The sequence below is a fragment of the Argopecten irradians genome, unplaced genomic scaffold (assembly GCF_041381155.1).
Source record: "Argopecten irradians isolate NY unplaced genomic scaffold, Ai_NY scaffold_0058, whole genome shotgun sequence".
NCBI lineage: Eukaryota > Metazoa > Mollusca > Bivalvia > Pectinida > Pectinidae > Argopecten > Argopecten irradians.
The window spans coordinates 28,972-90,378 of NW_027187525.1; the positions used below are offsets into that span (position 1 = coordinate 28,972).

General features: G+C 33.1%; 2 protein-coding genes and 1 pseudogene across 2 annotated transcripts; all 3 read right to left on the bottom strand.

The window, feature by feature from the left end:
• Positions 1-30,833: 30,833 nt before the first annotated feature.
• LOC138311590 (uncharacterized) lies at positions 30,834-31,493 on the bottom strand. The gene has a single exon (XM_069252886.1). It carries the CDS (start codon positions 31,491-31,493, stop codon positions 30,834-30,836), a length of 660 nt encoding a protein of 219 aa, XP_069108987.1.
• A 14,282-nt stretch (positions 31,494-45,775) lies between these two features.
• On the bottom strand, positions 45,776-48,414 carry LOC138311593 (death-associated inhibitor of apoptosis 1-like). The gene is made up of 5 exons (XM_069252887.1): positions 48,272-48,414; positions 47,414-47,583; positions 46,967-47,132; positions 46,683-46,786; positions 45,776-45,862 (listed from the first exon to the last, which is right to left on the bottom strand). Exons 1-4 carry the CDS (start codon positions 48,318-48,320, stop codon positions 46,719-46,721), a joined length of 453 nt encoding a protein of 150 aa, XP_069108988.1. The 5' UTR covers positions 48,321-48,414; the 3' UTR covers positions 45,776-45,862; positions 46,683-46,718.
• Positions 48,415-51,113: 2,699 nt separating this feature from the next.
• LOC138311591 (uncharacterized) lies at positions 51,114-55,405 on the bottom strand (annotated as a pseudogene).
• Between the last annotated feature and the right edge of the window lie 6,002 nt (positions 55,406-61,407).

The window sequence follows — 61,407 nt, forward strand, 5'->3', positions numbered from 1 at the left end:
CTATGCTTACTTCTTCTCTATTTAGAATGTATTTATATAACGCTTACTCTTCTCTATTTAGAAATGCTTCCTCTTTATGTATATTATATCGCTTACTCTTCTCTATTTAGAATGTCACTCTTATGTATTTATATCTATCTTCTCTTAGAATCTCCCTCTTATTTTAGAATGCTTACTCTTCTCTTAGGAATGTCCACGTCGTTTGTAAATTTATATCGCTTACTCTTCTCTATTTAGAATGCTTCCCTCTTATGTATTTATATCGCTTACTCTTCTCTATTTAGAATGCTCCCTCTTATGTATTTATATCGCTTACTCTTTCTCTATTTTGAATGCTCTCTCTTATGTATTTATATCAGCTTTCTCTTCTCTTTTAGGAATGCTCCCTCTTAGGTATTTTTATCGCTTACTCTTCTCTATTTAGAATGATCTCTCTTATGTATTTATATCGCTTACTCTTCTCTATTTAGAATGCTCCCTCTTATGTATTTCATAACGCTTACTTCTTCTCTATATATAACGCTTACTCTTCTCTATTTAGAATGTCCACTCTTAAGTATTCATAACGCTTACTCTTCCTATATTTAGAATATTCACTCTTATGTATTCATAACGCTTACTCTTCTCTATTTAGAATGCTCCCTCTTATGTATTCATAACGCTTACTCTTCTATATATAGAAGTGCTCCCTCTTATGTATTCATAACGCTACTCTTCTCTATTATACGCTGTACTCTTCTCTATTTAGAATGTCACTCTTAAGTATTCATAACGCTTACTCTTCTATATTTAGAATATTCACTCTTATGTATTCATTAACGCTTACTTTTCCCCTATTTAGAATGTCCACTCTTATGTATTTATATCGCTTTACTCTTCTAAATTTAGAATGCTCCCTCTTATGTATTCATAACGGCTTACTCTTCTATATTTAGAATGTCCATCTTATGTATTTATATCGCTTACTCATTCTATATTTAGAATGCTCCTCTCTTATGTATTCATAACGCTTACTCTTCTATATTTAGAATGTCCACTCTTATGTATTTATATCGCTTACTCTTCTCTATTTAGAATGCTCCCTCTTATGTATTTATATCGCTTACTCTTCTTATTTAGAATGCTACCCTCTTTTGTATTTGGATATCGCTTATCTTCTCTATTTAGTATGCTCACTCTCTTATGTATTTATATCGCTTTACTCTCCTCTATATTTAGAATGTCCACTCTTATGTATTTATATCGCTTACTCTTCCCTATTTAGAATGTCACTCTTATGTATTTATATCGCTTACTCTTCTCTATTTAGAATGCTCCCTCTTATGTATTTATATCGCTTACTCTTCTCTATTTAGAATGTCCCTCTTAATAGTATTATATCGCTTACTCTTCTCTATTTTAGAATGCTCCCTCTTATGTATTTATGTATTTATATAGACGTTACTCTTCTCTATTTAGAATGATCTCTCTTATGTATTTCATAATGCTAAATCTTCTCTATTTAGAAATGCTCCCTCTTATGTATCATAACGCTTACTCTTCTATTTTAGAATGGTCCCCTCTTATGTATAACTCGCTTACTCTTCTATATTTAGAATGCCCCACTCTTAAGTATTCATAACGCTTACTCTTCTATATTTAGGATATATGCTTCACTCTTATGTATTCATACGCTTACTCTTCTCTATTTAGAATGCTCCCTACTTATGTATTAATAACGCGCCATTACTCTTAGAATCTCCCCTTATTACGCTTACTTTCTCTATTTAGAATTTCCATCCTTAAAGCTATTCATAACGCTTACTCTTCTATATTTAGAATGCTAATCTCTTATGTATTCATAAACGCTTACTACTTCTCTTATTTAGAATGCGCCCTTCTTATGTATATTTATAACGCTTACTATTCTCTATTTAGAATGCTCTCTCTTATGTATTTATATCGCTTACTCTTCTCTATTTAGAATGTCCCTCTTATGTATTCATAACGCTTACTCTTCTATATTTAGAATGCTCCACTCTTATGTATTCATAACGCTTACTCTTCTCTATTTAGAATGTCCACTCTTATGTATTTATATCGCTTACTCTTCTCTATTTAGAATGCTCCCTCTTATGTATTCATAACGCTTACTCTTCTCTATTTAGAATGCTCCCTCTTATGTATTTATATCGCTTACTCTTCTCTATTTAGAATGATCCCTCTTATGTATTTATATCGCTTACTCTTCTCTATTTAGAATGTCCACTCTTATGTATTTATATCGCTTACTCTTCCCTATTTAGAATGTCTTCACTCTTATGTATTTATATCGCTTACTCTTCTCTATTTAGAATGCTCCCTCTTATGTATTTTATATCGCTTACTCTTCTCTATTTAGAATGCTCCCTCTTATGTTATTTATATCGCTTACTCTTCTCTATTTAGAATGCTCCCTCTTATGTATATTTATATCGCTTACTCATTCTCTATTTAGAATGATCCCTCTTATTATGTTATATCGCTTACTCTTCTCTATTTAGAACTCCCTCTTATGTATTTATAAACGCTTCTCTATTTAGAATGCTCCCTCTTATGTATTTATAACGCTTACTCTTCTATATTTAGAATGTCCACTCTTATGTATTCATAACGCTTACTCTTCTCTATTTAGAATATCCCTCCTCTTATGTATTCATAGAACGCTTACTCTTACTCTTCTATATTTAGAATGCTCCCTCTTATGTATTTCATAACGCTTACTCTTCTCTATTTAGAACGCTCCACTCTTATGTATTTATAACGCTTACTCTTCTCTATTTAATGACTCTTATAGTATTTCTAACGCTTACTCTTCTATATTTAGAATGCTCACTCTTATGTATTCATAACGCTTACTCTTCTATATTTAGAATGCTCACTCTTATGTATTTATATCGCTTACTCTTCTATATTTAGAATGCTCCCTCTTATGTATTTATATCGCTTACTCTTCTCTATTTAGAATGCTCTCCTCTTATGTATCTTTCATATCGCTTACTCTTCTCTATTTAGAATGCTCCCTCTTATGTATTTATAACGCTTACTCTTCTCTATTTAGAATGCTCCCTCTTATGTATATTTCATAACGCTTACTCTTCTATATTTAGAATGCTCCCTCTTATGTATTTCATAACGCTTACTCTCTTCTCTATTTATAACGCTTACTCTTATGTATTTATAATGCTTACTCTTCTCTATTTAGAATGCTCCCTCTTATATATTTATAACGAATACTCTTCTCTATTCATAACGCTTACTCTTCTCTATTTAGAATGCTCCCTCTTATGTATTCATAACGCTTACTCTTCTATATTTAGAATGCTCCACTCTTATGTATTCATAACGCTTACGTCTTCTATATTTAGAATGCTCACTCTTATGTATTCATAACGCTTACTCTTCTCTATTTAGAATGCTCCCTCTTATTGTATTCATAACGCTTACTCTTCTCTATATAACGCTTACTCTTCTCTATTTAGAAATGATCCACTCTTAAGTATTCAAGATCGCTTACTCTTCTATATTTAGAATATTCACTCTTATGTATTCAATAACGCTTACTCTTTCTCTATTTAGAATGGCTCCCTCTTATGTATTTATATCGCTTACTCTTCTCTATTTAGAATGCTCCCTCTTATGTATTCATAACGCTTACTGCTTCTATATTTAGAATGCTCCACTCTTATGTATTCATATCGCTTACTCTTCTATATTTAGAATGCTCCCTCTTATGTATTCATATCGCTTACTCTTCTCTATTTAGAATGTCCAGCTCTTATGTATTGATATCGCTTTACGCTTTCTCTATTTAGAATGCTCCTATTATGTTATTCAGCATATCTTCTTCTATTTAGAATGCTCCCCTCTTATGTATTTATAACGCTTACTCTTCTATATTTTTAGAATGCTCCTCTTATGTATTCATATCGCTTACTCTTCTCTATTTAGAATGCTCTCTCTTATGTATTTATTCCATTCTATATTAAATGCTCCCTCTTTATTAAACGCTTACTCTTCTCTATTTAGAATGTCCCTCGTTAAGTATTCATAACGCTTACTCTCTCTATTTTTAGAATTCACTTCTTATGTATTTATAACAACTTACTCTTCACCACTCTTATGTAATTCATAACGCTTACTCTTCCCTATTTAGAATGTCCCACTTTATGTATTTATATCGCTTACTCTTCCTCTTCTCTATAGAAGGCTCCACTCTTATGATATCGCTTACTCTTCTCTATTTAGAATGTATTCTGATGTATTATATATCGCTTACTCTTCTCTATTTAGAATGGTCCACTCTTATGTATTTATAACGCTTACTCTTATCTATATTTTCGGAATGATCACACTCTTATGTAATTTATATCGCTTACTCTTCCCCTATTTAGAATGTCCACTCTTATGTATTTATATCGCTTACTTCTTCTCTATTTAGAATGTTCCCTCTTATGTATTTATATCGCTTACTCTTCTCTATTTAGAATGCTCTCCTCTTATGTATTTATATCGCTTACTCTTCTCTATTTAGAATGCTCCTCTTATGTATTTATATCGCTTACTACTTCCCTATTTAGAATGTCCACTCTTATGTATTTTTATGATATCGCTTACTCTCCTCTATTTAGAATGTCCCACTCTTATGTATTTATATCGCTTACTCTTCTCTTATTTAGAATGCTCCCTCTTATGATTCATCACTCTGCTATATCGTATTGTTTTATCGCTTACTCTTCTCTATTTAGAATGCTCACTCTTATGTATTCATAACGCTTATCGCTTACTACCTTCTCTATTTAGAATGCTCCTACCTCTCTATGTATTTATAACGCTTACTCTTCTCTATTTAGAATGAGCTACTCTGATGTATTTATTTATCTCGCTTACTCTTCTCTATTTAGAATGCTCCCTCCTCTATTTATAAGTACTCTTATCTATTATAAAACGCTTACTCTTCTCTATTTAGAATGTCCACCTCTTACAGTATTCATAACGCTTACCTCTTCTATATTTAGAATGCTCCCTCTTATATGTATTCATAACGCTTACTCTTTCTATATTTAGAATGCTCCCCTCTTATGTATTTAATAACGCTTACTCTTCTATATTTAGAATGCTCCCTCTTATGTATTCATAACGCTTACTCTTCCCTATTTAGAATGCTCCCTCTTATGTATTCATAACGCTTACTCTTCTCTATTTAGAATGCTCCCTCTTATGTATTCATAACGCTTACTCTTCTCTATTTAGAATGCTCTCCCTCTTATGTATTTATATCGACTTACTCTTCTCTATTTAGAATGCTCCCTCTTATGTATTCATAACGCTTACTCTTCTATATTTAGAATGCTCCCTCTTATGTATTCCATAACGCTTACTCTTCTATATTTAGAATGCTCCACTCTTATGTATTTATAACGCTTACTCTTCACTATTTAGAATGCTCCCTCTTTATGTATTTGATATGCGCTTACTCTTCTCTATTTTAGAATGCTCCCTCTTATGTATTCATAACGCTTACTCTTCTATATTTAGAATGCTCCCTCTTATGTATTTATAACGCTTACTCTTATTATTTCATGAATCTCTACTTTATGTCTTTATAACGCTTAATATCCTCTATTTAGGAATGCACCCTCTTATGTATTCATATTCGCTTACTCTTCTATATTTAGAATGATCCACTCTTATGTATTTATAACGCTTACTCTTCTATATTTAGAATGTCCACTCTTATGTATTTATATCGCTTACTCTTCCCTATTTAGAATGTCCACTCTTTATGTATTTATACTCTCTTACTCTTCTCTATTTAGAATGCTCCAACTCTTATGTATTTATATCGCTTACTCTTCTCTATTTAGAATGCTCCCTCTTATGTATTTATATCGCTTACTCTTCTCTATTTAGAATGCTCCCATCTTATGTATTATATATCGCTTACTCTTCTCTAATTTAGAATGTCCACTCTTATGTATTTATATCGCTTACTCTTCCCTATTTAGAATGCTCCCTCTTATGTATTCTCTTTTCTCTATTTATACGCTTACTCTTCTCTATTTTAGAATGTCCAATCTTAAGTATTTATATCGCTTACTCTTCATATATTTAGAATGCTCCCCTCTTATGTATTCATAACGCTTACTCTCTCCCTATATTAGAATGCTCCCTCCTTATGGTATTCATAACGCTTACTCTTCTCTAGAATGATCTCTCTTATGTATAACGCTTACTTCTTCTCTATTTAGAATGATCCTCTCTTATGTATTTATATCGCTTACATCTTTCTATTATTGAATGCTACCCTCTTACGTATTAATACGCGTTACTCTTCTCTATTTAGAATGCTCCCTCTTATGTATTACTATATCGCTTACTCTTCTCTAGTTAGAATGATCCTCCTTATGTAATTATATCGCTTACATCTTGCTCTATTTACAATGCTCTCCTCTTATGTATTTTATATTCGCTTACTCTTCTATATTTAGGAATGATCTCTCTTATGTATTATATATCGCTTACTCTTCTCTATTTAGGAATGACTTCCCCCTTATATGTATTTATAACGCTTATCTTCACTATTAGAAAGATCCGCTCATTATCTCTATTCATAACGCTTACTCTTATATTTAGAATGTATCGTATAACGCTTACTCTTCTCTATTTAGGAATCGGTCCACTCTTATGTATTCATAACGCTTACTCTTCTTTAATTTAGGACCATGCTCCCTCTTATGTATTCATAACGCTTACTCTTCTCTATATATAAATGCTCCTCTCTTATGTATTCATATTCAAACGCTTACTCTTCTCTATTAGAATGGCCACATCTTAGTATTTATAACGCTTACTCTTCTCTATTTAGACCATGTCCACTCTTAAGTATTCATAAAACGCTTACTCTTCTATATTTAGAATGTTCACTCTTAGTAAAAAATAATTTAATAACGCTTAATCTTCTCTATTTAGAATGCTCCCCTCTTATGTATTTATTATCGCTTACTCTGTCTCTTATGTATTTTATCGAATGCTACCTTCTTATGTATTTATACACGCCTTACTCTTCTACTATTTAGAATGATCTCTCTTATGTATTTATATCGCTTACTCTTCTCTATTTAGAATGATCCCTCTTATGTATTTATATCGCTTACTCTTCTCTATTTAGAATGCTCCTTACTATAGTGTATTGATATCGCTTTACTCTTCTCTTATTTAGAATGCTCTCTCTTATGTATTTATATCGCTTACTCTCACTCTAATTAGAATGTCCACTCTTATGTATTTATATCGCTTACTCTTCCCTATTTAGAATGCTTCCACTCTTATGTATTTATCTTCGCTTACGCTTATCTCTATTTAGAATGCTCCCCTCTTATGTATTTATATCGCTTACTCTTCTCTATTTAGAACTGCTCCCTCTTATGTATTTATATTCGCTTACTCTTCTCTATTTAGAATGCTCCCTCTTATGTATTTATATCGCATCTTACGGCTTACTCTTCTCTATTTAGAATGTCCATCTTATGTATTCTCATAATGCATACTCTTCTCTATTTAGATTGCTTTCACTCTTATGTATTTCATAACGTTACTGCTCCCTATCGAATGTCCAATCTCTATGTATTTTTACGAATTACTCTTCTCTATTTAGAATGCTCCCTCTTATGTATTCATAACGCTTTACTCTTCACATATTTAGAATGTTTCGCACACCTTATGTAATTCATAACGCTTACTCTTCTCTCCCTTCTTATGTATTCATAACGCTTACTCTGCTATAATTTAGAATGCTCCCTCTTATGTATTCATAACGCTTTCTCTATCTAGAATTCCCTCGTATATACACGCTTACTCTTCTCTATTTAGAATGTCCACTCTTAAAGCTATTTCATAACGCTTACTCTTCTATATTTAGAATGCTCACTCTTATGTATTTCATAACGCTTACTCCTCCCTATTTAGAATGCTCCAACTCTTATGTATTTAATATCGCTTACTCTTCTATATTTAGAATGCTCCCTCTTATGTATTCATAAACAACGCTTACTCTTCTATTATTTAGAATGCTCCTCTATTATGTATTTATATCGCTTACATCTTCTATATTTAGAATGCTCCCTCTTATGTATTCATAACGCTTACTCTTCTATATTTAGAATGCTCCCTACTTATGTATTTCATAACGCTTACTCTTCTCTATTAGATATGCTAACCCTCTTATGTATTACATGAACGCTTATCTCCTCTCTATTTAGAATGCTCCATTCATATGTATTGAATCAACGCTTACTCTTCTCTATTTAGAATGCTCTCTATCTCTTATGTATTCCCATAACGCTTACTCTCCTCTATTTTAGAATATCTCACTCTTATGTATTTATAACGCTTACTCTTCCCTATTTAGAATGTCTCCCTCTTATGTATTTATATCGCTTACTCTTACTCTTATTTAGAATGCTAACTGCTCCCTCTTAATGTATTCATAACGCTTACTCTTCTCTATTTAGAATGTCCACTCTTATGTATTTCTATTATCGCTTACTCTTCTCTATTTAGAATGCCGTCCCTCTTATGTATTTATATAACGCTTACTCTTCTATATTTTAGAATGATCCACTCTTATGTATTTATATCGCTTACTCTTCTATTATTTAGAATGTCCCTCTTATGTATTTATATCGGCTTACTCTTCTCTATTTAGAATGCTTACTCTTATGTATTTATATCGCTCTTACTCATTCCCTATTCTTTAATGCTTCCACTCTATCTGTATTTATATCGCCTTACTCTGCCCCTATTTAGAACGTCCACTCTTATCTTTTTAGTAATGCTTACTCTTCCCTATTTCGAATGTCCCTCCCTCTTTATGTATTTATATCGCTTACTCCTTCTCTATTTAGAAATGCTCCTCTCTTAGGTATTTATATCGCTTACTCCTTCTCTATTTAGACTGCTCCCTCTTATGTATTTATATCGCTTACTCTTCTCTATTTAGAATGCTCCTCTCTTATGTATTTATATCGCTTACTCTTCTCTATTTAGAATGCTCCCTCTTATGTATTCACTAACCGCTTACTCTGTCTATTTAGAAATGCTCCCTCCTTATGTATTTATAACGATTACTCTTCTCTATTTAGCATGCTCCACTCTTATGTATTCATAAGTACGCTTAACTCTTTCTATATTTAGAATAATTCACCCCTCTTATGTATTCATAACGCTTACTCTTCTCTATATTTAGAATGCTCCCTCTTATGTATTCATAACGCTTACTTTATTTATCTTCTTCTCTATTTAGAATGCTCCCTCTTTATGTATTTCATAACGCTATACTCTTCTCTATTTAGAATGGCTCCCTCTGATGTATTCATTAACGCTTACTCTTCTATATTGTAGAATGATCCACTCTTATGTATTCATAACGCTTACTCTCTTCTATATTTAGAATTATTCTCTCTATGTATTCAATAACGCTTACTCTTCTCTATTTAAGAATGCTCCACTCTTATGTATTTCATATCGCTTACTCTTCTAGTAATTTAGGTATATTCCCTCTTATGTATTCATAACGCTTACTCTTCTAAGATTTATAGAATGTCTCTCTCTTCAGTGTAATTAATAACGCTTTAATCTTCTATATTTAGAATATTCACTATTATTGTATTCATAAACGCTTACTCTTCGCTATTTAGAATGGCTTCCCTCTTATGTTTCTATATGAACACTTATCTGTGACTTCTCTATTTTAGAATGCTCCCGTCTTATGTATTCTATTCAATTTACTCTTCTCTATCTAGAATGCTCCCCTCTTATGTAATACATAACGATTACTCTTCTCTTATTTTTAGGAATGCTCCCCATCTTATGTATTTCATAACGCTTTACTCTTTTATATTTAGAATGCTCCCATCTTAATGTATTCATAACAATTACTTTTCTTCTATTTAGAATGCTCCCTCTTATGTATTCATAAAACGCCTTACTCTCTTCTTCTTTTTAGAATGCTCCTCATCATATGTATTCATTACGCTTTACTCTTCTATATAAGCTATACTCTTCTCTATTTAGAATGTCCCTCTCTTTAAGTATTCTTAACGCTTACACTTCTTATATATTTAGAATATTCACTCTCTTTTGTATTCATAACGCGTACTTCCTCTATATTTAGAGATGCTCCACTCTTATGGATTCATAACGCATAATCATTCACATATTCAGAATGCTCCCTCTTATGTATTCATCATAACGCTTACTCTTCCTATATTTAGAATGTCTCCAATCTTATGTATTTTATATCACATTACTCTTCTATACATTCAGAATGCTCGCATCTTATTGTATTCAATACGACTTACTCTTCGATATTTAGAATCGTCCACTCTTATGTATTCATAACGCTTACTCTTTCTATATTTAGAATAGTATTCCCGCTTATGTATTTATATTCAGCTTACTCTTATATATTTAGAATGCTCTACTCTATTGGTATTCATAACGCTTACTCCTTCTATATTTAGAATATCCACTTCTATGTATTTATATCTCTTACTCTTCCCTATTTCGAATGCTCCACTCTTACTGTATTTTATATGCTCTTAATCTCCCCTATTATAGAATATCCACTCTTAGGTCATTTTTATATCTCTTACTCTTCCATATTTAGAATGTCCACACTTATGTAATTTTATATCGCTTACAGTTTCTCTATATAGTATGCCTCCCCTCTTATGTATTTTATATCGCTTAAAATCCTTCTCTCTCTAATTTTGAATGCTCTCTCTTATGTATTTATAATCGCATTTACTCTTCTCTATTTAGAATGCGCCCTCTTTTGTATTTATATCGCTCACTATTCTATATTTAGAATGAATCTCTTTTAATGTATTTATATTCGCTTAACTCTTCTCTACTTAAGAATGCTCCCTCTGATGTATTCATCAACGCTTACTCTTCTCTATATAACGTATTTATATAAGCTTACTCTTCTCTATTTAGAATGTCCTCTATTAAGTATTCATAACTGCTTAATCGTCTATATTTAGAAATATTCACTTCTTATGTATTTCATAACGCTTTCTCTTCTCTATTTAGAATGCGACCTTCTTATGTATTCCATAACGCTTACGTATTCTATATATCAACGCTTACTCTTTCTCTATTTAGATGTCCACTCTTAAGTATTATAACGCTTACTCTTCTATATTTGGAATGCCTCACCTCTTTTGTATTCATAACGCTTACTCCTTCTCTAATTAGAATGACTCCACTCTTATCGTATTCATAAACCGACTTACTACTTCTATACTTAGAATGCCTCACACTTCTATGGTAATTCATAACGCCTTACTTCTTCTATATTTTAGAATACTCCACCTCTCTGTATTTATAACGCTTACTCCTCTATATTTAGAAACATGCTCCCTCTTATGTAATCTTCATAACGCTTACTCTTTCTATATTTAGAATGGCTCTCTCTTATGTATTCATAACGCATACTCTTCTATATTAAAGAATGGCCCCATCTCTATGTATTCCATAACGCTTACTCTACTCTATTTAGAATGCTCCCCTCTCTATGTATTTATATCTCTTACTCTTCTCTATTTTAGAATTGTTCCCTCTTATTTATTTATAACGCTTCCTCTTCTCTATTTAGAGATGCCTCCCGCTTATTTATTCATCAAACGCTTTATAATCTTCTATATTTAGAATGCTCCCTCCTTATGTATTCAAAACGATTACTCTTCTATATTTAGAATTGCTGCCATTCTATGTATTCATAGCTCCTTACTCTTCCCTTATTTAGATTTGTGCAATCGTGATTTATTACATATCTCTTACTCCCTTCCCTTTTTAGAATGTCCCCTACTTTATGAACTTTATATTCTCTTACGCTTTCCCTATTTAGAATGGGTACAACTCTTATGTATTCATATACCGCTTACAGTTCTCCTATTTTAGAATCTCCCACTCATATGTATTTTATAAAGTTTACTCTTCTCTCTATATTTAGAAAGTGCTCCTCTTATGTATTATATAATCGCTTACCTCTTCTTCTATATTTAGAAATACAATGGCTCCCTCTTATTGTATTCATATCGCTTACCTCTTCTCTATTATAGAATGATCATCTCTTATGTATTTCATAACGCTTACTCATTCTCTAGTACAGCTTTCTTTGATTTGAATGTGGTGTTTTTATATCACTGATATAGTTAACTCGCCACAATAGCATTACTCCCCTACCCTAGCATGATAACCCGTGAGTGGTATGGTTTGAATAATCAAAGCATATATGTATTTACAGTGAAAACAGGAAGTGTAAAACATGTAGATTTGTAAATTGCCTACACTGATATGTGAATACAACTACATTCGTTTACATTGTAATTCCAATTACTCGATATGACCTGTTTGCTGGGATGTGCTCATTAACCTAACTAGAATTAGCTTGTATTCAAACGTCAATACAACAGGAATTAATAACCGTTCACTAAAACGTATCCATTTACTTATGCGGGTATTAGGCAATCAAGTACATGCATGTAAAACTATAACTTTATGTCCGGAAAGTACGTATGTGTCAATATCATACACATCAGTTCGTGATTTATAGCTATGATAATACAAGCATCACACGACATTTATTTATATTAGATGTAATGGAGGCTGAAGTTGGTTCCGAGTTCATGAGTTCCGTTAATTCTTATCCTATAGACCTCAATCAGATGAGATGAATCGAAAATAATTTTTCTCTTTGTTTTTCGAAATATTTTTTTCTAGTGGAACATTTAATCTATACAATCAATATTTCAATTATAAATATTATAGATAGGATTTTTTTTGCTTAAATTCAAATTTAATCTTCGATGGCATACGGTGATTTAATTATAGTATATAGTAAAAGAAAATAAACATGATACACATTGACAAAAATCTCACATTCTGTTTTAAATTTTATGAATTTATATTGCATAGCCTATTAGAGCGAGTTAACTGTCCATTAGTTAATACTGTAATGCATCATTTTGATTTTTTTTTAAACCTCTGTTCAGCCATGTAAGGGTAAAGCATTACTACACATGAAAATAAAACGCACAATTTTCATTAGGCTAATGTTATGGCTTGTTTGTACACAACATTTGGAGCAAAGTAGTTATCGTTCTTTGACAGACGACGTCCCTAATATGAATGTATATATTTGCGTAAATTAACATATTTTGAAAATAAAAATATTTTCCCCTTATCAATCATATTGGATTGTCGATTTTTAAAATGTGATTAGGTGTTTACTATTGATCATTGAGTTAAACACATTTTTTTTTGCAATTACTTTGATGTTAAATTAGCGAATGCAAGCTGACATCGATACACACAAGTTCGATTTCCCTTAAATCAATTTGGAGCAGATTTCCAAGGTTCTCACAGGTCGTTTTTCAGCCCTGGAGGCCCTACCTTGACCAGCATAATTCCTTGACAACAACGCTAGGGAATTATGGGTAGGGCCTCTAGGCATAGCTAGGAATTTCATGATCATCGGTCGCCGTTTTATGGACTGTATTTGTAATAGAAAATGATTCAGTTTGATCCATTTTTTATAATACAGTGTTATTGAATTTAAAAGTAATTGTAAATGTTGCAATGTTGTCTCTTTAAATGCTTTTTTAAGAATTTGTGACAACGTAATCGAAAACATTTACAATAGACAGTTACATGAGATGACAAGATATGATTTCACAGTAACAAGTACATACAAAAACATGTATCACATATAGCTGATGATTCTTCAATAACCACAATTACGATGAATATGGACATGTATGTTTTATGCATCCGCCGTCCCCCCCCCCTGGTAGGCTTTTGTTATTTAGTATCTACTTTATGAAACCATGAGTGAAAAAATCAAAACGCAAAGATTATGTCCAACGACCGTAAAAGAGCAATATACCCGTCTAAAGATGAAGAGACAGGTTAACAGGGGACATTAGGAATAATGTTACCAGCCTTCAGTTCTATACATATGTATAAATATCTAAAACTATTACAATCAAACTTTTATTGTACATGTTGCTTGAGGTATTCCTATATTTGTATATGTCCCCTATACCGTCGTTATGAATGTTTTGCATTAATTTTATCTATGTCTAACGTTTGTCACATTATGTTTTTCTTTTCTCACTTTTTGCCACTATTGGAGAAAACTTATATAGATTTTTGCCTGTAAGTTAGTTAAATCCTTTTAACTTGCAAAATCATTTGTCATGTATAATTTGATTAGAATGAAAAACATGATTTTCCTACCATAATGACATAGATTTTATGTCTATAAAACAAAAGGGTAAGTTGCAATGATATGACACGGTAGCTAACCTTATTCATGAAGAACACCTGAAAGGTGTTACCAATGTTCGTCTTTATATATGTGTTTTTGCCTATTTTTTGGATGGTAATCCAGTTTTAGAAAATCAAACAGGACCGCAATAGACAAAAACAGACAATCTATGTAAATGGCAATATACATCTAAAGTAAATGGTCCCTTATCAAGTCCTTGATAATTCACGTTCTGCGTTGTATGCCATTTTGCAATGTACTGATAAATAATATAAGTAATGTCTATATGATACTTCTATCAATAAGACAACAATAAAGATTTCCATATTTTTTTCTAAATTTTACGTTATCTTTACAATAAAAGGAAAACGTAAACAGTCAAATGATTTATTAAATGGATAAGAAACAAAAGTAGAATTTTACTCATCTATATAGACAATACTGAAAACTCGGTATCACTATGAAAATAATTATTACCAATATGAATATTAATAATAATGTGAATTATTTTTGTAATTTAGTTCATCCGAATTAAAAACGAACTGGGTTTTTTTATCAAATATTTCGATGAATCCTTTCAAATTAGGACATGTTTTTTTGTTCACCTTGGTTACACATTAATGACTTGCTTTCATATATCAATGGCAATGATTCATCACCAATTTTGAATGTCATCCATGTCTATGCATGATACAATGTCTATTTGTTGTACTTACAAATTATTATGTGTACTTACCACTAACTTCTGTTGTTCACTTAAAGTTCTGCTGTCACCATCATTTTAATTTTTATTGTTCAATAAGATGCTTTAATAATGGTATTCTACTGACCTATTTTTCACCATGGATGAAGCAAATTAACAGTTCTAAATCCAATGACTTTTATACTGAATTAACAAAGGTAAACATTTTCCCTTGCATAAGAAAATATTATTGTTAAAGTAAACTTACATGATGATTCGTTTACACCGCTATATGTGATAATTTTTATCTAAAAAACAGGCTACAGAAATCACGTCAGGATATTACCGTTTTGGTTTCTTCCTAAATATCCTCTAGCCTTATTTCAATTTTATCTTTAGTTATGTGGTGGACACATCTATGATTAGAGACAGCATATTTATCATATCATTAGTAGTTTCTACCCTTGCTGATAAGTGAATGTCTTATCCAATGTTTAAAAACTAATAACGTTTTGGATATAAGTATACTTGTATTCACATTCTTATGTGCATATAAATATAGCTAACAGATATAAAATGTGTGAGATGTATATATCAGACTGACCTGAAGTGACCTCGGGACTGATAAGACTTTCAAATTAAAACGAAAGTAAGCCATCTCCCTGTCAGATGTATTGTTTATGAAAGGCTACACATAACAAAAGAATACAAAAAACTTTCTTAGTTTGATGAAATAAATCCCTATTTTTTTAAGAAAGAAATCGACTTAATAATCTGTATTGAGATGATTTGTAAATATAGTGTTACAATATAGAACACATTCTTCTATAAATAATTTATAGCATGAAATAAATATTATCCCCTCTTTACCATGAAACACGTGTATAAATTTAATTTTATATGTCAGAGTGTGATAGTATATAGAATTTTTATCTTATAATGCTTTAACACATTGTACTATTGACAGAGCCTCAAATTCCTATGCAAAAGTATTTTCTGCGGTTGATCAATCTTCATTAAACCATGATATCATTTTTTAAAGATGTGTACACATTAGTTCCTTTTTATTTTCGTTTTCTGAATCTATATACAATATTTACCCGAAATGATTTTTTCTTTTAAAGCCAAAAATGCTGTGATTTTTTTCATAAAATGGTAAGAAGTAATTTTGATAGTACAATTCCTAAATAGGTTTCCTTTGATATAAAATATCCTCCAAATATAGCTATTCAAATGAGACTACTCGATTTGTAATTGAAATTGCATTGTACATTTTTTCTGTTTTAAATGTATTCCGAATTGTGTTAGTGTGAAAGGTGTGGCCCCCCTTCCCCCTCTCTCCACAGGTTTAGGTTAACATTCTAGTATGCTATATTAGTTTACATATTCACACCATATATTTGCATTTGTATATAAATGTATCTAGTATTCCACTTGTACTTAATCACTATTCATATCACGATGGTTATATCATTTTGATATACATATTTAATCACCGAAAAAACTATGTATACTTTATTTAATATTTCTGTCTTCCATTGAATGAACTGAAAAACAATGCAATCAAAGTCGATATACATAGCATTCCACTGAAACTAATTCGACGAAGGAAGTATTATACAAATGTACACAGACAAAAATCTGCCTTGTTTCCTATAACACATACTAAATAGAGTATTGTACTTTTTCCAGAAAAAACCTATTACCAATTATCCCTTATATGGTCATAATAATTTAATACATATGATTTATTTTCTCACCATTTGTACAGGGCAAGTCTATTCTAAATTTAACTACTGCATTTCAGCTGCAGAACCATCAATCCAAGAGGAAGTATTTATGTTGTCAAGTTTATGTATAAAAGAAAGTTTTTCAGCATTTTATGGTGACTTGTTAAGTTCAAATTAAATAGATTTTCTATTTGTTAAATACTTAACAGGGGCATCATTCTTCAAGATATCAAGAAAAAACTTTGTTAAAAAAGTCTCAAAAACAATGCATTAATTCTTTTTATAAGAAAAAATCTTACTGGTTTTATTTATATCTTTATATAAAATCATATATGATAATACAAAATATGAATTTTTTTTTGTTAAAAACTTACGCAATACGTACAATACGTACAACTTGATTTGAACTTAAATGACAAATAAGAATTGACCTACAAGTGATTATCCTGTTTTAAAACAAACATGTATCTAGAGCAAGTTTTAAGAACACCCATACTATCTATAACTACTAAACATTACTGGTTTCCATACCGTGTAAACATATATAACTGAACGTTATAATGTCATAAAGTATGACTTTCATGCTTCATAACTTCACCTAAATACTGAATTTGGCAAGCATATCAGGGCGGAAAGAGGGGAAAGAGAGGGAAAGAGAGAAACAAAAATTACTGTCCAGCTATCATCTGTTTACCGGTATCGTGCTTTATCAAGTTTCAAGTCCATGAATGTACATATACTCGAGCTAATAAAACTAAATAACCTGAGTTAATTAAAATAAACCGACATGTACCTGGGCACGGAAGTATGTTTTTTGTCAAAAACATCGTTAATAATTTGTTCTCCTATGTGTCTATCAAGATTTGGTAGTAACATGTACAACATATAATCTAACCACACCGGGCACGGCACCAGTTGGGACCTAAACCTCGACAGATATTGTCCTCAGTGTCCTTTTCTAACTTCAATTTGTAAATATCTTCATTATTTAACATTATGGACAGTTTGTTCAGCAAATTTGGAGCAAGGAATAGGTCCAAAATAAGGATCGCCAAATTCACCTCAGAAATATTACTTTATGACATGATAATTTACTATGAGAATTTGACTATTGGATTTCCAACAACTGTTATTCCTAAGGCTCTTGACATGATAATTTACTTTGAATTAGTGACAATATTGGTAGAAAAACAGTTCTTTATAAAGATCTGGTTCAAGAAAAACCATAATTGTAGGGATATGATTTAATGAAGGATCAGTGGACAACGCTAGACTGTTTTTAACTGTTTTTGATTATTTGATCCAAATCAATCAATCAATAAGTACTTATTTTGTTGGAATATCACGGTTGTATTATCTGCTATCCATAGAATTACCTGTATTTCGGTTGACTCATGAATTATGTCAAATTTTTGTTTCCCACTTACATTAAATAAGTCAAATTGATCTGTAGCAGAGTAATGAACAAATATCATACTACGCTACCGGAGGAGAAGATGGGGAAGACTTAATTAGTTCTGTGCGAAACATTGAAATGGGTTGAATATATTCTAAAAATTTCCTTTATCAGTAACGAAAGTTATAATCTTCAGTGGTTTCAAAATATAAATTAATAGCAGATTTCACTTCTAGTACATTTTACTTTGCCATGATTATCTACTCTGAAACAAAACATTGTGTTACAAATTATATAAGTTACACTTTGCCATAGTACAGAATTAGTACGTACATGTATCACCATTTCATTTATATTTTAAAACGAGACTCCGAATTTTTTTTTCATTTTATTTGCATAAACAACCAAACGTATAAGTTTTCGTTTTATAAAATGACCACTTAAACTTCGTTAGTGTGTATATCCAGAGTTAGATGTAGAATTTTCGTCTTGAAAGCAATCGCAGTAAGCCATGAAGGATCTGCCTAAGGGCAAAGCTGCAGGGCATCGATATGGTTCTTAACCGAACTACCACACTACCCAGTTTGTAAAAATTTATTTAATACCATGTTACACACTTGGTATATTTTCAGAGTCATGGCCCCGAAGGTGTCATAATTCCTCTGGAATTAAAAATGGGGGATATTGAATAAAAGTTTAAACAAATATAAGAGGGGTATAACGTAATTAGTCATTTTTAGCTAAATTTCTTTACTGTACTTGTTTAAATCAGCGCTTGTTAAATTGGAGTGTTCGTGAAGATATTGGCCACGATTGCACAAATTGGCTTTTTAAGCCAGGGTTTGTTAACTTAGTGGTTTGCTATCCTTAGTGGCGGTTGCAACCAGTTTAATTATTAATTTCTAAATAGAGCCAAAACTAAAAGACTAAATTGAGCTTTTATTGATTACAGTAAGGCCTTATGTTGGTATTAATCATTCGATATTTATGGCAATAAACCTTTGGAAAAGTGGGTAATTAGATGGGCGATTTACTTAATGTAATTTCATCAATATTATGATAATGTACGGTCATGCGTGAGACAACACTAAATGGTAATCAAATCCGCCAAGTTTCGTATTTGCAAGTCGGGTTTATTACAAGGGGGAATCTTTGTCTCCCATGCTATATACTTTATTTTGTAAATGATATGGAAAGTGAATTCTAATATAAACACGGATTGTCAAAGTGTTACCCCTTACAGTTACTTAAAACTATTTGATGACAAATGTTATTCAGATGATACAGGGTCTTATTGTTCCGAAAGACGCAACTGACCTCCCGTAAAACAATGCCTCAACTGTCTACGAACTTTATACTGTTCGAAAGGAATTTAAAAAGTACAACACCGATAAAACAACAAATTGGTTACTATTTTGTAAAAGGAGAAGAAACATAACCAGGTGAAAACAGGACTTGATCACTGATAAATCTATAAGAAATTTGTTGAATAAGTTTTTATTTTTGTGGGGGGTTTTTTGGGTTTTTTTTTTTTATTTAAAGACAAGAGTAGCTGTAGCACAAGATTAATTAGCGTCTCAAGGCAGGAAAGCATACTTTCGAATTACAAAGAAAAATTGAAAAAAACTTTACGCCTTAACACAGAAACACCAATTATCCTTATGTGATTACAAACATATGTGTTACATGCAAATTAAATTATGGTTAGGAAGTGTGTGAGGCAAGACTGTTTCGCCCCAAGCTTGAAAAAATTCACACCAATTTTCCTTAAAGACATTCTTAATATTAGAAAACCAGTCAATACATTCATTGGTGTTTATTTCGAAACGAGGTAGATATTCATTGTAGGTATCAACCGGTTAAGCCAGCTGTTATGAAATATTGTTTTAAGAACTATTGAAAACAAACCATTGCATTATGAAATCTTGTTGAGATGCATTAGTCGAATTGAATAGCAGAAAACCTAATTGTAAAACGAATTGGGTCTAATCCTATTAAGCAACGAACCTTGTTATTTTTGGGATTTGGATATTTTTGGAAAAATCAATGTTTATTTTAAATGAAAATCATTATATTGCAAAATAACACCACCCAACGTATAAATGATGTTTAGTTTGTTTCAAGAATTATCTTAGTAGTTCCGTTTGTATTTTTTTTATTTAGTATATTTGATTTTTTATTTGAAAAATAATGGGGTATTCTCCTAAATGTTATTTGTAATACAACAATTTGTTGATAATTTTTTGTACACAGTTCTATTTAATAAAGCCTGTAAAATCCTAAATTCAGAAGTTTGGAGTTTTTAATCCCAATTCCGTAATGCCAATGTCATAGTCGTAATATCGAATCCGGACGTGATAATAATATTCCCTCGAAATCAAAGGACTTGTTCATGTCTGTGATAAAAATGACGGTGTCGAAGATTAAGTACATTGTGTTCTTCCTCTGACCGGCCTATTCTGAATTAAGGAGAAAAAAACATTTAACATATTATATTTATCATAGACCCACGCGTTGCATAAGTTTATAGAATTATTCTCTAGAGTAAATAAGTTAAAATTATTAAAGATGTTGGGTAACTATTTGTTTCGAGCAACAGAGAAAAAAAATAAGAAAAGAAAAACTCTGCTCACAATTATATTATAATGATAAAATTGCTTGTTGTATTTGCCGTGAAATCCATGCAATCAAAGTTGAGGTCCTGTGTGAATATCACTTCTTTTTATACATAAGTAGCTTAATAGTATATTGAACTACTGAAAAACTTGTCCTTCCCCAACTTATACTTGTATACATTTGTATGTCATATAATAATGATAAAATTTGTACAGTGTCCCTATATGGCTTGTTATGCACTTTGGATGAAATAAAAACTCTGAACCACTTGGAATCCCTCCTAAACAAGTTGAGAACAGCCAACTCTAGAATCACTGCTTATTGTTTTGATGATTGACATGATCAATGTATCACACCTTCACGCTTTGGCTTGCACATGCTACAGAAATAGCCAAATACGAAGAGATGATATATATATGGGGGTGGTTATCCATCCTTAAACATGTTGACATTTTACTTTCGAAAACCCAGCTCCCGTAACCCGACTCCGAAACCGCTGTCAATGAAAACATGTGTATGAGGAAGGGACGTCAGAAAACATTATATAACATGTAGTTGAGAATATGTATAAACAGTATTTACAATATACAAACTCTTATCTTTTAAAACCACCCAGTGGTCTGAGTAAAAGTGGTCCTTAATAGCGAGGTTGTCTTAATTCTGAGGTGGACCAGCGTTTCTTCTTATGATCATGACGATCAAGAACAGAAACTCATGAATCCTAGCTGGACCCGGTACATAATATATGTACTGTATTTTCGTTTCAAAATTGAAAATTATATTGAAAAATGCAATTCTACATGGTATTTATAAATGTATATAATATATATATATAAAATTTTTTTATTTTTTGTTTCAATTTTTTGCATTTAACAAATTTACAAAAAAAAATGGGCATCAAACACATAAAACTTTGAGCATGGACATATACATTTTACATTTATATAAAAAAACCCATAATAAACATAACATAGTCATGCTGAGGTATGTACATGTACTTGTGGGGAAAAAAACTGTTTGAAATATTTTGGTATAAGATAAACTATTGCAAATTACTATATTTGAACAATAGGTTTGTCGGCCATTTATATAATCTTAATCATATCATATTTTTAATTGCAATGACGTATCTTCTAATCAAAACCAATAAATTACAAATATTTTTTAAAGTTTGGATAAATTATTGTACATATAAATGTCTCTACCATTTATTTCTAGAGCATAGACATCTGTTTTTCATTAAAAGGAGGGTGAGAGTTAGTAATGGTGTGTGCTTATTAAACTCTAAAACTGAATTTCACTGAAGTAATTGTTGACTTCATCGAAAATGAAAATACTTTTTCTAGACAATACTTTTCTATTATGTTTTTAATTATAATTCAAATACATATTCGTTCGTTTAATCAGGAGATTTTAGATAGTTAATTAAAAATTATCTAAGTCTCTGGTTTAATTATCACCGAGTATTCACCCGAGGTAAAATGAGAATCTATGTGTTTTAAAATATGTATTGATCGTGTGTAAAATTATTTATTAATATGTACGTAAAATCGATTTTGAATTAATCCCGCCATGTGGCATATGCTTGGTCAAATAATAAACTTAACGATCACAATCGGTAACGTGTATGAAAGACTTTCTGAGCAATAGTCAAGCGAACTTTTTAACTAATTGCAAAATACCCGATTGTTTACCGCAACACAATAGATGAAACATCTAATGCAAATAGTAGATGATTGTACGGTACCGTGACTTCAGAAAAAACTGAAAATAATATCAATATATTTATATAACAGTAAAAAGAATTGTAATTCCATTGGCGTTACACGTATGCGAAAGAACTGCCTAAAATCGTTCTGATCATCGCCACCAGGGCTAACTGAAAACGAACTGTTGCAGTATTACTGAGTGTTGGACGATCACGTCCCAACTGCCATTCACAAGTAAGCAAATGATGGCCGATTAACACTTCTCTCTAGTACAGTTAGATAATCTTATCATTAGGTCGACGAAACCAAAATGACTGGACTGATGTACGCTGCCGGGTAGTTGGTCCCGGGTAGCTGCGTCGCGGGAGGTTGATGCCAGCAGCGAGGTGTGTATGTCACAGGTTACTGTGATCATAAATCAAAGGGTCAATTAGATGTTACATATACAATTCATTTATTTGCAATTTTAACATCCACAAACAAGGATCGATAGCAAATGACAAAGATCACATTAACATGGTCTAAACACAATAATCAATAAAACAAGGAACAAACTTATGAGCATTCAGCAAGCCAGCTTTCCTCAGATTCAAACGACTTTTAACTGAATAGGGCCCAAATCCTGCAGGAAGTTGTGGTTCATTAGGATGACAATAACTATTAATAAAATTTCATAGTCTGTGTGAACATAGAATTAATGTTGTATTTAGGATAGGAATACTTTTTTTTTCAGTAGAACTTTACTGTAACACTGGAGGATGATGTCTAGCAAAATAGCAAAATTAGCATAACCACGGAGCTGGCAGAGGTATCTTTTTTGTCCTACCACTTCAATTTCTAGGTGTGATGATGATACCCCAAGTTTGTCACACAGAGGAGTTCGATGATTCAAAATTTTGCAAAAGAGATATAATTATTCCTCTTTAAGAGTTTTTGTGTTAAGTTTACCTGATATCAGAAAATAGCTTATTACTTACTACATCTAAAAAAGCTGCCTTTTGCTTGAGAAAATAATGTCATATCTGCCATGTAATTAATCTTTTTTAACGGACCGATTACTTCTGGCCTGTGCCTTCCAACTGAAATTTTTTCCCGCTTTTAATGTCAAATGTGATGTTAATTTCGTTGAAGATACTTGATACGTCATGGAATACCACGAAGTATGATCCACTTTTCATGAAATCTTTTGAACTGACCTTACAAAGCCTCTTTTACAAGATTATTAATGGTCATCTTTGTGTAAGATTCTAGACCAAATTAAACACAATTGCCATGAGTATTAATTATGACACATGTCTAGTGTATATAGTCCCTAATACAGCCCTGGATGCATCATTTACTGCATATATTCTTCCAACCCAAGGGCCATTTTGCCAAAATTTTTAAATTTTATTTGTTCAAATGGCGTATTTATCTATTAATTGAAAAATTTGTCAAATGTTGACATTTAATCACATGCGCTCTTTTACTTGCATTTGCCATTTTTAACTGTAAAAGTCAGACAAAACCATCTTTCAGAATTATATGATTTAAGATTGGTCTGACAAAAGAATTATACAACTTTTCCAGTGCCTTATGGGCATATCAGCTATTTTATTTAAATATTGCATAATTGAAAACAGAACCTTTTCTACTTTTCTAACATCTAAGTTTTCCTTAGCAGCTAGCTATTGAATTTACCCGTTGTTTACATAAATTTGTACCTAAGATTATTTATACTCAGGCGACTTGTTTCAATTTCCTGGTTATAAAACATAACCGGATTCACATTCATTGTTTGGTTTTTATATATTTTCTGCCTAGTATGGAAAATCCATCGTTTTTGTTTTTTTTTAGACATTTATTGAAAGCTGCCATTTTTCCACAGTAGTTGTTTTCCAATACCAATAAATGATTGCTGACAGTCCCTCGTTTAGTATCAGTACAAATCAATAAATCAATCCGCAAATTGACAATCATAACTACAGCTTAAATTCCCCTAATGTGTACGTGGATTATTAATTTAGAATTGACTGGTAAATCATTGATGGTCCAATGTTGAAGAAGGTAAGGTACTTAAACTATCTCCATGTTTTAACACCCCCGGAAAAATGTAAAATATTCAGTCGTGAATGTTTTTACATTTTATTGAGGGATTTGCTTTTTTCCATACATGTCACTAAACAAATTTGAAAATATTTTTTTCTTCCGACACCATCAGTGTAAAACAATCTTAAATAATACTCCATTTCTCCATACACTATCCAAAAGGCTTAAATGAAGTCCCACAAAACCATGCGTAGATTATTATCTCTTAGACTGTGGAGTAATTAGTTAACACTGTTTATTATGTAACGAAACAAGGCCGATCAGTAGTTCTACTATTTTTTATGAAACCCAAATTGATTTGAGGCATAAATATTTTGCTATAAACAATGGTAAGCCTTTGTTTAAAATGGACTTTGGAGATAACTTTGCCAAACACTTTGGAGAGCAGATGCCTCTGTTATTCGTTTTGTAGACGTGCATCACCAGAATATTGAAAAGTAGGAAATATTCAAGAAGGATTTTGTTCCTAAACTCTGGGAAAACAGCCCACATACTAAAAATAGCATTAAACATAATTGCTAAAAGAGGCTATTTTTTTTTTTATATTCCCCCATGATATTTAATGGAATATTGATTATTTCGTAATAATAGACTCAGGACCCACCGATTTATTATTCTTTAAAACGCTTAATTACTTCTTTTAATTGCTTTTATTTGTAATGGTCCTTATCTGTGATATCATTATGTTGCATACTGGGTTTTTTAGTGGTCAAGATTGCAATTCAATAACCCTCTTAAATATAGTATCTTGGGTACAAAGTTTTTGATTCCCCCAAGTTTTATGAAATGTGCAATAAACTCTTGCCAATTAGGGGAGGTCCTTCACAGTTATCAATGGTTTTTGGCTTAAGAGATTTTATAAGCACTTGGCCACAATCCTTGTTAAGAATCTTTAATTGATATACTATTTATCTGCCCAGTATTGTTTGTTTGAAAGCTCTCTTTTTGGTTTTTTTTTCATCCTTTTAAGTTGTTTTGGTAATAGATACAGAGAAATTTTAATCTAAGCTGCAAGTCATATCTCGGACTTTTTTAAAGTTTATTACTACCAAGTCACTTTACGTATTTTTTCGACGGCTGCTGAAAAATTCCTTATCTGTCCAAAGCTCCCTTTTAATTCGCTAGCCTGTACACCGGTTTTTCTAATTTTAACATACATATCATCGTTTTTTTGATAGCTTTTCATACATGTAAGTAATTAAAGAAGACGCGTCCTACACTTCCTTCCTCCTCATTTATAAGGGACATATTCTTCGTTTGGAGTTCCACTATATTGTCTCGAATTGTTACATCCGCCCAAAATTTCAAAAGAGCTTTTCATTTGTAATAAATTTCCCCACTTGATACGCATTTTATATCAGTGTTTTGTAAAGGTATAAATTGCATAATTCTTTGATATTTTTAACAATCCAAAAAATTGTAGCGGTTGATGATTCGTATTTCAGAAGAAAAAACAATCGGAACTGCAAATAAGGTGGTGCCGTAAATAGTGGAAATGGTTCGTAATATAGTGTAATATTGCAATACAGTACAAATGTCTATTTTGTTGGAATAAGACTATTGGAAAACTAAAATAAAATAAAACAAAAATAAAATATAAAGACGAATAAAAAGAAATTATTTTCAAGCAATGGTGAATTAACAACAAATAAAAATATGAAATAAAAAAAAAAATAAAAGTAAGCTGCCGACGACAAGGGTTGAACCCCGGACGTCAGCATAGAAAGCTCAGGAGCTTACCACGACACCACTTGTATCTGTTGATTTTTGCGAAATGAATATTATTAACTTATATAATGAAATGCAGTTCACAAAATTTTCTTATTTTCTTCGCAATCCACTTAAATTGATATTGATGCTGCTGAATAAGTTTACAGAATGATTCTAAACTAGTTTTATTATTGTAACTGGGTGCAAATTACACAACTACATATACTCACAAATGTGTGGGTGGTTATTCAGTTTATTCTTCACGACACCAGCCCGGGGGGGGGTAAAAAGCTAGTTCCGGAATTGCGAATCCCAATACTGGTAAAACCAAGTTTTACCTGTAAAAACTGCCTCCTGAGGGCCAGAATAGTTTGTCGTAGAAAAGCCACAAGAAATTTCCTTGTAGTTAAGAAGTTTTAATGACATATTAAATGCTCTAACACCAACTGATGCTTTCAAAATATATGTTATTTCTAATTAACTACTTTTTCAGCATAATGTGAATTTAACAAATACAATTCCGAGTTTTTAAATATTTAACATAAATTTCTGTGGTTAATTAAATATTGTAATGAAAGTAAAAATGATAAAACTCGACAAACCGTATTTTTATGCTTGGTGATGATATTAGTACTATCGAGAGGTTCACATGGTATCAATTATATTCGTTTTACGAAATATATCATCAAAAACTATGTATGCTACATGCCATTTGAGAAATAATTAGTGTTAATTAATTGGTGTCCGTTACGCATTGATACGTTAAGGGTCTTTGTCTTCATAAGTATGTTTTGGTCTTTAATTACGGTATGGCCGTTTGAAGACCCTTTGGTATTCGCTACATCTGCACAACGACTATAGTGTATCCATACGTTATTAAAGAATCTTTATAGGGCAACCATAACGTATCACGTCGCATTCTCACTTATTAGTAAGTTGATGCCATGGTCTATTCTTACGTATCTATACGCTAAGAATGCTTTTTCCACATGTTGCATTTTATTTGAATTCGGAAGTTGGGACAACTATTACGTACTTAAACGGTATTCACCCTATTACGTATATTCGTTATAGTCGTTAGGTTAGTCAAAATATCTCCGAAGCAATACGCTATGAATGCTTTACATACTTTGTATTAGATATTGAAACAAGTTCAGTTCTTAAAACCATTTTCCAACGGTTCATTAACGTTACGGCTTTTGTACGAAAGTTTAGAATGTTGTTTTGAAATGAACGGATCGCCACACTATGGCTTTGACTGTTAGTTCTTAAATTCTAAAAATCAAAATACGGACCAATACGCTACAGTTTTCGTTTTTCTTTCAATGTTTTATTCTTAACTACATATTAATACGTTAAAGGTTTCTGGGATAGTTTTGGTTTTCAATTTCAATTGCGGGGTTCATACGCTATGGCTATTGAAACAGGAAACAAAATCCACACATATTATTTCGCTATGGCTGTATTTAGTAGTTCACCTCGTTTTAGCACATTATACATAATAATTACGTTTATGGATTATGAAATACAAAAATTAATTTCTATCATTGACTACAGATTTCTACTCTGTGGTTTAATTAGAAGTGTACCCCGTTCTGTACTTCTCATTTAGACTATACGCAATGGTTATTGTAATGTATTGTAAAGTTGATGTGAATTTTGATCCTGTCGTCTTGTGCCACTTAGGTATGACAACACTTACAACTGATTTATATTATTAGTATTTCTATTAGTATAATCACCGAAGCATTGGTGCCCACTCCTAAATGTGAGGCCGTGCTTACATGATCCTCTTAGAACGTTAATCAAACAAACAAACCATTCCTACATTACATTCGTTACTGACCATTTTGATATAAATAAAATATATGTTGAAAATAGTTTTGTGTTTTATAATGATTAGTCGATCAGGTTTAGTCTCCCAGAATAATTATAACTAGATAAATCACTGTTGATTTTCTTTAATACGCAGTTTTACATCAAACTTCAATCTGAAAATAGTTCCATTTAATTTCCAGTGGAGCAGCATTTCTAGCCTCGCCTCATTGCTTTTTTTTCTTTTGTTGCCTTCTTTCTAGGGGAACGCCTCTGTCCTGAACATTCTGAAAAGACACAATAGTGATTATTTTCGATTTGCTCTTAAATTAATATACCGATTGATCATAGTATCATAAAGCAATAATGATCATTGTATTGAAGTTGATAAATACAATTATTACTTTACCTTTTGCAATGTCTCTTTTTTCCTTTATCGGTGTCTTTCGTATTCGGCGCGGTCTTTTTGGGGTTTTCGTCGATCTTGATCTTCTTTGAAGCCTGGCCTTTAAAAGAAACATGGACATTTATTAGTTTTTAAAACTAATTCCTCTTTCATAGAGAAACCTAAGGTGAAATTGATTAAAGGTCAAATCATTCTTACCTTGTGAATACAGTGCAATTGACGCTTTTCCAGACCTTTTAAGGGACGCCCCTGGTATCTGTTTCTGTAAAATAGAAATGCGTGATTATTTATATATTTCAATGGAAGAAATATAAAACAAGATAATTCCGGAATTTATGAAGTATTACCTCCATTTGGCCTGAACTTATTCGTTGGCGTCTTCACCAAATCTGTCTGCACACCAACATCCCGGCTTGGTTGCTTTTTAATTCCTGCTTCATGATACGACAGGAAGCATTCCCTATTGAACATTAAATATGTAATATATACTTATAAATTCAAATCATGGCAAACTTTCAAAAACATTGTAAATGCATTTGTGTTTATATCGTAAACATTAGTTAAAAAAAAAGATGACTTGTTTTCCAATTATTACTTTAAATTATATGGTAAAGTTGCAATTTATATATACTAACAAATTTAAGCTTTAAAATTTAAAAAAATTTAGGATATACCTGTGAACGTTTACGCCACATTGTAGACACCCATATTTGGTCTCCTTGTTCGTCCCTGCCCCTGTTTGTCGTTTAATCTTGCTGCAATATCTACAAACGCGAGCTCGTCCTGGTATTACGTTTGCTTCATGAGAAGCGGCGAATAAGGGTGACATCCCTGTTGCATCAACCTGTCTTGGGGTTTCTTATCCGGTCACAATATCCCCAAGCAGCTGCTCAGCTATCTGTCAAATATTTAAACAATTCATTAGAATCCATATTATCCTTAAAGTATCTAATGTTTGTGAATTATTAATAAATCGTTATTTGTTTTAATCTTATGACTGACTGATTGAATGTAATTATTGTTATTGGATGAAAGGCCTACCTTTAGCTGAAAATTCTTGTGTGTTGCTTTTTTGTGAAGGTCCTTATACATCAGGAAGGCATTGATCAAAGCCATGTCCATTGCAAACCATGCGAAGTAGGTCCACCAGCGAGTGCTTGATCTCTGCAGACTGTAGCTACTCCTTAAATGGTCATGCCTGTCAAACACCGCCCATATATTTTTGTTGAATTCAACAATGGCCCTCTGGACAAGGGAATTCAGACTTTTCCTATTTTGCAGCGGCATTGACATGTTTTCTCTCAACTGTATCAAGCCGAGAGTTCGTTATTGGGTTATGACAAGTACTCAGATTGAACACTGTCCTCGAGTCCTGCCATACGGTAGCCACAAGATTCCCATCTGCGGTTTGTTCTTGTCAAAATATTGCCCTCTTTCTAAGGTCCTAATTTTGTCCTCTTTCTTTTTCTTTTTTTTATCCACCTTCAGATCCGCTGGCCAGTGTTTTCTACCAGTGTTGAACGATCCACATATAAACGTTGATTTTTCCAGAAGGGACAATGCCAAAGGAACAGATGTATAAAACTTGTCAACAAATATAATGTGGTTCCTATAGGCAATGCCTTCTGTCAGATTTTCGACAACTCGTTGTGTTAGGCCAATCTCTTTCTTCTTTCTAAAATACACTTGAAAATATTCCACATGAAACCCGTCACGGCATCTGCTGCAACAAAGATTTTAAATCCTCTTTTTGCTGGTTTGTTTGGAGCTCCAACTATAGTCCAGTGCTGGTCATGACATTTTATCATTGCCTCATCGACAGACACTTCTTGATGAAGATTGTACTTTCTGATACTGTTTTTTCTGACACCTTCCATAAGAGGAGACACTTTGTAAAGAGGGTCTTTTTTGATGCCTTCTTTAGCCAAAATTTCATAGAAGAAGTCAAGTTCTTTTGTGATTGATGACAATGGAAAACTGCTACACCAGGCTTAGGTCTCGTGAATGTCTTTTTTGGGACTTTTGCAATTTTTCGTGACCACGTCAGCTTTATGTCGCCTGTAAAGGTTGGAGCTTCATCATCGTCATCATCGCCCTCTTCTCCACTTTCAAAGTCTGATATGTCAGCAATAACATGGAAATCCTTATCACTGTCATATTCTATCATGTCTTCCTTAGATTCAATATCTTCGTCTTCAGAAGACGAATTTGGTGATGTATTTCCAAGATCTAGATGCTAGATCATCCGAAAATGTGTGATTACAATGATGAATAATGTCTTCCGTTTTTTCTTATGGATGCTACTTTTTGGTGGTATCAATGATGCTATTGGTATTTCATCCGACGTTGAATATTCTGATGTCGGCGGTCCATCTTTGTTCGTATACTTCCGTTTTGGACCTGCCAATATTCTCGCAAGTGGTATTTCATCACTGTCTCTTTTTTCTTTTTCCTCTCCGTGTTCCATTTCATTTTCTTTGCATTCATGGTCATTTGTGTGCTCTCTTTTCTTTTTGTTATTTTTATCTTTGAGCTCATTTTCATCAATTTGTTCCTTTTGATCTTTACCTTCTTTTTCATTTCTTTTTTTAATCTTTTCTTCGTGTCCCTTTTCATATATGTGCCCCTTTCCTCTTCCCATTGGTTTTCAATAACTTTGAGCTCATTTTCATCAATTTGTTCATTGTGATATTTGCTCTCTTCTTCATTTCTTTTCTCCCCTTCCTCTCTGTGTAAGTGCTCCTTTTCCACTTCGTGTTCTTTTTCTTTATCTTTGAGCTCATTTTCATCAATTTGTTCCTTTTGATCTTTGCCTTCTTTTTCATTTCTTTTCTCAATTTCTTCTTTGCATTCGTTACCATCTTTATTTTCCCTTTCCCCGATGTGTTTTTTATCTTTGAGCTCATTTTCATCAATTCGTTTCCTTTTGATCTTTGCCGTCTTTTTCATTTCTTTTCTCAATTTCATCTTCGGGTCCCTTTCCATCTATGTGCTCTTTTTCCTCTTCGCATATGTTTTCTTTATATTCGAGCTCATTCTCATCAATTTGTTCCTTTTGATCTTTGCTCTCTTCTTCATTTCTTTTCTCCCCTTCCTCTCCGTGTAAGTGCTCTTTTTCCTCTTCATGTTCTTTTTCTTTATCTTTGAGCTCATTTTCACCAATTTATTCCTTTTGATCTCTGCCTTCTTTTTCATTTATTTTCTCTTTTTTTCTTCACTTTCTTGGCTATCTGTGATTTTCTGTTCCTCGTTCCGCTTAATATCATCCTTGTACCCATTTTCGTCTCTTTGCTTTATTTCATTGTACTTTAGTATGTCCCCATCATGCTCCTTTTTTCCGTTACAACTACATCTAAGTTTGTTTCTTTTTCCGATAGCGACAGCCAAAGCATATCTGGAATATCATCTTCAAATTCATTTTCAGTGGCTAGATATGTCACTAGCACGAAGTGGTTTGGTTCAAAGGTGGCCCCAGCTCGACTGACCAAATCACCATTCTCGTGACCACATTATTGTAAGAGGCTCCTCTGATTTCCTGATTTGTGTCATAGCATGTTGTTTAGCCGGTGTAATTTTCGCATGGAAAAGTGGTCTAATAGACTTGTTTACATTGGGATATATTGATATGATTGGCCTATTCAGAGCTGAGGAAAGAGCTATGACGTGAATAAGCGATGCCCAAGTTTTATCAATGCAGGTTGTAATATATGTCCTTTCAATCGCTTGTGAAAAATCGCCGTGTGTGTCGTAACATTTGAGTCCATCATCGGGAAGGCTTATACTTTGATAAGTATTCAATGTAAGACCGGCATCAGGATGTTGTACTGCGTTTCCAAATATTTCATGATTGGCTATGTTTTCTGCATTTAAAAATAGTTCAGTGGCTGTTAATTCTCGCAAGGCAGTTGCTAGTGTTTCATCTCCTGCAAATCAACATGAATTTGTTTATATCTAACGTTGTCTTTGTTCGTTATTATGTGTTATATGAAATCAAATATTATGTAGAAGTTGCAGTAAGGAGATAAATAAATATAGATTTAGAGTGTTGAAATAAACATTTACTTAAACTTCCTTTTGCAGTTATTTCACGATTTTAATGTTAACAGAAGTTCGGGATTTTATTTAATTTTAATCAAATGAATTTATTTTTAATATAAGCGAGGCTGATATCGGTTCGCGGGGATAAAATTGACCAAAAGTGCTTTGATCGTGAAATTCGCATAACTAAATACCCGAAAGAATGCTGTTTTAGAGTATAATAAATCCTTCAGCGCCATTTCATTAAAATATCATGCATAAAAACGTTAGATTAAAAATAGCAAACGTTTATAAGTTATAACACGATTGTTACAATTACATAATTAAATTTGACAAGCCATATTTACCAATCAATCCCAATGAAGCTGCGTTGTAAAGACAATTTCCATTGCCCGTTGTTTTGATGGGGCTCACATTTTTCAATGAAATTGGCAAATCGGATGGAAGGAGGGCGGATGCAATGAAATCAAGCTCAAAGGGTGGCTTGGATTTTTTTTTCCAATTATTTTTTTCTCAATCAAATTTTGCAATTGTTCCTTACGGTCAGCAAGTGCATGCGTGTCTTTTTTCTCTATCAATGCCTTTGTATCCATTGTATCTACAATTCCACACAATGTAAATAATTTATTACAGTATTTTAGTACAAGCTGATGCAAAATTAATAGAAAATGACCAATATTTTGTAGTTTTATGGATGGGTCATAAACAGTAGAAATTATGAAGTAGGAAATAAATCAATCCGTTGATATTTACATGAATCCATTATTTAATTAGTTTAAAGCTCATAATTCATATAACCCAGCATAAATACAAAAATAATTAAACTACTTCTGATAATGACGATATAAGTGTTTTAAAAAAGACTAAAAACGTGGGCGGTATATATATGTATGCGACGTACTCACCATTCAACCTCTTCTCATGACCGCATCCTGTCTTATAAAGATGGACAGGAAATCATGCCGAATATATTTACTTAAATTTCTATTGGAACATCTGGGAATGCTTTGACTAACAGAATCTTACGTATCGGTTTCAGTAGCCCTTTGGATCCGTAACAAGGTCATACGTAATTGCGAGTGGTCAGTCACGGAGTTTGCGAGCTGCCAATGCCGGATGAACACGTATTTATTTACAGATCCCGTTATCTGTAGAGTGGTAATGCGTAACGTACAGTGGTCAACTTGACCTTAATTCTCATAAATTAAATAAACCAAACATCATGATCGAAACATATATATGTATAAGACAAAATTAATATATAAGTAGTCCACCTGTTTAAGACACATGATTGACGTTAACATTCGGACTTGAATTGAATAAAGAATTTATATAAGTTGATGATATAATTCATGGTTCAGTATACATTTTGTATACCATAATACAAAAACGTCGTAGTGTACATCGACGGGTTTCTATGAGTTTTAGTTGAAATTAACTCGGAGTGTATATATTATTACAAAAAACGCCGTAGTGTACAGAAACGTTTTATGGAGATTCAGTTGTAACGGCTGCATCGTATCAATGCGTATATTTCATATTTGTACATCAAACGGCCACAACGTACTTAACAAATATCTAATTAATCTAAAACAACCCCAACGTATTCAAACGTATAAAATCGCTCTCATTTGTTCTTTCTCTATATTAAAGTAGCAAATGGAGAAACAAAATGAGGGCATCGTTCGATTAAATACGCTATGGCCGTTGCACATATATGATAGTGGCTTTCAGAAACCAGTTATTTCAGTACGTATCAATACACAGCAGCCGGCGAAAGGATATGGACCTATAGTGTAGTTATAAAGAGAGCTTATGCTAGATAAAAATATTGTATCAGTTTTCTTTTTATAAATTTTAAATGCATAATCAGATATGAGTAATGTTTAGCGATGAATGTAGATAAACATTGTACCAGTCATGTATTTGAATACATATACTGCTAGTTTTGTATTTCCTTTATCGTTATAATGAGACTAAAGGGTTTTGCTTTAATTTTTCTTACCTGAATTATGGTACCAAAAACTGTACCCGAACGTTTACAGGAAATAGGTAACGTTTTCAGTCGATTCTGTTTGGTGTTAGGCTCCTATACAATATATGGGTACATTGGCAATACTATCGTGCAGTTTTTTCTATAGCTATATACAAAGTACACGATTGAAGATATTATTAAATATTAGATAACACATACCTGATAACACATACCTGTATGTGTACCTTCTTAGATAACAAGTAATAAAAAAAAACGATTGAGATTTTATAGAACGCCACTGCTATCATGTAAACAACATCAACATTATCAGTGGCGTAGGAAGATGAAACGTAATGGGGGGGGGGGGGGGGGCAAAGATCCTCAATATTTCGTAACAACCCCCCCCCCCCCCTCGGGCGCCCCGCACCCATAGGAGGTAATTGGTATACTTTTTTTCATATATCATTACATATAATCCTTGTACATTTCTATAAATAGTTGTGTCGCTAACAGGAAAATAATAAATACGCAAATAAAGGGTATCCCCTAGGAAATATTATGATAAAGAACGACTGGGATGAGTTTTACGATGGGGAATTTGAGGATTTTGCGAGCGCCGAAGGCGCGAGATTCTGGTGTTTGGACTGTCCGGGACAAATTACGATTTAGAATGGAAGAGATGAGTTTTACGACGCTTTTTGTTTGAATTTGCGAGGGCGAAGGCGCGGGATTAAGGTGTTTGTGGGGGTCCAGAGGTCTCCCCCTGGGGAAAAATTAAGATTTAGAATAGCTCAGATGAGTTTTACGATGTATTTTGATGAATCTGCAAGCTCCGAAGGCGCGAGATTTTGTTGTTTGGGGGGTCCGGGGGTCTCCCCCCGAAAAAAATTCTACGATTTGGAATGGCTGAGATGAGTTTTACAATGTATTTTGGTGATATTAAAGCGTTCTTAACAGGGTGATTTTTCGATTTAAAGTTACCTGTATTTAGAAATGATCATTGTGAGTTCGTCATGTCATTATGCAACCCTGCTCGATCTGAACATACCGGATTCACACCATCGGCACATTGTTGTGAAACTCAAAGTAATAATGAATTGAAGACATATAAACAAATTAATCTTTTAAGGCCACACCAATTTGAAAAATAGTTCTTTGGGATTTTGGAGAAAAAAGTGGGCGAGAGGGTGGTTTGTTTTTCTTTTTTTTAATTTCCATTTTCCCAAAAAAATGGGGAGAGCTGTATCAATAATGAGAATATGATGTATACAAACATTAACACAAGGCTAAATCCATTATATTTGTGTTTTATTTACAAGCAGGTTGTAGCATTTTTAATGTTTGAGAGTCAAAAGAAAAGATATAAATAACATCTTTCGACCCTGTGCTATTGACTAGGCTGAAAATCTAATTGTTGTCTGAACAATGTTCATATGCAAAAATTTAAAGAGAATAAGGTTAAAACCAATATAATGATAAATTCAACATTTGTTAACAACAATAATACCTGACTGCCATGCCTTGGCATTGAAAAAAAATTTATCAAATTCAAATATATTTATACTATAAATCAACAGTGTTTTTATTCTCGTCCAGGTGGAACTCTACTAAAAACACCATAGGAGAATCATAAGTATTGTTCATCTACAATATTGGGAAATCTCTAAAATTTTGCCAAACCCAATAGAACAAAAGGTAAGCATTTGTGTGTACATGAAAAAACTTTTTTTTTCCATGTAAATTTACATTACTTTTTTTTCAAGTATGTAAATGTAATAATTGGAATGTTTTAGCGTCACACAAATCAAATGTAAATATATTAAATGTTAAAATTCACATTATAGATATTAATCTTGACTAGTCATGCAAAACTTAAGAAGCATTCAATATCATCATATTAATTTTAATTGCATTAATTCTTATATTAGTTTTCTATGACCTTGCTTTTATCTTTGAAAAACAAACATCCAATACCAAAAAAAAAACATTCTAAAGTTGGAAGGACATTTATTCCATGTTTTGCTGTTGTTGGTATGATATGAAGTAAAAGTAAAAAAAATATTAACATTGAATTTGATGCCAATATTCAGAAAAAGAAAATAGTTTCGTAATTTTAAGCATTGGATTATCTATAAAGCATGTAACTTTACGTCTACCACATCGATCACATTTTCGTCATTTGCGTTTTTAGAATCGAACTAATCTTCAAACGTCTTACGGTACAGGGAACAACAACATCTCTGTCAAAAGTTCTCACAGTTCTGTATATGTATCTGTATTATACTGAGCTGCCTTCAATACTGAAGATTATGCTCAGGGATAATATAGTGGCGGATTTAGTCATATTTTTGGAGGTTTTGGCGAGAGTCCTCCACATTTGAATATGTTACACAGATATTACCAGTCTCTAATTGTGCGAGGGGAAAAGCTGTTTTTAAACACTTCGCTGTTGGTGGTGATCGTTTTGTAAGTTTTTGAATGTTTCTGTCGTGTTCTCGAGTTAATAGTAGGTTGCAACATAAACACCCGCCATTTTTACATTCGTTTTTCTTAATCTGGTTCCCTTTTGCGCTTAAACTTTCGTTTTCTTACCGGTTTAAGCGCTCAAGTGATAAGGAATTTCGGCGTGTCTAAAGCACAAACCAGAATCGGGAAGGGAAAAATCGCACTTTCATTCTTCGGATTTCTGAGCATCTGAAAGAGGGGCGGTAATTTTTTTTTTATTTCATTTTCTAACTTTTCCATTTTAGGGGCGGGAAATCCCGAAGAACTAGGTTTCAAACTGGTGTGGCCTAAGAAGTATTTTTTTTAAATAGTATAATCCCTTGATGGACATTTTTAGTCTAGTTCGTGTGTATTGAATTTTCATTATTAAAGGTTTGAACATTATGTGCTTGAACGTTTTAGGAAACGCATCGCGCAGCGGAAAATTTTGTAAAATTAAGTACAAAAATGTGCATGAGGACCCTTTTTTTCTTTCAAATGTGCATTTTTAGAACATTTCACTCGGGCGAAAATGGGGGGGCAAAAAGACATGTTTGCAATTGCCCCCCCTGCCCCCGCGCTTCCTACGCCCCTGATTATTCATAGAACGGTATACCTATCACGTACGGTTCAAATACACAGTTTAAATTTGTTTTTGTTATATTATACGGTTTTATCATTACAATGATGATATCAATTGTTGAAATATATCAAAGCAAATAAAAGTATGACAAACGGAAATAAAGTACAATATATATTAGAAAAACTAATAATAGATAGGTAATATCAAACACCTGACCCACATACTGACCGATAACTACGTACTGCCGGCTAAAGTTTGCGCTTTAGCTGTCAATACGATCACATTAAAGACTGTTCCACATATGACGGAACATTTTTCTAACTTGACCAGAACTAGAAACTTCCAATGAATGAAACGTCATTCAGTCCCCTATAAAGCGACATCGCATTCACCCGAATGACGTCATTTTTACGACATCGAAAATCTCGTACGGCGGTTTCATCTTTTTCTTGGTTCGTTGCAAAGCTATGTATTGTTAAGAATGTGCTTATATATTTCCAACGGTAGTAAAAAGGAATACATTCTCATTCGATTAAGTGAATGACTCTTTTCCTCCGTACCAAAGAAGCGTCTCGTTTCGAGCGAAACCAAGTAAAAAACTGGCAATTTGATTTCGTTTTTGAATGTCACAATGGTCGAGGATAAACAGAATACATGGTTATTATCTTGCAATACAAGTTTTATTTTGGTGTTCAACACGGAAAGCCGAGATGATTCGGCAAAGTCTCGTCATCACGGCTTTCCTATGTCTCGCACCAAAATAAACCTTGTATTGTAAGACTCTAACAATTTATTCTCTATATATGTAAAATGTATTTATGAGGTCAAATTATAAAATAAATACACCAAATAATATCAGGAAAACACTAATTCAAATAATGTAAACATATTTGACAGCTATATGGCGTTACAAAGATTTTTATCACAAAACTTCTCGTTATTATCTCCAATTTTGTCAATATATCTAGGAGAGCGTCTCAGTAAAGTTTGTTTTGAGATAATAAGCATACATTTCCAAATCTAAAGCGTTCAAAACTCCTATCTGACAAACCTTGGTATGTAACCCAGGCCAATACTAGCCGCAATACACCTCTGGGCTAAAGATATTTTTCTCACTATTAACCCAAAGGTCTTGAGTTCGATCCCTGACTAAGGATGTGATTGTGTTAAATATAAAAGCATGCGAGTGAACAATGCAGTGAAAAGAATATTCATATTTAGAATGTATTCTTCTGAGGTTTCAGTCCGTTGAAGCCTCGTTTCGATATAATTAAAAAATGTTATCAGATTTTTAAATACAATTTATCAATATCTGTAGCATGTTGCCAGTTGCAAATTTTGTCGAAAAATTTTAAGAAATGGCTCATTTGGCGGCTATTTTGAAATTGTGTCTTTTTTCGCTTTGAGTAAACCCACAGTTTTACCATTTCATACTTGAATTGTTTTACTTAAATCATCACTGCGCCAGCATTTTTAGTTGTATCGAGCTAATTTTGCTGTAAATCTTTACTAGGTTTACTTGCTATATATAGTTTCGTGGTAAATCAAATATTGAGCATTAATGTATGAAATGATACACTTTTGTCACTTTATTTTTTCATTTAATGGTAATTTCAGCAATTTTATTTTTTCCTTTGAAATATAGAATAGGGTCTTCTATTACTGCATAATTTGAAAAACATTACTTCTTTTAAATACATTTTAATTATATAAATATATTGATTACACAATGAAGGATGTCGCTTTTGAGATAAAACCAAAAATAACCTCATCAACATTAAGTGATTTTGATAATACTTCAAGGACAAAATATCTGCCATGTTGTCATTATGTACATATAAAGTGTATCTTCTGTACATCGTCTTATCGTTATGTTTGATCATAAACCGCATCTTTACTTGTAATATACAGTAAATATTCGGTTATCCAACACATTAGCCATATTTCTCCAAAACGTAATCCAACATACATGTACCTCCATTATTGTGGCTGTCCATCCCGGTTTGAAATGATTTGAAAGCATTCAACGATATGAATAACATTTCTCTACGACATTATTCGATCTGAAATGTAACTATGTAGTTTTATGGAGACTTTATGAATGTATCATATTCCTATCGAACATACAAACCATTCCTTCATTAAAATAAAAAGATAAGATCATAATCTTAATATATAACTTGTGTATACATGTACACAATAATATTATATATAATACAAACATTTTTTAAGATTAACATTGTATGAAGAAACGGGAAAAATATCCCGACGTGCAGTGCTTTCATTTTTGTTTAAAATGATGGATGTCAAATGTAAACATTACCTCTGTGTGTGTCTTCGTCCTACGATCGAGTCTTTGGGGTGGACGGACGTGAGGCCCTCTGACAGAGGTCAGTTATAAACATATCCTCTTGTCTTTGTTCTTTGAGAATTCAATCGTGTGTATTATAAAACATGCACCGCTAGTATAAGCACGTGTTGACAGTCACGTGTCACCACAAATACATTTTATCCATCGAAAACAAGTGAAGCTGTTCCATCTATCGATGAATCTGCCGTAGATTATATAATCAAATGGCTCCCAAGGATGTGATATCGTCAAGTCAGACGACAATCTCAAACACATTGATCTACTTGAACACCGGTGTTTTGACAACTTCGGCAAACTCCAGTGTGTAAGCGTGCGTCAGCTTCGCCTCGCTGCACAATAACGGTCACCGAGTTCACACATGTGGCCGAGTACAAATACTTTATGTTATTACGCTATATATTAAATTTTAGCAAAATTAGATATATATTTAAATATCTGATCTGATTAGATAAAATTATCTCTGAAAGTCACTTGCATAAAATATAAATGAAAAGTCGTGTGAGTGTAAATATAGGGATTGGGTTTCGCTTTTATGTTAACTATGCTTGTATAGAGCAATTCTCTAAGAATATATACGATGGGGCGCGGGGCGCGTTAAATGGTTAACATGAAAGCGATATCCAATCCCTATATAAATGTTAGCCTGAGATATTTACATGCAGCTAGCGTGTGGAAATCGTGAACAATTTAATGGTGGCTACATCCAAGGAAAAGCAAGGAGAATGAAATTGTATATCATTCTAGGCGTATCTTTTATATTTCCATTTTCTCCAAAATCTCACATATTTCACACAAAAGTTGCCCTGCTTGTCCAGGACACTCTACTCTCTTAAATAAATGTTGCAAAGTCGAATGATTTATTTAAGTTATAGTGAGGTAGACTATTTCCAAACGGAGACGGTTTATTACCACCAACAATGAAAGATGTCGTAAGTTACGTGATACATCAACTGAGTACTAATATGATTTGATCTCTGTCAAAACATGGAGTAGATTTAACGAATTTGGAGAGTATCCCAACAGAATCCGGCAACCCCTGCATCAAATGCGGCTTCTTTTTCTCATTTTCAGTTAACCTTATCTGTATTTGGTCTGCTAGTGATATTCCAGGGTGCTGTCGACTCTATCCTTACTTTTACTTCATTCGTAAGAAGTCCCGTTACGACTATTTCCATTTGCGTATAACAAAGCGCGTCTCACTCATTTGTAAAACAAGGAATTTGTTTTATCCTGCAACTGTCCCACACACTGACCGATATCTACTTCATGATAAACTTATGTTTTATCCGTCATTTTTTTTTACAATATCGAAAATCTCGTATGGCGGTGTAGTCTTTTTCTTGGCTCATGGCGAAGGTATTGTATCTACTGAAGAAAAACAAATATGGGTAATTTTTGGGTGTTTTTTTTTTTAGTTTTTCCATATTGTTTCAGTGATCTTACAAACGGAATAAAATCACTGATACTGTTTGCGAATGCGCTTATACTATCCCGGCTAGTAAAAAAATGAATACCTCTCATTTGGTATAGTGAATGGATCTTTTCCTTCGCATCGAAGAAGCGTCTCGCTTCGAGCGAAAACAAAGTAAATAACTTGCATTTTGCTTTCGTTTTGAATTTCATAATAGTTGCTGGATGAACAGAATACACGGTTAGTATCTTATATTTACAATACAAGTTTTATTTTGGTGCTTGAACACGGAAGGTGAGATGACTCGGCAAAGCATCGTCATCTCGTCATCTCATATTATATTTCGCATTTCACATTCCATCGTCTCCCATCAAAATAAACCTTATATTGTAAGATACTAACCATGAATTCTCTTTATCTCAGAAAAACACTAGTGAAGAGGGATGATAATTTTAGGACTTTTTCCAATCCCGGCCTCGCTTTCATATTCTACGGCACCAATCGCCTTCCAAATTAAACAGAATTGTGGCTCATGCCAACTGCACCACATCAACGTCCTCAAAAACGACTTTCAATGACGTAATGATGGTCGGCCCGATATCTTGATAACAGTTTAAATGTCATTTATTGATTTGAAAGAAACTCTCTTCATCAACCTCTTCTCAGTTGATTTAGAGTACATTGTAATTATAGCATTATGAAATTTATATTTAGATGTACGAATAGCAATAGAGATATAATAGTACAGAATTTCTGCAAACGTCCCTGCCATCTAAAAAACTTACAATAAAAACTAACACTGACATAAGTATCGATTTGAAGGCCTTTATTTCATTTGATAGCAAAGGTACGAAATGTCAATCTGAAATTCAACTGATAACAAAAGACCAAAAGGGACTGTATCACTTACTGGTTAATTTTAAAATCAATTACAAAAACATAAATTAAAAACACTGAAAAAACGAAATGATCTGATTTAGAATATGACTAAACAGTGTCATATCTGTTTAAATATGTGTCCTAAATATATATATATATTATATATATATATATATATATATATATATATATATATATGAATATATGTTTTGCGAACACAGGATGTATTCCTTCAGCAGATATATTATTTGTGTTATATGGGGGTTTGATTAGGTAGCTACCAGCTTACTTCAAAAGACTATACCTCATATTAGGACTAATGCTGATTCCTACAAAACTAATCAAAACTACCAAACAAAACTCAATAAAACATAAAACAGAAAATACCAAAACACTTGATATGTATAAGCGAGAGAGATGAATAATTTGTAAACTTGATTCATAAGATAATGGACAAAATGAATTGATGATTTAATATCTACTATTTTTTTATCAAAGACATATACAATAGCAAAACGAGCTATTACAGATAATGCTGATCATATATATTATTCTGTGATAGAAACTTGGTATGTTGTGAACGCTAATCATAACTCCACAGTTTGTAAACAACTTACCGTACGCATTCATTATCATCTTTCGACGACGCTATAATGGTTTTAGTGTGTTGTACACAGGCCGGCATCCGCTACATACAATATAATTCCTAAACACTCACTCCTCCGCTTTACACAATAAGCTTGTACGCTTCTCCAGTTACACTGAGGATAAAATTAAAAAACACTACAAAGTTACCTTCAGAAGTTTATGCCATAAGATAAACCTAAAATGTCCATTTAAAGATATCTACCATGAATGAAAGTAAAATTGTCTTTAAACATAATTTCCGTCTCCATTATGTTCTATTTTTGTTCATTATTATCTGATGATGCACATGTTATATAACATCAAACAAACAAACACATAAAAGATAATTACAGCGGAAAACAGAGTTTGACATTGTGTATAGCAAACAGTCACACCTGATCATAATACAATGAAAATGACCAGGCAATATTGTGTTGAACAGGAAAAACAGAGTGTTTCTCTTACTTAAAACATGGCACTCTGATGTACAGGGCTAACTATGACTATTGTGTAACTAATCTACAGCTACAGGTAAGGCATTCAACCAACTTTGACATTTACATTTCAAAACAATTGTATAATGTCTACTCTGGTCATGCATTTTTTCATGAAATTCCATAACAATGTTTTCACCAGAGAATTTTTTGTGAGTTTGAGTTCTCTTCATTCTGAGTTAAGCTGTACAAGAGGCAACATGGCAGACAGTGCAGATCAGATCTTTATGAAATCAAACTATCTAAAATGATTATCAAATATCCATTAAGGAAGTTTTATTTTGTGATATGTTAATTTAAATGCTGTTTATGTCAATTCACTTGGATATAACTTCACAAGGTTAGTTATGAGGATACCATGAAAAGGAAATAATTTTGAATATACCGCTCTACGTTTTGAAATGAAGCAATAATAACTGTTACATAATATGATTGGTCCTTTTAAAAACCACAACCTATATCAAGATTGAGTGAATTCTAAAGGAAACTGCATTGGAATTAAGTGAAAACGGCAAAAGTGATAAAAAGAAAACTAAAGCTTTATTTTTTCAAATTTGTTCAGTAGGCTTTGTGTGAATCTTGGATACGGAATCACACAAAGCAATCACTGAAAGTGTTCAATTTCGGGAAACGTGGGTGGAGTTTATGTGTTGATGTGTATGCATTCAAGAAATGAAGTTATTTAAAAACAGTTAAATTATTGGGACAAGAAATTTAATGAAAGCATTCAATTTTCAAAGAAAGAAAGTGCATGTTTCTACTAAAAATCAAAACATCATTTTAGGAATGCCTGTGCTGTCAAAATACATGTACTAAGGAGTTATGGTTTTCAATACAAGGAGTAATTTTTAGCGTTGTGGTTGATATAATTGGATTGAAACAGAACATATGTAATAATATGTATTATTGAAGTTTTGTATTACATTTATATTGAATTTAATTGATTTATTTGTTATTTATTTGTCTTTCCACAATGCTGCATGTAGTTTTGCTCTCTACCTTTCACTGTATATTAGTTTACCTGGACCTGTAGATTAGTTGAAACTAATCTACAGCTACAGGTAAACTAATGTACAGTGAAAGGTGTACTTATCTACAGAGAGAACAAGTACTTGAACAATAGTCCAACTAAAGCACGGGTGACAACAAAAGATGACATCATAGCCACGTTTTAACAGCGGAAACACAGTCAGATGATGCTCGGATCATACATTGAACTCTCCAATAGATAACTGGATGTTGAGTAGTTGGTTATAATTTTCAACTAGGTAGGTAGGTAGCATTTAACCGATCCATGATTCATAAATAGGTTTTAGTTTCTCGGAGACGTTTTCTCTGATCGACTCCACGTTTTTCGACAGTTTTGTATATCTAGCTCTCAAAAAACACCATCCATCTCCACACGTTTTATACGTTTACATTTCAGAACGTTCGTTAACTATGTGCCTGTATTTCTTTTTATAGTTTATTACTATTTGTTTGTGCCAATTTTTTGTATCCCATCTGTGTACAAAGCATATAATCAGATGTAATCGTACTTCATATTTATGTATTCACTTTTTATACTGTCACAGTTTTATGTATGCCATTAATAAAACGACTTTAACATCATTTTCTTATCTCTGTTGTTTTTACTATTAGCTGCAGTCTCTGTACAGTATACCTAGCTACGATAAATAAGTCTTCAAAAGAGCCACGTATGATCTGTCTACATATTGGACATTTGGCAATAGCTGGTGCACATTCAGCACAACAACAGAGATGTCCACAGGGCAGGAAACATATACACATCAGGTTGTCCATGCAGATCTTACATTTCATCTGCTCCTTCAGCTGGTTGTTTTCGTCATGGATGGATTCTACAAATATCAGAAATAAATATAATTTCAAATATATATGTATCCTTTTTGAGGCGACACAAGTATCTCATTCTTAGGCAAAACAATAAAATATTAATAATAAAAAACTTAATTAGAGTATTTTAGAACACAATATACATCGTCCATCGGTTATTCAAAAGGGGAGGACATATATACATACTAATTAGACTAAAGCGCGAAATAAACTCATTCCTCCGAACACCTTGAAAGCCAAGCCGGAAAAATTTACGGTTTTAGTATCTAATTTCTATTAATCGTAATTAATAATTCGATAATTTTTTCAGCATGCCGAGAAAACATACTCATGCACAAACTCTCACTTAGAATATTATACACAAATCCATAAACTGAAAACGGAAAACGTATAATATCAAAAACTTTAGTATCGGTTAGACACATTCCTACAATTCCTTACGTTGTTATCGATTGGCTCGCTTCTGTTCCCTATCTAGAGATTCGGGTGGTGTTATTTACCAAAAGTAAGTGTTCTCATGTCTTGGAGGGTTTCCCGTTTGGAGAAGTGGTGGGTAATGTTATGGCCTTCTGGAGGTATATCATCATCAAAACCCAAAAGGATATCCATTAACGCTTCAGTTGATAATGGTACAGAGCCTAGAAAAGTAAACGGATATATAACGTATATTCTACAAAGCGCCCTACACACACGAGAGTTAAATGCATGGCAAGTGACATAGCAAAGTTTCATTGTAAATGTATGCTTATGGTTGTGAAAACGAAGTAAGAATGATCATTGGTGAATTTTTCCGATGCCTAGTCAAAGGGCGGTCAACAAACATAACTGAACATAGATAAAGTATGAAGGTACTTTGTAAATGTCATATATCATACGAATTACATTATTAATTGTATGCTGTTCTGTTGTTGTTAAAGTAATTATAAGCAATAGTGTGCCTTAGTAGTGTTTGTGATGTTGGAAGAACAACTCTCTCTCAAGATGGCTGCCACATAACTGATTTATTGCATTTCGCGGGAGTCGCTTATGAACACAAAACAAAACAATTACAGAGCCGCTTAGGCGCTTAAAAATAGAACTCAATATGTTACATTAAAGAACATTTGAGCACTTTAAGAACCCTTTAACATAATTCTAATTAACTTTAACGAAAAAAAAAAAGAAAAACTTTTTCATAACACTGTCAGTCAGTTAGCAAGATTATAGCCATCCAGGTGTTTTGGATAACCCTTAGCTTAGGCGCTTAAAAATAGAACTCAATATGTTACAGTGTTGGCTTCAATTTAGTATACATAGATAATATATGAACATGATCACCAGATCGCAAGATGTACCAACAATTCCCCATCTAAATTCATGGTTAACAGCAAAAAAAGTACAGTAAACATTTCCCTCTAGATTATGCATTTTCATTTACACAATCACTGTACAACTTTCCTTGTGATTAATTGGTTTTACCCAAATTACGCCGTAATTGTTGAATCGCCATTCTGATCACTTCTTCGGTGTAACCATTTCCCTGATGGAGCGTACAGCTGTGGAACTCATGTCTTCAGCAGTAACTAAAACAAAAATACAAAACGGACCATTATTATAACCTTTATAGTTGGATTGATCTTCTTTAGTAAGTTATGTTGATAAGTAAAGTTTACATGTAGATTTCACTACCTATTATCTTAGCTAAAAATTGTACAAAAGGTACGGAAGATGTACACGTTTTAAGCTGACTGTAAGTAGAATACCTGATATCTCTGTTTGTCGATGTATTGCTGTAGTAGGGACATTTACAAACGTTGTATTCGTGATTGCACTAGACTGTCTGTCCATTATTCTGACTGTCTGAACGGATGAAGTCGATGTTGTGTTAGATGCTCCTGGTGTGGTACAGAGGTATTCGTTGGGTAACGTCTAAAATTATATGTTAAGCGAAATGATCATTCACACCAAATTCATTTTTCTCTGTATAGTATAACTGTAAATGCCGCGATTCGACAATGCAAGATGGTGGAAGTCAGTCAATATATGTGAGCTGATAACAACCATTGGATACATATAATTTGGATCTATTTATGTAACTCCCAAGTACATGTTTAAAGTGCATATCGATGAAGTCATTTAATGTATCGACGATAAAAAAAAATCTGTTTTTTTTAGTCTAAATTGAATATACCTATATATTCTAAACTTACCAACTCTCGTTCTCTACGAAGTACCCTGTTAATGAAGAGTTGACCTTTATTTCCTTTTACGTAATCACAGTTTGGGTAACAGCGGGCGTGTTCAACCCATGGATCGTCTTCAAGGTTCCAGTTTCTAAGGTCTCCTCCACAAAAGAAGCACATGACATGATCTCCAAATCCTATAATAGATCATGGCTTTATCATAATTGTGATTTAAACACAATTTCTCATACAGCCAATAATGACTTTCCTTTAGGTATGCAATTATAACTTTCATTGTGCACCCAAAAGCTTTTATAATCTGGTTGCTTTGCATTAAAATTAAATCTCAAATATTTTATATGAATTGTCTCATGCTGTCAGTTATAAGACCAACGTAATGTACCAGTAAATACTTCAGCTAGGAAACATACTTTATTAAGGTGCGTTCTCAAGTTCGAAATGTGGTCAAATTTCTAAAAGAAAAGCATATTTGGTTTTTTCATTATTTACCATACCTAATTTAAACGGAGTTATGATGCGAAAGAAAACACAACGAAAAAATAAAATAAAAAATGATGTAAGTACTGGTAAATACATGTACCGGGACACCCTTGCTTTGCCTGAACAAACACCAGACATATAGATTGTTTACAGAACATATTATTTTCTAGGATTTGGGAGAAATGTAATGACTCTAGTTGGAAATGCAGGATATGAGGACATATTTGTTTTAATACACGAATATGTGAGGTCTAGTTACATATAACGATGAAAATTCAAAAAAAAAAAAAAAATATATACGCAATCCGCTGAAGGCAGTATGTCATGACGAAAGTGATTATGTACGTGTAAAACTGTTTTCTTCCATGGAAACCGATTACCTACCAGCATAAAAGAAACCTGCCGTTGCCATCTGCCGGGCCACACGAGACATATGAGTGCAATTGAAGGAGTTTCGTCTCTCTGTTATGGACGCATAGCCAGGAAATTGAGGACTTGCTTCGTTAACCACTAAGTTATTATCAGTTCCTTCCTCTGGTCGTCGTTGTTGTTGTTTCTTGCTTGTCGTTGACGTTGAGAAAGTTTACTTGGGTGGTATTTTGATTTGGCGATCGTATTGATTTGGCCGACATTGTTGCTGGTTCCCATATACATCTAGTTTTGGTTTGTTGTCTTCAATCTAGATCAAGAGATTGTGTGAAGTTTCATTATGTGAAAAATGGTAATAAGCGCTTTTAGTCATAATTATTATGATATGTAAAATATTGAACTGATATGTATTCAAACCAATAACTAAATCCAGTCAAATCTTTTAGTGTGATTATTAAAAACGTGATGCAATTACCATGTAAAATATATGCATTTAGGCACATACACAGATGTTATGAAAAAAATCACACTTTTTTTACCATCTAGTTCTTTCTTATACCCAGTCTTAGCCAAGTGGTTTTTTTGCATACTTACCCTTTGAATACCTAACTAAACAACTACCGAAGCGCTCCGCGCGCCCGCTTGCTGAACAGAGTCAGCTGGTTTTTTTTTAAGCATTTACATATCGAGTCATTCTTGATTATTGGCGTGCGTTTGCAAATGGTGATTATAGATTATAAACATGCAAATTTTAAAAGCATTTCCACAAATCTTCTTGATTTGGTCCCATGACACTGCGACGGTTTTTTCTCAAAACTCCCTAGTATTCGTTCCGATGTTCAATGTTCCTATAAGTATCATAATATGAGAGAGTTTTAGTTAAAAGATCATACCTTCATTAATATGCAAATTATTTCGCATGTTTATAAACTAACAAACCAACCCCTCGTTTGCATGACAGGAAAAACCAATATGGACTCGATCTGTAAGTTTTTGTAAAGTCAAAAGCCTGTGAAACAAGCTGTTTCCTTAGTACATACTTTTGATGCTAGAGTGGGTGGGTTAAACATAATTGGCTTTGTTTGTATTTGGGTATTGACAGAAATATGTACATTATTGTTTGGAACTATCTCCTCTCTATTAAACTGAAATATTAAACATTTATTTTTTTTTTTTTTTGCATATTAGTTTGAAACACTTTTCAATACAACCACAAAACAAATCTACGAGATCAGTAGTCATACATATGGTTCCTAGGCCCTTATCAACTAGTTAATTTCAAGCACAGAAGGCTTTGGCATTCTGTCAATATTACATTGCATAAATACATACAATGTAAATAGTACCCCTATATATAAAACACCTGGAATGAAATGCATCAGCAAACTTTCAAAATGACTTGGGATAAACTTATTGTGAGGTCGTTGTGAACAGGTTAGTGTTGATATATGTGAAGAATGACATGTTATTGTATTATCGGGGCGGTGTTTCATGTAGATATTGCCCAGAACAAATTTTGCAGAACTTTTACCGAAGACGGTGAAAAATTTGGCCAGGGATGCATTTATTTCTGGTGTTTTTATAAAGCATATTGGGGCATTTTCATGTATTTATGTAATATATTATTGACAGAACGGCAGGCTTCCGTGGTTCACGTAAGACGTGATATGAAGATATTCCATCTGTGAAAGGTACTGGTAAGGATAAACATTTCATAGCAGGAAATTGGGGCCCCTTTTGTCTATCTATAACTAGATCATGTATCAAACAAAACGACGAATTTGCTTTTTCGTGTTCAGACGCTGACGTTGCCATCTCGTATCACCTCCCCATTGTAGTATACAATTTATTTCAGGATCACTTACAGCGGGTCTGGTGAAGATAATACTGAACTGTCACGAAAACTAGCTATCTGTGTTATAAACTATTGTTTATGTTCAAAAGTCCGTTTACACGACTATCAAACACTGACTTACAACTTCGTCTCAGATGACATTTATACCCATAAAGCAGGTTTACTAGTAATTTGAAAATACTATACGCTTCAAACGGAAATTTTTGTCATAAAGTGCAATGATAATAAGGTTGAAAAAGAAATTATCTTACATCTACTGAACAATGATAAGGTTTGATGGCATGGTTATGAGTAGACAAATACAGGGTGTCTCAGAAAGCATGTCCCAACTTATTGATTAATAAAACCCAAACCCAGAAAGGTCGAGATATACAATACATTTTCGATAGTCCCGACAGGTATATTTGTAGAATTTGATTGGTATGTATTGTAGGTGCAGATAAACGCATACGGTTCATATGCTTCATATAACATACTTCTGTACATTTGTGATGAGTAACGTCATCTGGACATAATTCAATAATTTGACAGAATGTTGTCTTTATTCTGCAAAGTATCTAATGCAAGAGAATGAAACTGAAATATTGGCGTACGAAAAGCATTTCCTTGTTTCTGTGTAACATTTAGGTACATTTGCTTGCTCAAAATTCGTCCATGATGCAGTCAATTAATCAAAAATTACTGATTTTTTCTACATTGATGTAAACTGTTGTACCTTGGTAAAAAACCATTTATATTATTGTTTTGTGATGATGTTATAATGCCGTCATCAATTGTTCTGTATAAATCCCCTTATTCTAGCTGTACCTTATTGTATTCCAACAAATGTTGATATCTTTGCTCGCGCCACATAAATGTATTAATTCATGCAATAAAGATTTATAACAGTTTATAATCAGGGCTACATTTTTCTGAAAAAAACCCTGTATGAACTAAAATCTAAACTTACCAAATCCGTTTTCTCTGAACCATGTTAATGAAGGCTTGACCTTTGTTTTGTTTTTACATAAAACACAGCGTGGAAAAACCATGCGGGCAATGTTCAACCCAAGGATCATCCCCAGGTTCCCAGTTTCTAAGGCATCCTCCACAATAGAAGCATCTTACATAATCTCCATATCCTAAAACAGAGTTGACCGTTTACAATACAGTATATGCAAGGTGATAATTCGGGAAGCCATTTTATTTTCAGGAACAATTTAGAAAATCGATCAAATCAACTACAATTTGTGTTCTATATTTTTGTACCAAATTACTTTTCTAGAAATATTTTGTAATAAAACCTCAAGTTTAATCAATTAAACTTCAATTTCTGTACCGATCTTGGTTATTTTTAATCCTACGTTTTCTGTATTATTAGTGGATATATGAATTTGAAAATAAATGAAATATTTGTAAAATTGAACTAAAACTTATCTTTGGTTCGGTATTTTTTTTAAAGACAATAGTTCGATATTTTGTTAACATCTCCTCGTCACCGAAAACATCAATATACCGTAAAAGCTCTGATTTTTTTATTGTATCACAAAATTCCGTTTTCACTCAATTTGTTTCTTAAAAACATGATATCCCAATATCCCAACCAATTATGAAAATATCTTTTTAAAACAAAACATTTCCTGTTGTGCACCAATAACTATTTACTATTTCATACTAAATTTATCCAATTTTCAAATCCTCCCCCATCCACCCAAACCCTCATCCCCCAAACCTCACCCAAAAAACCACCCTCCATCCCACCGCCATCCCCACACACAAAAAATAAAAATGAAAAGTTTTCATACCTGCATAAAAGAAGCCTGCCTTGGCCATCTGTATGGGCGTCTGATCCAGATGGTTAGGGAAACCATGGAATGTACTTGACCTATACTGTCAGGACAGCGTAGTTAGGGTAGCGAGGCCTTGTTGTGTTTACCCCTAGGTTACCATTATCAGCCCCTCCTACGCCCTGTCGCTGCTGGTTCTGTTGCTGTCGGTGATGTTGACGTGTACTTGGTGTCCGTTGCTGGTTACCAGTTGTATCCGTTTGTGACTGAATGGCTACATCGTTTGTTGACTGACTTCAGACTGTGTTACAGCAGGTACATTAGGAGCCGCTGATGTCCGCTGCAGATCTGACACATGTGATGTTTGAGTCGTGGTCTGACTAGGAACAGATGGGGTGACTGGCTTTGGAGTATTCGCTAGACATTCTGAAGAGCTTGCACTAGATGTTTGAGTTGTTGGAAGATTAGATGCACCTCTAAGAGCATTCCTGATATCAGTAGCATTCTGACGACTGTCACCTCCAAATCTATTCGGTGTTGTTTCCCGAAGATCAGGCGCTGAGTGTATGACCTGTGGAAGTGATGCTGGGTTTCCTCGATCTCTTTCTCGTCCCAACAAGATCGATGTTAAACTATCAGGTGTATGTAGTAAAGATGTCAGTTCTCTTTCCTCTGATGTTAATGTTGTTTCTGTCGAGAAAAACACAAACAGATTTAGAAACCGTACCATCAGCTTAATGCTTTATATGCTAAATAGCATATGCATATTGCTTTTAATGCTTTGGTCAAGTGTATAGTATCGATGCAGGAGAGTTAAACAATATGACCACAATTTATTCAGAAAGATTCAGCAAAAAGTTGATCACGATTGTGATAATCTCAAACTTCCATGTATAAACATATACAAATAAAAGACATTTTGCCTTTAATGAGACATGATTATAAAACATGCATATTCGTATAAATGTTCTCTAAATGCACACCTCTTTATAAAAATCACAATGATCCAGAAACGATGTTCGAATTCAACAAAATTCACAAATGAGATCAATTAGGATAGTGATTATACTGTTTTGCCTAGCTTTAATTACCTTCAATGCCAAATCTCTGGTTTTAGGGTGGAATTAGGACCATGTATAGGGACATTCCCAACATCATCTCCTCGCATGAACCTACGAAATCCAAATTACACTTCTTGTAATTATCTACAATGCATTGAAGTATGAACACGCTGTTAGGGTCGATTTCTTTTAACATTCAATTAAGGTTCAACCATAATTAAAATACAACTCACCGACATGTTTTGGATATTGTATAATGCACAGTGTAGACAGACTCCCCTTTCTGCCAGTTTCCATGTGTCACACCACAACAGAAGCAGCAAACATTGTCCTCATTTCCTGTATAGTAAAATCCAGACTTTGCTAACGCAGTTGGTGCGATGGGGCAGGACAAGGGAAAGGACCAGAAAGATTTAAATCTGGCCCACTCAAACCTCATACTCTGTGTCACTGTTCCAAGCAGTTATCTGTTCAAAGTTATTATCATCTCTATTGTCAGTAATGGGAGGCGTTTCATTGATAGAAAGTCTTGATGATGTTGCACCAAGTGTCTCTCTTCTATTTTCACCTTCAGCTCCAATTGTTGGATTTGTTGCAGTCTCAGGGATGACATTGGGCCTGTTATACGGAAGCATGAACACATCTACATATAATCTCACACCAAGAAATCCACTCAAGTAAATTCGTCTTCCAGAGACATGTTTGCAGCTTTTTTCATCATTTTTCTTTTGAAAAACGAAATCCTCCATACTATCCATTCTTTTAGCACGCCGTCTTGAGGTTCTTGACTTTAAATTAGTGTGCAATTGTGCAAAAGGCTTTAGTGTGTCCCACCTACAATGAAGATGCTTCCTCTGGCCTGAACTCTGTTTTGACTTATTAGGAGCAGGTATTTTAGGAGACTGCTCGGGATTACGATGTTTAGATATTTTAGATGTAGAAAGTCTTGTCGCTGTTGCCTCTAGTGTGCAATTTCTTTTTTTAACCTCGGTTTCATTTGTTCCATTTGCTGTTGTTATTATTTCGTCTTGGTTTAAATCTTCCGTTGATTTTTCTCTTGTCTTCTGTGGTGTTGATGGGGAATTTTTTTGTTCTTTTCCTTCCTTCTTCGGAACTAAAGGTTTGCTGGTTGCAACATGAACATCGTTTCTATGGCTTATAGTTGAATTGTTGCATGTTTTGCTTTCACGTCCCGTTCGTGAATTAGTAATCGGCGTATAATCTTCATGCTCCTCTGTACATTGTACAGCAATACATTCTTTATGACATTGCTGAATATTAAATCTCGTTGTTTCTTTAGATACAGAAGATTTGAATAAAATGCTTGCTGATTGCTCACGAGCCGAGAACACTTCCTTTACTAAAGTTTCCTCACTCTTATCATCCTCTTTACAATTTCCGAAACTTATCCCATCTGCTTCTACAGTCTTTGAAACATCAACAGACATCATATGAAGCTGATCATACTCACATAAAGTTGTTGATAATTCCACGTTTTTCTTACAGAAATGAATATCTCTGAAAGTATTGGTATCATTCAAAGATACATTATCAACATGTAATGAAGCTTCAATCAAAGTTATTTCGAAGTCATATAAACCTATTTCATTATATGGTGTGTCAGCACCACGTTGATTAGAATCAGTGTCATCGTCTTTGTATTTGGGCGATAAGGTTGCTTCCTTTTCTCTATTTTCCATTTTCCACTCGAAACCGAAACCTAAACAACTTTTACAAGTCCAAAATTAAACCTTTGTCCGTCGAGCAAATTTGAGAGAACAATAGCTGATGTCTTCCTTCAATGCTTTGGCTGTTGTCAAGTACATGTACATGTAGTGATTCCAGTAGGTAGCATCCCTACCATGACTCAATGACTGTACCATTGCACTTATAGTTGGGGTCATAACCTACAAAATATATTGGTTAATCAATGTTAAATGTGGTGTGGTAGCTTAAACTTATAGTACGCATATGTATTTTAAGTAACTATTATGTTATAAGGTTGCATTTGAACGAGGTGTTTTACTTGTAGACCAAGAAATTATTTATAGTAACAAGGTACATGTATTGAATGTCAACGTAATAAAGTAAACAACATCGTACTTATATCGAGAAAAGGCAAGTTTAGTGTTGTAGTCTAATGGTGTTGAAGTAAGGCTACTGGAAAATGGTCATTATCTGTTGCCAAATGCTAAGTGTATAACCTGATACCACACTTGTGGAAATCGGACATTACCAGCCATTTTGTATTATGTACAATGTACATGTATCTACATACATATGTCCGTTAACACAAATGTTCATTGTAATACACCATGATCATATCCTGCTTGCTGGAGACACATAATTTACTCTTTTAAATGTCTTGGCCCGTTTATACATACCTTTATATAAAACTTCGTCCAGATATAGGACTCGGTAACAGTCATGTACAAATGTAGCGCTGCGCATGTCTAGTATTTAGCACGCATGCGCGATGTATATAGCCACGTGTATATTGCATGTGCCAATGTTTATCTAGTTAGTTAGCTTGAAAAAAAATTTGCTACCCGAACAAGGTTGTTCGGAAAACATACGTAAAACAGTCTAAATATTTTAGCATACGTTAACCCTTAAAATAAAGAATTGTAGAAGTTTATAACAAATTAAGGCAGCATACCATTCCTATACTTTTCAAGGTGCATGGTGTTATTTTGAGATTATTTTATTCGGGCTTCACCGGTGTTAAACACTTTTAATAAAGAATTATAGAAGTTTACAACAAATCAAGACAGCATATTCATTGTTATTACAAAAGCAAAATGGAAACCCGATGGGAACTTTGGTTTGAATTATCGTCTAGACATGCAGAAGGTATGATACCCTGATTTTGTTGTTTTAAAAACAATTTGGTCTCTTTCAATTCCTTTACTGATTGACGTTTCAAAACCACATTTTTCATACAAAGACTTGAACAGTGCACTTTTCCCCCGAAACAACTACATACATTTGTATAACGACGTTACAATACCGAGGTATAATGGACAGATAGAAAAATATATTCCCCATTTATATCCAGACTAAATACACGGCAACTCTAATGTATCTGCCGATCTCGTTTAGAATTTAAGAACACACCTCTTAGCTTGTTACAACACCAATTTGTAACGGCTGGCCAAGGTAATACAATCTATTATAACCTTTATAAAGTTTATAAAGTTTATGAAAGAAAAGGATATTGCTTTTTGTTGCACATGGATGTTTAAGCCGCATAATCAAAGAGCCTTTATGGTCATCAAACAAATTTGATTTAATAAAAGACTAAACGATAATGTATAGGTTTTTATAGCATTATTCAGCAAAGTTTCCGTATTGGAGTCTGCCCACCTTCGCCTACCATAAGGATTATTTTGCCTTGACATGAGAAGATGGAGTCTGCTCCTCTGTTTCCAAGAGTCAGAATAGCCTCAACCAATGCTGTTTCACAACAAATCGTGATGTAATCGTGTTGTAATCCATTCAAAGGTCCATGAGGAGTAGGTTTCCTGGTTCGCCAGTGTGCTCCTGGGGGTCGAGGACTAAGCTCATTTTATACAATATGATTGTCCTTTCCCTTAATGATACTTCATTCTAAATTTTGTATCGATACGCTTTGGGGTTAAGCAAGATTTTCCGTACGTTTCATTTGCGGATTCGCACCAAAGTGATACGGCATTGCCTAATGGAAAGCGTTCGGATATTTCTAAGATGGCGGCACCGATATGAAAGATGTGCTTCGAATATATAAAAGCCATGTATTTTCTGTGTTAACAATAAAAACAAGCAAATTCGCGGAATTTGAATGTGGAATTTATATCCCTCGCTTTCGTTAATCAAGGGTCAATAACTCCGCCAAATAGGGTCCATTGAAAGTGTCGATCGACCTTTTCCAAGGGCTCGAGACATTTAACCATGTTTTCAAGTTTCGAGAAAATCCGGTATTATTTGCGAAAGTTATTGAATGGAAACTGCCGAAAATGTCGTTTTTCGTTAATCAAAGGGCCTTAACTCCGCCAAATAGGGTCTGATGAAAGTGCCGAGCGAACTTAATTGAGCTCTTGGCACATAAACATGTGACCAAGTCACAAAAAATCACTTAAAATTTGTGGCACTTATTTCACGGAAACCAAGCGTTACGTATACAGACAGACAGACGGGACAATGCGGAGGATAAAAAGTAATACCTAAATAGTTTCGACATACATGGAAATAAATAATCCATGTAATATCTTCGGATATAAATACTCCTTGTCTTGTTTTCAACATAGATAACATTTCGATTACAAATGAATACTTCTAAAAACAAACATATTGTACCGGTACAGTTCTGCTGGTACGACGCGTATGATCTGGTATGAATCTGCGACTCTATAAAATTTTCAACATTGTTTTCCATTCCAATTTTTAAAAATCAAAACCTGTTTCGGGAAGGTAGTGGGCCTTTTAATATCTACAATGGTTTAGCATGCCGTTTTGGCCGAATGAAAAAAAATAACGATATAAAAGAGAAAGGGCGTAGATTAGATATCACTAATAAATCACTGTAAAAGAGAAATCACACTATCGCGCAAATCCCGAAAATTAAAAGGATCTTCAGTCCTACTGTTTACATGACTGCTTCAAAATTGCAATAAAAGTGATTGTAGTAAATGCATGCTTGGCATGTCTATACATTTTCATGGAACCAGTTTAAGAAATGTAAGACGATTGAAATGCATCAGTTAGGTTACCCCAAAGGTCTTTCTTTCGAAGATGGGAATGATGCATTTTACATAAAGCATGCACCAGATATTTAATTTTATATTTCAAAGTTTCAGATAAATAAGTTACTCTTTGTATTTAGCCATTTCGTACTGCTTATAACCCTAGTCATTGATCTAAATAATTATTCTCAGCGAGTTACTGTTAAAGTTTTTAGAAGTAGATACAAAAATCATATGAATAGTGTTTGATAATAATAAAACAAAATACAAAGCTCACGACTTATTTTTTTTTTATTATATCCTTGAGTAAAGTAGTACGATTTAAAAGTGACAACAAAGTAAATGAAATGTTTTATATAAGCCTCCGTGGAAAACAGGAATTGTTAAGGCACAAAATAAACTACAAAATAAAAGATATAATGAAATGGAAGAACAAAGATCACAGTAATGACAACTCCTGGTCTGGAGAAAATGAATGAATATAATGTGAAAGTTTTGGCTTCTTATTACTTTGACAAGTGATAAACTCATCTTCAGCAACAAATTCACAATTTTTTAAACATAGGGACAGTTCATGTACAATCAAATCCAAATCAATCTGAATTTGTCTAATTTTTGTTTAATACCTGTCATAGATGTAGGAATGTTGTGACCCATCATCTCTATTGGTAAATGTCCGCCTTTCAAATAAAAAGTAAGACAGAATGACAGTATTTACTGAGGAATAACTCAATAATTGTGACTGAATTCTAACAGCACTTGAACTTGTTCAGATATTGTAAACATATCTTTATGCAGTTTGTTTATAGGGACAATTCATTCTACAAGAACATTAAAATTTGTATATATATCGGAAAACCCCCAGTTCTAATGGAAATTAGATCAGTCGGTTTTACTGTGATATGTCAAAAAATCCCATGGTGGTGAAATGCGTGTGAAATGTTCAAACTCATTCGCTGTCCGCCATTACACATTGTGGTCGAATATCTTGTATGCCGAACCCAGTCCCTTGCTCGTAGAGTAATGCTACTTTTGTCTACAACAGCTCAAATCGCTCTGACAGACGCGTGTTTACCTTATTAGGTAAATTGTCTTGCCTAAAAAATCATTATATCACCTCCACAGTGGTTATGTAGTTCATTTGTTTAACGTGCGTGACTTTGGCTCGGATATTTGTACAGCGTACACATTGTACCTGCTTAATCGTATTGATCAACGATTTGTAATTAGAACGGTATCAATTAAAATACTAAACAATGACGTGGAATTTGTCAATATCTTATGTTACATGTTTCATAAGAAATGTAGAACAATACATTTATGCCATATTTTGCTTCTGGGTTATGTAAAAGAATTTGCGTGAGTGAATTGTCCCTTTAATGTTTTCATGCTAAATGTCATTCTTTGTGTACTCATGAAATGTGAATAAAGAGAATAACCATTTTAGGTTAAAGGAAAGGCGATTGCTTACTTCTACATTCTACTGGCATGTAACAATATAAGTATAAGTTTATATCATAAGTGTCAATTTAAAGATTCTATTGGTGTTGATTATGTCAAACATCATAATTATTAGCTTCACTTTATCAACCAATCAAAATGAATAATCACATATCTACAAAAACAAATTCAACTGAAATATATATAAACCATTTTTTTTTTCAGTTTTGACATTTTCCAGATTTCACCGAATATTGCTATAATCATGAAAATTTATGTGAAATATTGCGACAAAAATTAATAAAAACCTTGTTTTTGGATAGTGAAAATTAAATTTTGGTTAGTTTTTCTAAAATTAGAATAAAAATTATGTACATTTTGTTCAACAAAAATAGCTGACTATCTGCATCTGCAATAAAGTCAACTTGGTACACCGATTTTAACTTGATTGTGGTAAGCATCTAGATGTCAGGTTTTGTGTAAGTGTTATAAAACAGGAAACAATGATCATGGAATGTGTCCAGAAACAAATTAAACACATCTAAAATTAAAAAGGAAAATACATAAGTATCAGGTAAACATAAACATTGTTTAACAAAATATAGCACTAGTTAAGTTTGAGTTTATTATGGTTTTGACATTGTATGTAAATATGTACACTAAATTATGTATATGTAGGTAATTTGTGTTACAGGGTAACTATACTACACTTCTTAAACACCAATTAAATATCACATGAAGCGCTAAAGTAGTAAATGATGAAGAATACAATGTACTGATATAGAAACAATTAAAACAGCTGTAAATATTTCCAATTATGTATTTCCACATAAGTGTTCATGTAAAAGCATGTTTTTCCTCCTATTAGGGAATTCTTACAAAATGTTAATTTATAATTTCTTGAGTTTATAATCAATCGCTCCATTATACTAATATCTAATGTTTTCCTACATGTATGTAGATTTTGATTTAGTAATACATGTTTATACCTACCATGCTTTTATTCCATTGTGTTTACAATGTGTATTACAAGATAAAAATAAAATATAAATACACTTACAGTATAGAGTTTTGAATATTGTACAAAAAACGCATAAAATAGTCGATTCCTGTGCTCTACACTATATATGCATATCAACAAACCAACATAGAATTACATGTTGTAGTTATGATTCATTAACGTGACGTTTTGTTACATTTAATTTATACACACATTGTTATTTCTTTAAAGGTACACATGTGTACTGGTATTGTTTAAAGGTATACAATGTATTAATTCAGTCACCCATGAAAATCAATAATGAACTGTTCCAACCTTTGAATTAGGAGGGTCTAAATGTGTCTTCAAGGGTGAATGAGCTAAGTATGTGGCTTTCCTTTTCCCTGTGTTCCAACAAAGCCAGCATCATGTGCCTTACTGGGTGTCTATTTCATGTACCTGGTTACAAAATCACCAAAAGTCTGCAAATCATACAGCATTATGGAAGACAGATAAACGTCTGTTTGATGTCAACTTGATAAAATATTGGCTGTATTCAGCATTTACGTACATTTTTGGTCTCCAATCTGTGGAGCTGCAGAGTGTACCTCTATCATGTGGTGAAGTAAAACTAAGGGAAGTAGCTCTGATGGATCAGAATGAAGTTTCCCACGTTTAACATTGTTGTACACAAACAATGCATATTGCTATGAAATATATCCAGCAGTCACAGAAATTCAACTTTTTAGGTTTGAAAAGTATAAGTGACAAGTTACATTGTGACATTTACATAATGGCTTGTTATTGACCATATCTGGGTCTGCGACAAAAGAGTGGTTCAAGTGTTCTGACACGACTATAGTAGTCCTCAACCTCCGTGTGGATTCGAAACCAAATATGCAATATAGTAGTCCTACAACCTATTTACATATGGTTTGATAGAATTACAGAAATTCGAAACAGACAAATATATGGAGGAATACCAGCGATAAAGACAAAATACCATTGATGCAGTACAATAGAAAAATAACCCGAAGTAGAGAGGGATATTGATCATGGAAGAAAAAAGTATACTTTTGCTCAGTTAAAAATGGGTGACATTTTGATGTTTAGTTGGTGGATAAATGATGATTTTCCATGCGTACGTTTTTACAAGAACAATACAAAAACGGGATGGTAAATATATGAGTTTCATGAGTTATTATTATAATTATTATATTTCCATTCTAAACTTTGGTAAATGTATAAGGCAAATGATTCAGCACACATACAATGAACATGCATGTCTGAAGCTATTGCATTATAAGCAACTTTCAGCAGTTCATAACA

Excerpts from the sequence above, each read along its gene's own strand:
- LOC138311590 (XM_069252886.1), bottom strand. The coding sequence starts at position 31,493 with ATGGAAAGGGACCCGAAGATGAAATTGAGAAAAGAAATGAAAAAGACG.
- LOC138311593 (XM_069252887.1), bottom strand. The coding sequence starts at position 48,320 with ATGTCTCGTGTGGCCCGGCAGATGGCAACGGCAGGTTTCTTTTATGCT. Across the intron at positions 47,584-48,271 it reads GGCAGGTTTCTTTTATGCTG|GATTTGGAGATCATGTCATG; the intron begins GTAGGTAATCGG and ends GATCTATTATAG. Across the intron at positions 46,787-46,966 it reads TCGACAAACAGAGATATCAG|TTACTGCTGAAGACATGAGT; the intron begins GTATTCTACTTA and ends TTTTTGTTTTAG.